General features: G+C 43.2%; 2 protein-coding genes across 3 annotated transcripts in view; both read left to right on the forward strand.

Annotated features, from left to right (window-relative positions):
- Positions 1-7,346, forward strand: part of HAUS1 (HAUS augmin like complex subunit 1) — a 9,791-nt gene extending 2,445 nt beyond the window's left edge. The window contains exons 3-9 of the mRNA XM_042028784.1: positions 542-677; positions 1,687-1,821; positions 2,772-2,895; positions 3,664-3,729; positions 4,957-5,028; positions 6,111-6,158; positions 7,116-7,346. Coding sequence (XP_041884718.1) covers positions 542-677; positions 1,687-1,821; positions 2,772-2,895; positions 3,664-3,729; positions 4,957-5,028; positions 6,111-6,158; positions 7,116-7,175 — 641 coding nt within the window. The 3' untranslated portion in view covers positions 7,176-7,346. The remainder of the gene's footprint in view (positions 1-541; positions 678-1,686; positions 1,822-2,771; positions 2,896-3,663; positions 3,730-4,956; positions 5,029-6,110; positions 6,159-7,115) is intronic.
- Positions 7,347-13,691: 6,345 nt separating this feature from the next.
- CUNH18orf25 (chromosome unknown C18orf25 homolog) lies at positions 13,692-58,928 on the forward strand. 2 transcript variants are annotated; one of them, XM_042028787.1, is made up of 5 exons: positions 13,692-13,829; positions 28,512-29,325; positions 47,733-47,915; positions 52,187-52,313; positions 55,953-58,928. In XM_042028787.1, the coding sequence occupies exons 2-5, from the start codon at positions 28,602-28,604 to the stop codon at positions 56,134-56,136; spliced, it is 1,218 nt and encodes a 405-aa protein (XP_041884721.1). In that variant the 5' UTR covers positions 13,692-13,829; positions 28,512-28,601; the 3' UTR covers positions 56,137-58,928. The 2 variants fall into 2 exon arrangements, with proteins under 2 accessions (XP_041884721.1, XP_041884719.1); XM_042028785.1 differs by lacking the exons at positions 13,692-13,829; positions 47,733-47,915; positions 52,187-52,313; positions 55,953-58,928 and adding an exon at positions 35,475-38,513 and having other exon boundaries at positions 28,518-29,325.
- The last annotated feature ends 9,502 nt before the right edge of the window (positions 58,929-68,430 follow it).

The following is a 68,430-nucleotide window of genomic DNA, read 5'->3' on the forward strand; positions in this document are numbered from 1 at the left end:
GACCATAATATGTTTTTAACACACATACTAAAGGACCGTCCCTTCACTGGGTTTTCTAAGGAAGGAATTTCACTTTTCTGTGCAAAGGCTGGCATAGTACATATGAAGATGTTTTTATATGAAAGTGTGTTTAGTTTTCATTCCTGCAAGTCTTCAAGTGCCTTGCCACCAAACAAAAAGTGATGGAAGCGGACTTCCTGGGTCTGCCACAAACCAGGCACAGGCTGAGCTTTGTGGGGCAATGACCCAGTGTGTTCACTGCTGTAGCACAAGGGTGAGCTCTTGTTTGTTTGATGTCAGACAGACTGGTCTGAGAAGGAGTGGAGCAGTGCTTTCTCCCTTTATACCCTGAATTTGTTTGACAAATGGAGATGTGGCAGCAGTTTGGCATGCTTAAGCCTTTTTTTAAAGTGTCTTTTTCCCCTTACAGCAGGCAGGTAGCCAAGTTCCCGGTGCAGGATTGGGTTCCAGCTTCAGAGAGTTCCGTAAAAGAACAGTAATAGTAAAAAAATCACTATTTTGGGTTGTATGTATTTTTCAGCTAAGTACTGGCAGGATATTCTTGAAGAAAGTCTGGGTCTTTCCGTAGACAGTCTGTCCCAAGAAGCCACCACAGACCTCAATGACCTGGTAGAAAGTGCGATGGCACTCGAAGTGGAGGACACGTCTCTTACCAGGTAATTCTTACACTCTTCATTCAAGGTGATGGTCTGTGCCGTTTTCCTCTGGTTTTTCACATCAGCAGCTTCAAACTTGACTTTGACACTAGGAATCTTATTTGTCCAGCTTATTTTGCATGCCTTTGGCAGCTTTGGAGCGCACGGGAACTGAGCAGAAAGTGCTTACTCTGGGTTATCCCAGCACAGGAAGACTCTAAAGACTGAGAAGGGTCTGGGACAGAGTTAAATCCCTCTTTTTTGCTCATGCTTTTGTGGTCCATGGCTGCAGGCTGCTGCCAGTTGAATGGTTGTGCCAGGTATCCCAAGCTATAGCAGTGTTCACACTACTTAGGCAAAGACTGGGGAATTATGACTGGTCTTCCAGTCTCAGCTCCTCATTCTTGTCTATCTCATCTGGCCTCAGTTCATGTGAGGAGATTCCCTCTGCCATGGAGAAGTGGCATCTGTTAGTCTGGTCTCCCTGGGCCTCTCTCCCTAGCATGGCTTTGACCCATGACACTGCAGCACTTGCAGTAAAGAAGGGGAAAAATCTGCTTTGGGATCCAATTTTTATGTGGTATTCAGGATCTTGGCTCTTACAGCTGTCTTCCTGAGCTGGAGGGAGAAGAGGTTTAAGCTGCTTGGGCAGAGGAAGAGACTCAGATACTGCTGGGCACATCTTGTGACTGTGCATTTTCAGGGCCTGAATACAGTTTCTCTCAAAGGCAATGTGGCAAGCCAGAAGTGGAGCACCTGGTGGTTTCAAACCCAGTGGTTTTATTCACCAGAGTGCCAGGTGGTGTTCACTTACTCTTACTCATGTTGCTGGTCTGTTTTCCCTTCCATTTGCAAATCTGTGTTAGTTATAGAAAGCAAATTCCCTTCGTGTTTTCTTTTAATTTAGTCCTGCCATAACATCAGGAGGAAATTAAGTCATTTGTGTAAAGTGTGGAGAAAAGAATAACAATAACTCTGACTTTGAGAAGAGCTGACTCCTGAGCATTACCACTGATTCTCTCTTCACCAGCTTCTACGGTGCCATTAATTATATGACCTCGGAACTGTTTAAAACAAAATCAAAAAACGAAGAAATGGAACTGAAATTGAACACCCTCACAAAAAAACTAGCTTCAACACTGACGATGGAAAAGCAGTTAGAGGAGTAAGTAATGGATAAGGAAAAGGGAAAGATTAAAGTAATACTTTAATCTCTGACCTTGTGATCTCTGTCTTGGGTAACATTGGTTATGGTAACTAACAAGGATAACTGAATTTTTAGGTGTTTGACACATGTCCAGTTTGAGGTATTTGGAAGTATATCAAAACCCATGTGTTATGGATACTTTCAGTAATCAAAAGAGGTCTGGGAAAGCATCAAACCCATTATTTTACAGCAAAAGTGGTCTATCAGCAGTTTTCAGATACGAGCTTGCATCTTCCACCAGTTGCTTTTGTCTGAGGCTGAAGGCAAATCTGGTTTTCTCAGCACATTTAGCATGGGCTCTGTAGTCAGACTGAGGGAGGCAAAACAAAAGCCATTCTTGGGTAAGGAGTTCCCTTAACCAGTGTGTAGGAGACATAATAACAATAATTCTAAAAAAAAAATCAGTATCACGTCCATTCCCTGGAGGATGTAATCTGAAGTGCTTTGCCAAGCACAGCAGGATCAACCCTAGCCTTTAGTGGGGATTGGCCCAGATGGTCTCCACAGCTCCCTTCCAGTCTAATTACTTTTGGGGTGTTTTTTTTGTCTTTTAAAGTGGTAATTGGGCTTGTGGAAGAGAGTCCCATATACTTTGTGCAGATTTGCCTCCTCTTGATGTGAGGTTTAGCTCATGTAACAGGTCTCTAAGTGAGACTATTACCCTTTGCTTTTAGGCATATGGCTTTTCCCTTTGCCACTGTTTTCCCTGGCCTTTGGGGTTCTGGAAGTAACAGCTCTATATGTTTGCACTGGAAAATCTCACAGGGAAATACGATGTTTTCTCCATTTTCTTCTTTCTTGTGTTGGTTGTATGGCAGGGTTTAGCTCAAGCATAGATAAGTAACAGTATTTGTATACTGATATATCTTTGAGTGTAATAGTTTTTTCTTTTTGTGTTATTTTTTAAGGGATATTAAAAAAATAACAGAATCTCAGGAAGCAGAAAATGCCAAAGCTGCAAGTCGATCCAAGAACTTGATATTCCTGGAAAAAAAATCTGAGGATCTAAAAATAAGGGTCAAGGATGCTGAGGTAGGCAGAAGGAATTTTCTTAGAAGACACTGTTATGGGATGACACAGCTGTGGTTGGTTGAGCCCAGATTTGTAGTTACAGAGACATTCCATAGGCTTCCTAAACTCCATGACTGGTGACTCTTGAGCTAACAGGACAACATGTAAACACAGTTCAGTTGTCCCTGCTGGTTTCTCCTCAGCACATTCTGTGATCAGTACAATGCGCTCTCCTCATTCCCTGAGAACTTTGTTAGCTGGGATTACCTGGTGGTTATTGTGAGCTACTGTCATGCAAAAGAACACAGCTATCAGTAGAGCAGCTGATTCACTGAGGTAAATTGTGTCTCAAAATTATGAATATGACCCATTTTTTTTTAAAAAGAATGTATGACTAAATGCAGAAAGCAGAAGTTGTACTGCCTGCTCCTTCACCTTTCCTAAATGATGAAGGACATGTAAATGCTTTGTTTAATGCTTGGATGCTGTCTGATACCTTGACAAATATGAGATGGAAAGTGTTGCATTGCAGTTGACATTTTACTGAGAGCCCTCTGTTCAGCCTTGCCATGTGCCCTTCTTCCACTGTTTTTCTGGAAAAGACTTGTTATTCTTGATAGAAATTTTAGCAGCACCTGGTTTCATACACCAGCTATAGCTGTGGCTCAAATAGCACACATTTCTGCGGTGGACAACCCGCATTCTTCTTTGCCTGTTTAGCTAAAACCAGAAGTAAATGGTGAAATCTTTATTCTCCTTGTTGTGTTTTGTGCCCTGTCCTGTTTACAGAAGCAGCTTATTGCCACGGGCTTGGACCAATCCCTGACACATGAAGCACTTGTGAAATTGTCTGAGGTAGGTTTTTGGGTACAAGAGGGATGTTTCTACAGTGGAACAACCCAGGCTTGCTTGTTGGGTGCTTTCAGGAATTGTAGCTCGCTGTTGGGTTACCTGAACAAATCTTAATGGCCAAAGGAAGCACAAATTAAAATCCTGTAGATGGATACCCATGAACTGGGGTCTGTGGTATGGATTTGTCTCTCTGAGAGGCATCTACTGGAGAATTTTCCTGGAATTAATTCCCTGCCACTGAAAACAGATCTGCCTCCATGTTATAAACAGAGTGGATGTCCTGTGGACTATATCACATTGCATGGCTATCTGTGTACTGCAGTTCCTTGATGGAATGACCCATGTGATTCTTTATACTTTGTGTGAATTAAACCTCTTCAAAACAAGGGGATAAGGTCAAATGAATCCCAAATTCTGAACTACTGTGTGCTATTTTTTTTTCTCGTGTCTTCAAACATAACTTTCTTCAGCTGTATTGTAAGCCCAGTGGAACATACATTAAATAAAAAGCACATTGCTTGAGTCAGTAACTACTGACTTTACAGCTTTGTGCTGAAACATTTCTACACATGTGACGTATGTTTTGCCTTGGTTTGAGTGCACTCACCATGTCGTCATATTTTTTGCTGTTACTGTAGTGGGAACTCAGTGTTCTCATTACTTTTGCGGTCTTTTCCTGCATGTTTTCAAGTGGAACAGTGAAAATAGGTTTCCTGGTTTCTCTGTTGTGGTTCTCACGAACCAGCACTGGGTGGCAGTGCTCACGTTGCCCGGTGTTATGGGAGAGTACTGGCCAGAACTAATTTTTGTTGGAATTTTGCATTCAAAAAGCCACAGGCAAATTTTCTAGGCTTGTCCTCTTCTAGAGCCCCAGCATAAGGTAAGGTTTGAGTCCCTGACATGTATAGAACTGCTTTGCCAAGATGTCAGTGAAATGGGCAGCACAAATGACTTTATCTTTTTTACATAACTTTGGTTATTTGAAAAGAGTTCAGGACTGCGGAAGGTACTCAGTTTGCAGCCCCAAACAGAAATTACTTCCCCTTGGTAAGTGTAAGGGAGAGTCTTTTTGCTGCTGCATGTGCAAAGCTTCAGTTTTCTGTGTGGTTTAAGGAGGATGAAAGCTCTCGAATTTTGAAATGCTGTAGATAACTGTGGATCTATCTCAGTCATTTCCATCAATTCTACAAATAATTCCCTAGAATATAATCTGTCTTGCTCTCTTTGCAGGAACTGGCTGCAGTGCAGGAAAAACTTAAGCCATTGAAGAAGGAAGTGGAGTCCTACCATGATTTACCTCCTGTAACTACTTACTCCACTGTTTTATTGTATTTGCCATCAGGTTAATTTTAGTGGACTTCAGAATGTAAAGGATATTGTTGTGATGGCTTTGGTGGACAGGTAGATGTCATACAGGTCTGTTAATGATGTAAACCAAAGACTTAATCTCTATTTATTAATCAAGAAATTAAGTATGCTTGTCAGGCAGACTGTTCTAACAAAGTAGATTCACTGGGTCAATTAGTATTCAGGTGAATTAGCCAGGAATTGGACAAAGAAATATGGAAGAAAAGGTAATCCCCTAGGATAACCAACTTTCTGAGGTTTACCAGTACATTAGCTGTAACTGTCATCAGGCTGTGAATAGGGTGGACACAGCACGCGGTGCAGAGTTTGGACCTCTGAACAGGATTTTAAGGATCATGAAGAAGTAGCCAAATGTAGGTTTTGTCCCCTAAATTGGCTGCTCCATAATTTTCTTTGATTTCTCTTGAGGGTGCTGGGTCCTCAGCTGTGTGAAAATGCAAGTTTCTCATCTCCCTCCTACAAACACTGAGGTCTTGCTCCTAGAAAAAAAAAAGACTGTGGGTAGAAGGGTGGGACTGGTGTTCTGTGTAATTGTCTTCATCCAAGAGGCAGCTTCCTCCTTCCCTCAAGTGGAACAGGACATTCAGATGGGATTAGGTTCTTCAGTTCCCTCCTCCAGCCTTGCTTTCAATGGAGACAGGGAGAGCCCCAGTGCCTCACTTCTGGTGCAGGCAGAAGGAGGGGAGGGAGGTTTATCCTTGCAAACTTAACTGTGCTTTGGAAACTTCTTGCACAAATATGTTTAAAATCAAGTCCCTTGATTGGTAGGTTTGGAAAATTGCTTAAAATGAAGGGGTTTTTTAGATTTTAGGGTGTACCAGACTTTTGAAATAATTGCCCAAACCAAACCAATACTAGGCTTTTAATGTCAGTACCTTCTGTGTGTGAAGTGCATACACAAAACTGCATTAATTGTCCATTAATTCACTTGAGGCTCATCATTAGACTCTTTTAAAGGTGCAGGGACTCTTGTTTCCTGATGAATTACTGGTTTTTATGCCATTTTCTCTCATTAGAGCATTGCCCTGGCACGAGTGATGGTTGAAGAAGCAAGAAACGAACTTGTAAGAGCTTTTTTATCTTTCCAGGAGCTACATGTATTAATTGGTTACAGATTTACCCACCTTAGACTGTAGTCTTAATGTTCTCATGGGGAAATTTGGTAAGGCAGGAGTTGTAGATACTGGTAAGGGGAACTGGTGGAGTGATGTCTAAGCTGCAAAGTCAGTTGGGCACAGTGATATTAGTGGGTATTAGGTAGCTACATCCCTATGAGTTTTGCTTATTGGAATGTTTATTCACTCAGTGTCGGTCTCAGAAGCTTCCTTGCTCCTCCTGAACTCTCAGAGGACTCCAGGGCCCATATTTTAGTCAACAGCTGCTTTGTAGACTGCAATGGGGACCTTCCCCTATAAAACATAGTGCCCATTTCCTCCATGCTTGTGTAATCTGCAGGTGTGGCTGTTAAACCAAACACCGTAAAGCTGTTTGGGAAGATCATATGTAGCTTTCCTGAGCGAACCAGGCCACATTTGAGCCCCATAAAACCTGTTTTTGTTCCTTTGGGCTACTGCCTGCTTGCTTGTAAAGCACAAGTGGTAAGCCTTAAAACTGTGATCGAAAATCACAGCAAGGTGAGAGCATTTTGCACATTTTCAGGTGAGACTGCCGACGTTGGCACGCCACTTGTTTGATTCAGGAACACAAGCTCCCCTTGCCAGCCTGAGGCTGTCCTCAGGTCAGAATGCTCACCTCTGGGGAGGACCTGTGGGCTGAGAGGTGTCCAAAATCACATTGGGGCACAGGGTAAAGGCAGCTGAGCTTGTCCAGCCCTTCCTTTGGAGATTTCCCCGTGGCTGTCTGCCCTTTGCAGTGACGAGTCCATCCAGCTCAGCACCGGGGTTAATCCATCCCTGCTAACAACCTCCCAGGGTCTGATCATTGCAGATGTGTTTGTTTACCAGCAGTGTGTGGAAACTGTCTCACAGTCCCTGATTCCAGTTGGTTTTCTCTCCCACTAGAAAGCCTTGGACGAAGAGCTCTCAAGGCAGATCGAGGCTGTGCCTTTCGAGCTGACATAGCCCAGCAAACCCCAGTTCACCTGAAGTGGCCTATGTGGAACATGATTTTCCTTCTGTTGCCTGCTTACTTGCACTAGCAATGCATTTTGGAATTCTTACTGTGCTCTTCTTTCTCTTGGCCATGTGTTTGTAAACATCACCTATTTTTCATTAAAGAACCTTCAAACTTGCTGTTGTCTTTACCAGTTATTTTTCCCTCTGTGATACACCTGTAAAGCAGATAAATAGCTCTAATGATAAGGCAGGCATAGCTTTAAAACAAAAAAAAGCCCCATACAGTAAGACCTTTTTAGATCTGAAAACAGTATTTTTGCAGAACCACTGTGGGACATGATGATCTTGAAGTGAGATTGCCTTTAACAATTCTACCTCAAATGTCATCTTCCATGAGGGTTCCCTGAGCCCTCTTGTTTCCATGCCATCAGTACACCAGCCTTCAACACTTTCAGAAGTGTTTTTGCACACTCCAGCTTTTAGAAGCTGCTTGGTACCAAAGCAAAAAATCAGAAAATCTGTGGGTGTGGGAAAAGTGAAACCTAGAAATAGTAGCAGCACCTCAGGACATTGAGCATGGGCCTGTTTGTACTGGGAAACATCCAGGCAAATAGCGGTGCTCTCAGTGACAATCTGTTTGCACTTGGAGTTGCAAGAGATTAATGCCATGATTTTGCATGGTATGCGTGTCCTCAGGAGCTGTTACTTCTCTGCAGAAGTTCACTGATCTGCAGGAAGGGAGATTCAGAATTACACTGGTGTCAGTGAAGTAGCAGAAGTGTGACCTCTGTCCTTTCCTTTTGCTGTGATGGGGAAGAATTGAGGGAAGCTCGGAGAGCCATTGCCCGTGGGAATCTCCAGCCTCCTCTTTCATTCACCAGCAGGAGTTGCTGTTTAGTTCCAGGTGTTTAAACTGAGCTGTTAGGAAAGGATGAGTTGCCTTAGTTTTGTGGCTATCTATCTTCAGTTCCTTCTGGGGTAGGAAACAAGGGCGAAAGCAAGCAGAAAATTCATGGGCTAAACTGGCTCAAGGGAAATTACCTCAGAGGTAAGCGATGTGAAATTTGGAGCAGGCACCATAGTGTAGGGATGACTACAGGCACAGCTACTGCTTACGGATAAAACCCACCCAAAAGCCATGGGAATGGTGTTTGAACCCGGAAAGAACAAGAATATAATCTCATTTTCCTGTTGTGGAAGGGGAAAGAAGTTGTAGTCTTGGAAGACATCAGAACATGGCTGGGTAGACATCAAAGAATGATGTAAAAAGAAAGCCAGTGTAAGGCACTGGAGGTCATAGCCTGGCAATTAAGGAATCTTAATTACTGGAAGCTCTTAAAAGCAGATTAGAAATTGTTTGCTTGAATGTTTAAAATGTGAGGGAATGTTGATCACGTTTTGGGATATAAAGATGGATTAGATGAGGGCTTGAGGGTGCTACCAGTCCTGCTTTTCAACGAGAGCCTCAAGACTTTCTTGGCTAACATTAGGAGACTGCTTTTTATCTCACACATGTAAACCACAACTCCAGGCTTGGGAGGATTTCCTGGCGACTGTGGCACTTCCTTAGCACCACCTTGTCATGTAGTGCTGCACCAGTTGTGAATTCTGGAGGCTGTTCTCCCCTCCTTGCGCCCACGGAGCAGCTGCACTGCTCCCTGACTGCTGCTATTTCACAGCACGTGAAGAGCCTGAATCTAGAGAGCAGCAGGGCCAGACTGTCTGGAGAGCTGCCCAAACACAGCCACGTGTTGCTTCCTAGCACTGGAAAGCTCAAGGAGAAAAAAAAATCCCCGGCAGCTGCATCTGAGCTCTGTGTCACAGCTGAGCTGTCCCCAGCGCACGCAGCATAAATCAGCAGACAGTTGTCATCTCTGACTGCTCAGCTCTTGATGGAAATCGGGAGAAGTCAAATAAATGAGATTTGTGGAGCCTCTTGGGAAGGTTTCTCAGCTCTTTGGTTTTGCACGAGCAACGTGCCTTGTAGGAACCCTTTTTTGCTGTTGGTGTTCTGGGACAGACCAGCTTTTCCTGCATGGGGGTGGGATGCCAGAGGAGGAACAGCTCACAGAGGTTCTGCTGAGACAGGAGAACACCAGGCTGGCTGAGAAAACCTCTGATTCTGGGCTTCCCCCTCTGCTCTGGCAGCTGTTGAGTGTCCACGGGGGTCACAACGGTGGCTGCCAGCTGGACCCTCGGCTGTTGGATAATGTGGAATAACCACCAAACTGAGAGGGACACAAGGCTGGAGAGGCCTCCGCTGCTTCAGTGTCCCTGCAGAGTACATCAGCTGCTCCACTCAGCTCCCAGACTGAGTTTTGGAGACACCTGTGCAAGATAAGAGCAGGTACAGGGCCAGAACTGGAGCCGGGCTGAGCTGCAGGCCTTCCATTTTCCCAACAATGATGTTTGTATTCTATTACTGCATGCTCAATCCCTCCTCCTGGAAAAGATGAGGAATTCCACCTGAAAACAAAACAAAAAAAACCCCAAAAAACAAACAAACAAAAAAGAAATTAAGACTATGAACTAGATGTGAAAAATGGGGGTCAGCCTCAAGTGAAAACTTGTATACATTTCACCACAAATTGACATACCTGTTCTTATCAGGCCAATATGCACAATAATAACTGCTTTAGGAAAAAAAAATTGTCTGCAAACTAGCAAAGTATTGTGGATCTATTTAAAAGCAAACATTTAGGTATTAAACCCAGAATAATTACAGTAAAATGCTAGAGAAATGCAGAATCCATTGGGCAAATCTAAGGCTTCTAAGTTGGCATATGTGTCTTTTACTTAAAATGCATTGAATCAAAAGGTGTGGATGGAATCTCTTTTGACTTTATCTTTTGACTAGTACTAAAGAAATACTCCATCTGTTGCAAACATTTCATTGTTCGTTTTCAGTCTTCCTTTGACTGCAAGTATTCAAAAATCTTATTTCATTTATATAAATCTTTTGGTAGATATAGAATATTAAGATGGGACTTTGATTAAAAATAACTAAAAACATTAAAAGTTTCAAGATTTATTTTAGAAGTAAGTTGGTTGCATTTGGTACCATCTCCAGTAAAACACTCCAAATACCTTGATACTCAATGCTGTTTTGGGTACTTACAAGCAACATTTGATGTGTCAAATGGTAAGTGTGTTAAAGATCTTTTAAATTACATTTAGAACTGAATAGGTCTTAGAAGTCTGGGAAAGGTTTTCTATTTCTAAGATATTCTTTGGCTTTTTAAAGTACAGGGTCAGCAGTGAAACAATAGTGATCGTGGTCTGTGTGAACTTGCAGGAAATCCTTCACTTTGCCTCCAAGTATAGGCAGTTGCTGTTAGTAACTTCAGGCAGCTTTAGAGACATTTCTTATTTTGTAAAATGCTCACTTCACTGAAGAATTTTAGTACTGGGCTGAATGTATTTCTGCTTCTCCAATTCACAAATATTTCTCCTACAGAAAAACACCACATGTGAGTAAGCAGAGGCTTTACCAATGAGAGTGTGTTCAAAGAATTGTGGTTCCTTCTCTCTTTGCCAGGTACCTCCTGCATGGGAGGACACAGGGCTGCCTCCTTCTGCCTTGAAGTCCTGCAGCATTGCACCATCCTGAACCATGTAAACTGTAGTAAAAAGACATCCAGCAACTCCAAAATTACAAACTAATCTAATAAATGCTTCCTCTAGCCCCTTGATAAATATGCCTCTAATGCTAATTAAGCAGCTGTGCTGGTTAATTAGATTATGTTGGCTGATAAAACCTAGCAGCAAGGAAGTGTTTTATTTCTTTTCCTTCCCAAGGAGATGCTGGCTGTACCTTGGGGATGGGTGAACACCATGGTGTTCTCAACACCTTTTCATGCTCCCTCTTTGGCCACTGCTGTGTCTGCAGAGGAGCCTGGGTGACCTCACAGAGGAGCAAGGGGATGGCTTGTCTGGGTATCAGCAGCACATTTGTGATTGTGGAAGCTTGGAAAATGGGTGTTGTTTAAATGTTGCTCAGAAGGTGAAGTGTCTGCATATTCCTTTGCAGAGGATGCTTAGTAATGTGCCTATGGATGCCACCAAATGAGCTCTTGAAAAGTCATTCTTCAGTCTGGAGCTGGAGCAAAACTTTTGGCCTGGGGCTGGGAAAGAAAAGGGAGCAGGAACAGAGGAGTGTCCCCCTGCCAGCAGCTGGCTGAGAGACGCCACTCTGGAGGCCCTTAAGAGCCAAAATGCTCCCACAACCAGCTTTTACTTTGACAAGAGAATGTGGCTCCACACAGCTGGGGTTATGCTCCAGCACTGAGCTGATTTCCTCCCATTGTCCTTGGGGAAGCGCCGAGATTCCCTCTGCTCAACCGCATTTCTTCCTGTCGAAGGAGTTCTTATCACTTCTTCGTGGGGTAACTAATGCTGAAATCATTGCACTCTTGGCAGACACAGTCAAAGAATGATAACATGGAGCCAGAGGAGCCTAGAAGAGGTGCTGGGCTGTACTCCCAAAATTCCTGGAGCCAGCATCACCTCCAGCCTTTCCTCTTCCCTTCCCTTTCAGCCCAATCTCCCTGAAAATTCAGAACGAGTCCCCTGGTATTTCCCCTAATCTGGCATTTAAAATCTCAGGCAATAAAGCTTTCACCACTTCCCTTAGGGAGACAATTTTCCAGCCTGTGGTTCTCCATTCATAAGCTTTCCACACGGATTCTCAACTTAGACATGCCCTTCTGTAATTTCACCCCATTAAAACCATTAATGTGTCGCCAGCCTTCTCCCTTGACGTCACTTACTTCATTCAGACATTTACAGATCACTCGTGTCTCCCCGCTTTGTTTACTAATTCCGCGGTACTTAAGACAGCCAGAATTCCTTCTCCTCTCTTTTGCAAAGCCCCCCAGCCTGCCGATTCCTTCAGCCGTGGAGTTTTGGAGCTCCTTCCCATGTATCACTCCTCTTGCAAATCCAAGGCAGATGCTCACCGCCCTCGCCTGTGTCCTTAAGCTTTCCTGTACTCCGTCCAAAACTGCACTGCCTGTTCCCGACTGCCGTGTCCCAACGCCTGTGAGCTGCGTGGTGTCCTCCGGGTGTCTTTCAGGAGCCGTGCCTCCAAAGCACATTGTTCCCTGTAAATACAGGTTCTGGATGTTTTTTTCCCCCCCAGAAGCAGCCAGCTGGGTGGTGAAGGTTGGTGGCTCAAGCCGCGTAGGAAATCGGAGCGGGCTCTAGATCCGAGCTGCCAGCAGCCCAGCACGGGGAAGGTTTTATCTTTGCTCAATAACAGATTTTGTTAGTGCATGCCTTCATGCTGACACCACCAATAATGCATTCACCTTCCTCGAATAGAATTTTTTTTTTTTTTTTTGGCATATTTAGTGAGAATTACCTTGCAAAGTACTGGTTTAAAAAAGAATTGTGGATTCCTGAGCGCGTAGCTCTGCTTCTAGCTGAATCTCTTCATCTCTCCTAATACGACACAATTCTTACGAGGTGGCATGGTGTCTGGGTTTCCCCACTCCACGTACAGGATTTGGGGGGTGGTGCGGGTGGATTTCCCACACATTTCCGTACTACCAGCCCTAGGACTGAGTCTGTGCCACGAGCTATGGTGAATGTTTAACTCTTGGATTTCCCAGGTGTTCGTAGCCCTGATCAGGACTGATGGACTATATCGAAATGATTTCCTGCCACGTTTCTGAGTCGCAGGGACGATACCGGCAGCTGAGCAGCACAAACCCCGGGGTGCAGAAACGCCAGGAGGGTGTTTAATATTTAAAGCGTGCATTTCAATGTTTAACGAGGGCATTACAGTGTTTAAAGTGCGCATCACAATGTTTAAAGAGGTCATTACAAGGTCGCTCTGATTGCACCTCACACTTCCCACGCCCAGCCCCCAGGGCTCGGGTCTCCAGAGGTGGCTTCCAAACCCAAAATCCCGGGATTCTGTGGTCTCAGGGAGCGCAGGATCGCCAGGACCGGTGTCGAAGGGAGAACGCGCTCGGAGTGTGTGAGGGCTCCTGGGGGGTGTGTGTAACAGTGACAGGGACAGTGTCAGTGACAAGGGACAGTGATGGGGACAGGGACACTGTAACAGTGACTGATACCGGGACAGTGACTGTTACAGAGCGACAGGGACAGTGACAGCGTCAATGACAAGGAACACAGGGACGGTGACACAGGGCTGGTGACACAGGGATGCAGGGACAGTGGCACACGGACAGTGGCACACGGACAGTGACTCGGGGCAGGGACTCAGGGCTGGTGACACACGGACACTGGGACAGTGAACAGGGACACAGGGACACGGGGACACAGGGACACAGGGACAGGGACACGGGGACACGGGGACAGGGACACAGGGCCACAGGGACACGGGGACAGGGCCACAGGGCCACAGGGACACGGACACAGGGACACAGGGACACGGGGACACGGCCGTGCCGCGGCCCCGGCGTGGCGGCGCTCCCGCCGTTCCCGCTCCGGCCGCGCGGGGGCGCTGTGGGGCGCGGCAGGCCCGCGCGGAGCTCGCGGCGGGCGGGCGGAAGTGACGGCGCGGCGGCCCCGGTGACATTCCCGGCTCTTCCCGGCCGCTCCGGCTGCTCCCGCGGCTCCGGCTCCTCCGGCCGCCCATGCCCCGGCTGCTGCCCCCGCCGGGGAGGCCGGGAGGGGCCCAGCCTCGCACAGGTGAGCGCGGTGCCGTGCGGGCGGGGGGCGGCCCGGCGCCGCGGGGAGGGGCGGTACCGGCCTGGCTGCCCCCGGGCGGGAGCGGCCCCGCATCCCCCGGAGCGCGGGCGGGGGCTGAGCCCCTCAGGGGTGGTCCTGCTGCTGCTCCTGCCGCTCCTGCCCCTGGTCCAGACCCGCCGCCTTCCTCTGCCCTGACCCCGCGGGGCGAAATTCCCCACAGATCCCGGGAGCAACTCGGGGCCCGTTTTGTCTTTCCCCGGGACTTTTGTAACGTGCCTTTTTTTTTTTTTTTTTTTTTTTTTTCTTTTTCCCCCCCTTCCCTTCCTTGCAACGACTTTTGAAGTCGTGTGAGCTGATGGAGGGTACCCCTGGGAAAAGCAAGGGGTGCAAGGGCTCCAGTTGTGCGCTTCTGCATGGGTTTCTTTGCGTCTTTGTTTACCTTGGATGGTGTGTTCCGCGGGTGGGAAAACGTGTTTTGTATGGGAAGAACGCTCAAGCTGTTCGTTGCCTATCTAGCCCGGGTTCCCCTTGAGCTCCTGACGTCTAATGGGTTGCAGATGTGGCTCCGAGCCACACAGCCGTCCGAGGGGAATATAAAACTTAACTGTGCTACTTGTTCCTTTTTAAAAGAGAAAAAAAGGCAGACTAAGCAGACTTGTAATATTTTAACTAATTCCCCAGTTTCAGTACTGTAACTTTTTGCCTGGAGGTTATTGGACAACAAAGGCCACTTTCTGAAAGACTTGGGGTTTTTTTGTTTTTTTTTTTTTTTTTAGGGTTACATTGCTTCCACCTTTGTTAAGTAGCATATAAGTGTATTTATGACATAGGTTGTTAACAGTAGAACAAGGCTACTTGCCTCAAAGTTTTGTAGGTACCTTGGTGAAACTATAACTGCAATAACTTAGTTAAACAAGGTTGTGGTTATTACTAGTTATGCACTAGTTGTGCACTTTAAACCAGCATAAAGTACCTAACAACACTTCAAAAGCTGAAAGAAACTTGTGTGTCAAGGTGGCAGAAGTCAGTCCTGTTTGATTTTTTTCCCCCCGACAAGTAATTCTAGCTTTTAAAAATGAATGAATAAGCAAGTCTTTGAACCCTTCAGCATCTCTTTAAAAATGTAAAATTTCTTTTAATTCCTCCTCCCAGAGATTTTATTTGGTTTTAGAAGTCCTCTCCTACTTGCCAGGCATCAGAACAAATAATAGTTTCACTTACAGGCAAGGGCTAAACTATTTCCATTTTTCAAGCTAAAAATTTAAGTACAAACAGTAATGCCTCTCCCCTTGGAACAGCAAACAAACACTACATTTAAAATGTTTCTCTTTAAGTGTGTTACGTTGCTCAAGTCTATTAAAAACGTAATGTTTGACCTTGAGGGTGGAAACTGAGTGTGGTGCTCTTTTGAGCTCCCCATCGTGTGGTTCTCCTGCCCCGGTTACCACCTGTAATTGCTGCTCCTGTGGTACAAGAGCTGGAAGCCAGGCAGCCAGGACAGCACAGCTTTCCCTGATGCCCTGGAGGAGGGAAACGTGGTCTCTGCAGAGGAAATGGGTTTGTAACAAACTCTCAAGGAGAACAGTAAATTGCTTGTCATGTGTTTGCTAAACCCAGACATCCCCCCATACATATATGTATGTATACATGGTAGCAAAGCAGTGAGATGAGGTGTGGGGAACTCATCTGTCCAGCAGCAGTCGTTCTTAAGAGTAATTTTCTGACTATTTCTCACCTTGAGTGATCTAGAGGAGCCTGGTGCTGTCCAAAAAGCTCCAAAGGGGGTGGTTATGTGGCTACTGAAAGCCAATAAAACAGAGTTTTCTGTGGTTCTGGCTGACCAGTGACACTGGTGTTCTGTCTGGGGAACCAAGGGAAGGGACGCAGCAGGTGAGATGGAAGGTGGTGTGTGAGTCTGGGCAGCTGGTATTTCTGCTCGAGAACACGAGGGTAACAGTTCCGACTCATTTTGAAACACTTTAATTTTTTAATTACACTATGTCGACTATTTCTGCTTGCTCTCCAGCCCCGTTGCTGGTTGGCGTGGTGAAGAGGTGCAGTGAGAGACGCCTGAGAAGTCTGGGAGAGGGGGAGGACTGTGGCCTTCCTTACACGTGCAGGCATGTGATGTGTGTGGTGGTGCAGCCTGGGCACCTCTTCCTGCGCTCGACTGGTGCACACAGCCTGCCTGCTTGGAGGGAATCACAGAGCACAAAGCAGGAGTGGGTGCCGTAAACCGGGCGCTGTGGAGGGAGGGAAAATGGGAAGGAACCTGAAGCCACCCACACGGCAGTTGAGAACGGTCACAGCACACAGAAAACGTTGCCCTGCTCTAGCTGATAAAGAGGAGGTAGGAAGGGTGTTTGGGTGCCTTTGACAAATGGGCAGTGTGGAGGGGGTGGGATTAGTGGGGCAAGTTGAAGTTGAATGAACAAAGAATAAATATGGATTATCATGAGGGGCTTTGAACATCAAACATTGGGGAGATAAGTTGGTGTAGCTCAGTCAGAGCAACAAGAAATAATTGCCTTGGCTGTCCTGACCCCCATCTCCTTGCTGTATATTTACCTTTAAAATGCAGGATTCTTTGCCTGGATTCTGTTCGCTTTCTTCCCTTTCTCTTGTATATTATCACATCAACTCCCTGCACCACCAAGGATGTATGTGCCATCTTTGACCTGCCTGTATATCAACATCTCACTGAAACATCTGTTAATGAGATGGGGGGTCTCTACATACCACACGGTGAAGGGGCTCCACACTGAGTGAACCAACTCTCTGGTTACCCTCTGACCAAAACACCACCAATTATCTAGCGATATGAAAGCTTTGGAAAGTTTTTCGAGTGAGTATAAATAGTTTCAAGCAACCTGCGCATAATTGTCTATAACATTTCAAAGTTGTTGTGTTGATGGTACTTTTTCACAGATTTAGGTCTGTGGTCAGTCTCAGCTTCTGTGTTTTTATTTGCAGTTGATGGAATGGCTTAGAAAACTGCAAACATTGACAGAAACTGAGCAGCAGATTTAATGACACATTTACTAGATCAAAGTAAAAGATTTAAATACCATAATTGCCAGTGTGTAACTTGTACTCTGGAAAAGAATTACTAAAACCTGGCCTGAACATTACTAGTAGCGATAGGGAACTGAAAATGAAGCAGCACTGGGAGAAGGGGACAGGCATAGTGCTGGGAAAGAGGTCTGAGATAAAGTGTGGTACAGTGTATGTCGATGCTCTGAGATGACCTAATGTGGAAAGGAAACAACTTTTGGTTTTCCAGAACCAAAATAAATGTTCAGCACATGAACAGCCTTTATCACTCCAACTCAGGAGCAGCCAAACTTATGATACTGGAATCTGTAGCAGCAGATATTATTGCAGGGAACTTGGACAACACAAATCACCACAAAAATTGTACTTTCTGTCACATCTTTGTTCCAGGTTTTTAATGCATAATGCAGTTCTGAGTCTGCAACTTGAGGTTTAGAACATAACGTCCACAAATGTGCGTTTTTGAGCAAAAAGAGAACTGGATGAAAGGGACTTTAAATCAAAATGTGCATATGGTGTAAATATTAGCCTCCACTGTTGCTTTCTCTGATGTAATACATCTCGGAGCTAAGCTGAGTGACTGATACCTTGTCACTTAACTCAGTGCTTCTGTTTAAGAGTTCAAATTTAAATCTGTGTTTGCCCATTCCCACTCATTAGCGTCGCCTCTCCCCATGTCTTATCAGGATGAGTGGAGCCTGTAGCAGCTTCTCCGTGGATGTGACTGGCTCCGTGTGGCTGGGGCACACATGGATTACTCATGCAGGACTGGAAATGAGATGCGGCTCGGCGGCGCAGGTGTTGCAGTGACACTGTGTCAGATGCATTACTGACTGCTCAGGGAGGTCGAGTAACTTGCCCATGGTCAAGAGGTGTGTCAGCTTTAGGTTCAGAATGGTTCCACCTAATATCCCTTTTTATTTAATATGGTATTCAGGGGTTTTGTATCAATTTGACCATGTAGTCTGTCTCTCCAATGCTCAGAAATTGATCTAAGTAGCAGAATAGCATACAGGCTTCAGCCTTACCCTGTCTTATGATATTTGGTCTCTAAGAAAACAGCTTAGAAGCTGTTAGTACTCAATCTGACAACTTTTGAATCATAAATGGAACAGGTGGTCACTTTTTAATTAAATGCAAGTATTTAAAGAGTCCTTCAAGCTAGCATTTTTGTTTCAGTGTGTGTGGATCATGGATTTGACATTATAGTGAGGATTCTGCAGTGTCCTGGAAGATAGTCTTCTGTGTGATGCTTCAAAGTTTCCTCAAAATGAGCAGGAAGAGCCAGACTGTTTGAATAAGTGTTCCTCTTGCTACCTCTCTGCTCTAGTGTCTTGTTTCATGATGCTTGATCATTAGCATTTCACAACTTATTTTAGAGAAGGCAGATTTCAGTTCCATTTATCCAACATGGGTAGAGGCCAAGTGACTCACAGTAGCAGAGCTGGGAATAACTAAGAGCCAGACTTTATGATACTAGTTGTCTGCATGATGAAACGATTACCATTTCAGTAGTTTGTTTTCCATTGGGAATACTGCATTTCCGTGGTACCAGTGTGAGGCTGGTGCTCCAACAGTACTGTCAAACATTTGAAGCAAAAAAGAATCAGCTTGCTGTGATAGCAAGGTGAGGTTGAACCAGTGTTGTTCTGTTGTGCTTTGGCTTTCTCATCAGCTGGTAGTTCTCCTGGCTCCTCAGCTCACTCTCCTGGTTCATGCTCCCTTGGAATTCCAGATCCTGCCAGAAAGGCATTTCTAAGTAATCTGGCAATTTAGGGAAAAAACGTTGGTAAAGAACAGATCAGGGAAGCTGTCTACAAAGTCTGTGTGCTTGTGGTTGGAAACACAATGATTTAAAGGCTGTCTCCTAATGAAGGAAGTTGGGTGAAATGCTGGTAGTCTGGGCCCTCGTTGCATTTGGTGAGAGGTCTTTTGGAAGTGAAGTTGCCATTGTGGGAAAGAATGGTCTTGTGGGTAGCAGTGCCTGTGAGCCCATTACTGATCAATGCAAATTCTGTTGCCAATAACCATGGTTCCTCCAGATGAGGTAACATCTTTTGGTAGCAGTGTGCAGAATCTGTGAGGAGTTACAAAACCCCCACATATTTCTGTGAGTATTGTGTTTAGAAAGCCTTCAAGGTGAAGTTTTATTTTTCATGGTTCCACTTACTGCTGTTAATAAGTCATCTTAAATGCAAAGTACAGACTTTGAATCCACTCACTATAATAAAAAAAATACGGGAACTGTTGAATAAAACTAAGCTGAGGAAATTAATTGAATATCTTGCCAGTGTTAGCTTCCTAAGCCCTCAATAATTAGTTATAAACCTCTCCTCAACTTAAAGTGAGTTTGATAACAGACACCTGATTTCCCTTGTTTGTTTTACAAGATCAGAATGGTTTTTCTACCGTTTAACAGCTGTAGTGGATTTCATTGTTTGTCTGTATGGAACTCTCGGAGCTCCAGCAGCAATAAGGCTGTGTTGAATTAATGGAATAAGGTTGAATTGATACTCCAGGCTTCATGCTCTTTTTTTTTTTTTTTTTTCTTCCATCTCCCCTTTTACTGGGAAAGCTGTTAATATAGTTTATGTCTCCTGTTGGTAACAATTAGTTTTGTTCTTATGAAAGTTCTGCCAGCTGAGCCACTTTTTCCTAAACAGTAATAATAATGTAAGAAGTAGTTTTGGGGTAAAAGATGCATTTTAAGGCTCTTTTGGGTTGGATTTTTTTTTGGGGAAGGGGGCGGGGAAAGAGGGAGTTAGTGTTTTTCTTTAGATTTTTTTCTCCTGTCTCTACTTGCATGGTACTTCTGAAAACTGCCTTTTAATTTTCTTTTTCTCTTTTTGTAGCTGGTAGCTTGGTATCCTCTTACATACTGTTATTTAATTTCTGCAGTCAAATACATGCAAAGTCTTTTGTGTGTTGTGGGAAAGAAATGTTTGCTTTCTGGTCTGTCTGTTATTCTTTTGAAGTAGAGCTCAAATTTCTTCTCTTCTGCCAACTGGAAAAGTAAATACTGTAGAAAGTAGGTGATAGTAAAGCCCATGTTAGAGACATTTTTGGTATCCCACATGTGACTGGCTTTTGACCCAGTCAGTTCTTCTTTATTTAAATACCCAAGGTAGCTTTTGTTCATTTGTAGAACCAGCCTGTGTTTGCTTCATACTGAGACCTGTGGCATAAGTCCTCTGTTCTTTTGGAAGCACTTTGGACACGTAAAGACTGCACTGTTGATTGTTAGCAGTCTGATGGGTGCCGAAAACAATTGGCACCTCTTAGTTCTGGTCATTTGGTGTCAAGAACAGCCCAACAGCTGTAAAATTTCATCATTTGAATGCCACACGACTTTGCCTTTAGTGTACTGATACAGTTTATTTTTCAATGGTGTACCTCATGCAAGTCCGTATTGCAGTATTTAGATTTGATACTACTAGCTTAAGAATTAAAGAAGCAAATAAATAATATGAGTGGCTATGTGGATGAGAAAATGATTTGAGATCAGGGCTTGTTGGGCTTGCAGCTCCTTTGCAGCCCTCCTGTAGAATTTGGATGTGTCACCTGATGGTCAGACCATAAAAAGGGTATCTCACTGCCCCTACCTTATGGCAAAGGCATTAATTGGTGTGGAATTAAAGTATTTGAAACTTTTAAGTACCTGAGGGTCAGTTTTGTTTGATTCCCATGACAAAGATGTGTAAAAAGGTCTGATCATAAAACATTTACGAACTGTAGAGTTCCTTAGTATCTCATAACTCGTCTTCATTAAATGGCTGTCATAAACCCACAGCAAATCTAGTTCAGTGCCTTGAGCTCTTGGGTAGCTGTGGGAGATGTGGAGATGCTGGAAAATTGCTGTGGAATGTGGCACTTGAGGACATGGTTTAGTGGTGAACATGGTGGTGCTGCTGGTTGGACTTGATGATTTTAGAGGTATTTTCTAACCTTTATGATTCTGTGAGTACGGCACTGCTGAGATGGATTTACTACTTTGAAGTTACATTGCAGTTGTCCTGATCTGCCAGTTGGAGCTCTTAGTAAATGACACAATGTTGGTTACTTTCAGGATATCTCAGGTAAATGTTCTTAACTGCTGCTCTGAAAATTAGGAATAATTTGTTACATTGTGCTCAAGCAATTTAAAATGTGGCTTTTATGAGAGCATTACTTTGACTGTGGTAGAACAGTAGACCAGCATTTCTTGAGGAGATCTTTTTATATAGAATGGGGAAGCACAGAAGACATTTTGTTAAAGAAACAGAAATGGATAGATAAACTGCGAAAATCTGTTAAACTCAGTATCTTAGAAAAAAATGGTCCATCCATGTGACAATCCTCTGTAGGGTGATCTCCTGCAAGCTAATGTACAGCAGAGAGAAAAGGAAACTGTCGTCATGTTGATTTCTGCCACTTGTTTTATTGAAAGAAAAAATTTGAAAGTGAGTCACTTAAAGTTTTATGAACAGGTAATAATAAAGATATGCCCCGTCTAATTTTTAGAGCAGAGAGCTTTGTAGACTTTAAAGTGTTGTGCCCTTGAGAAAAATGGTTTCATTATGAGGAAGAAAGGAGATTCTTAGAAGGCTAAGTGCAGCCAGCCCTGCATGCTTTTATCTGTGTGCAAGGATTGTGATTTTTTTATTGTGGGGTTCCAAGTGCAGCTGGTGAATGTTTATGGAAACCTGCGCTGGGAGTTGTGAAACAAACCTTAGTTGGTACTTGCCTTTCCTTTGGAAGAGGCAGAATATGTGCATTAAGCATTACAATGCAAACCCCTGTATTTAAATGTGCAGTCTTGCTTCTTATGTAGGATAAAAAAATGTTGCTTTTCAAGATTGCAAAGGATGCTCACAAAGCTTTGTATTAACACATGCACTTGTAATTTATATTCATTCTTGGGTAATTTGTATATGCAGCCTGTTGAGCACTCAGTAGGAGCAGCCTGTTTTTAACCTTCATTTATTTATGCAAAACCAGTTGAAACACAGCATTAGTTTAATCCTTTCTTCTTTTGTTTTGCACTGCAATTCTCTTACCATGTCGGTACCGAAGGGTCCTATTCTTTGGGGTTGCCGCCAGGCTTGATTTGTGAATCATCTGATAAAGAGCCAGCTCCACTCCCAGAAATGTGCCTTAGGTAGAATCGCATGCCAGTGAGTCAGCTTTAGGGCAGCATTTTCAAAGGAACGCTATATAAATTACACAGTATCCCTGTGGGGGTGGCTCAGTGTTATGAAAAATCTGCTGTGGAGCATCCTGCACACACATCCACACAGAGCTGAGTCAACTGTCTTGGGTTAAATTGACTGAGTACTGGTCTCACTTCTGTTGTTTTAAGTGTGCTGGTTTGTGTGACACTTCAAAGAAGATGAAAAGGAATGTGTGGTATCTTTGGGAGGAGCTGAACATGCTGGGAAGTCCAGAAAGTGTCAGTATTTCCACATTTGTCTCAGTGCAGATTAGTCTTTCTTGATAGATGCCTGATTATTTGGATTGATTTGTTTTTAGTTAATTAGACATTCTGCTGTCCGCTTTAGGTAATGGCTTTAAACTGACAGAGGGTAGGTTTAGATGAGATACTAGGAAGAAATTCTTGGCTGTGAGGGTGGTGAGGCCCTGGCACAGTCTGCCCCGTCCCGGGAAGTGTCCAAGGCAAGGTTGGATGGGGCTTGGAACATCCCGATCTAGCAGAAGGTGTCCTTGCCCTTAGCAGGGGATTGGAACTGGATCATCTTTAAGGTCCCTTCCAACCCAAAACATTCTGTGATTCTCTGATATATCTCTGTGTTTTTTATACTAAAATGTCACTGGTGAGTTCACTGAATTAATTGTCTTGGTTTTCAATGCAAGGGAAGGTGATTTGAGAAGAAAAAAAGCATGATCGAGACACAGCTACACCTGCAAAGGATTTTGGTGAAGCTTTGCAAGTGGACACATTCATTAGCACTTCACATCTTCAGAATTACACATCCTTCTGTCAGAAGAGGGCCTAACTTTGCTTTTTGCAAAAATTTATCCTGTATTATGAAGCAAACGTGCATTACAGTCAACTCTTCAGCACCCAGGCTGTGTGCTGCTTCTGCTCTTTCCCAATCCACCCTCCTCAGACACGCAGTCATCAAGTGTTCGAGTCAGAGCTCTTGATGAGCTTGTCTGTGTGTTTACATTTTTAAAAATAGTCAGCTGTTTTACATAATTTTATTAGCCTCTGTTCTATGCATTTGTCATTACCTCTCTCACCTCTGATTTATTCCATCTCTGTTGGGTAAATGTGAGATAATGTAATCCACTGGCGATGGAAATAATTGTTTATGTAAAAATGAGCCATTATAGTGTTTAGTTCCTTATAAATATCATAACATATTCAGATTTAGATGAAAATAACTGACTTCTGTGGCACTGGAACTATGAGGTTGAAGGGATCTGGAAGGATCTCTAATTAACTGTGTGTTCTGAACAAATAACTTGTATGCAGCACTGCAGTTTAACTTTTCATTTATGTAGTCACAAAAGCCTGAAGAACGTACATGATGTTATTTGCTGCAATAATATAGGTACAGTTTCTCATTAAAAAAAAATTATAGCTTCCAGTTGAATGGTAAGTGTTGAGAGTAGGTGGGTTGTTCAAATTGTTTTCTTTTAGTACTAACTGAAAGGGCATTAAAAGGCAGTGTTCTGCTAGAATTTTTTTTTTATTTTGACAGTTGCTAGAATTGGCATAAGAAGGTGATATGACCATAAGCAGGGAAAAGAAGTGGTCTGTTCCTCTGTGATTTAGAGGAAATGTGTTAGTAATAACCTAGAGTGAGTTTTCCAGCAAACTGCTGTGAAAAAAGTAGTACCTCCAAAGTAAGAATCTGTCCTGGCCATAGGTTCAGTAAAAGAAGAGCTGGTTTGCTTCATACAAGGTAGGCATTTTTTATCATTAGTTAGCTCAATAACACCTAAAATGACAATGTAGAATTAAGGTTATGGTGTCATGGGGTTTATTAAGTATTTCAGGCTGTTGAGAGATACTCCTTGTTCAGCTTAAGTAAGTAAAATAAGAAACATTCTAGATGTTACTATATGATACGTGATTTAGTATGTTGTTTGCTTGGCCTGAGTAGCTGGGTTTGATGAAGCCTTCAACCTTAAGCTGTGAACTTAGAGCTAGAAATGTTTGTTTCCGGAACAGAATTAATTTCCTTAGTAATCTTCCCACTAGCTGATAGAGCTGTGTTTTGTCCGTGGTGTGAGAAGGACATTGATAACAAATGGATATTTTAGCTGCTGCTGAGTACTGTTTACCTAAGTGAGGGCTTTTTTTAGTTTCCTGTGCTCTGTCATGGAACAGAGGCACCAGAAGCTCAAAACACAAGATCAGCAGGCAACAACCACCAGCAGAAGCTGCAACTCCACAAGAGTTGAATGGCCTGCCTGGACATTGAGAAAGAGCCCAATGAGGTACTGCAAGGCCCCAGACCAAAACTCAGCACTGAACTAAGAGGCACAGGCAAGATGTGTGAGGGGCGGGTGCCTAAGGTGTGGCTCTCTGGGGATTCCTTTGTTCACGGTCCCTGTCCAGAGACTCACAGCTGATCTGCTGCTCTAACACTCTGTTAAATTATTTATTTTTATAATCTGATGCCTGAGACTCTGCTCTGGGAAACCTGCTATCTTTAATATAAGTCTTTGTGCAGTAGTATATATTAGTGAAAATTGTTCTTTAGGAAGCTACTGTCATCTCTGAGTTCTTTTGCTCTTAATCATTTTTTTTTTTAATCTACAAAAATCTCTTCCCAGAGCAAACAGTGCTGTGAAAGAACGCTCAGTACCCTCTACTGTGTTTAGGAAGAACCTGTGAGTTCAAGGTGTGATGACACAAAACAGGAGGCAGCTTTTAACCAGATTAGGTTTTTTTTACAAGGATGATTTGTGCTTGCTCTCCCTTCCCTCCTTCCTGTCAGCTCTGGCAGAAAATGTCACTTACTTTCTCATTTTGATTTCTGCTGGCTTATTGAAAGGAATCTACGCACAGAGGAGTGAGCCAGTTATGTGCAAAGGAGGGAATATGATGGTGCAGTCACAGTTAGGTGGGTAAAGAATAGGGGATAAAACCCATCCTTGTTAGTGGCAGCAAATTGTTAGAGGGGCTGGGCTGTCTGTGCAAATCTGACCTTCAAGATTTCTTCCCTGAACTGCAGATTCCCTAGTGTACAAATTGTGTGCCTTTACAAATAAGTCCATGATTTGAAAATATTTCCCAGGTAGTGGTATGGTTAAATAATTTAATGGTTTCTGCACACTGGTATGTTCTGTGTGTGACTTGGAAAGTAACGTATTTTCTGTTCGAAAAATCCAGCACAGAAGTTTTTACAAAATTGCCTTTTAAAATTGTTAGTGCAGTATCTGTTCATCAGGAAAAGGAGAATGCCATTTCTGATCAACGTCTGATTAAGTATCCATCTGTGTCTGTAAGCATCACAACTTATTTTTCAGTGCTGTGTTCTCATTTCAGTAGAAAAATGGTTTTTCTCTAGCACCACCTTGAGATTTCCTTTTCTAGTGCTGTTACTAGAAAGGTGAGTGGCAAGAAAGGAATGGGAGTTTTTCAATAAAGTCTCTTCTTGCTGTTCTGTACATTTTTCAGGTAGAACTAAATAAGGACATTTTTTTCTTTCTTTGAGACAAGGCTTTCCTTGGCATAGATATTTTCTGCCAAACCAACTGTGTTCTTCCCTGCAGCAAAGTCTGTTTGAGTCATGGTGGGTTTTTTTTTTTTTTCCCCACTGAGAGAAAGGCAAAGCTCTGGTTTATATATATGTAAAAATAGTGGAATTGGTGATGTCTTAAGAGCCAGTTCAAGGGACCTGAAGAGTACAAACCTTACCAGAACGCGTATTTTTTTCCATGTACATGGAAACATGTCAGTGTCATGAAATTGCTATTCCCTCTACTGCCAACTCACTGAAAATCACTGTGTGAGGGATCAAACTAGTGTGGCTGGAGTAGTTAAAGATCCCACTTAATATTAAAAACTCCTATAAAATCATTGTAGTTGGGCTGTTAGCAAGGTGGCAATGTGCAGATGAAACATTTTCTTTTTCTGGCTGGTAGACCAGAGAGATGGAAAGGCAAGTGCAGGTGTTGCTACAGCCCCTTTGGGAGGTGTGAGGTAAATGATCTTTCCAAGTAGGACATCTGTGGAAAAAAATCAGTAGCTCACTTCAGCTGCCCTTTAGCTTTGTGTCAAGCTCTCTTCTTTGTGCTCCCCGGGCTAAAAGGTTGAACAGTGCAGAAGCTGTTCTGCAGTTATTAGTATGAATATTTAAGTATGTTTTCATTTGGCCAGGCTAATACTCTTTTGCTTTGTGTCTGAGCAACCACTTTTTTCCCTGTGTGTACTTTTCAAAACTCGTAGAGAAGATATTTTTCATTTTAAAGTGCATGGCCAGAGGAAAACTGGGAGCTGCACTAGCAGTTACAATACAAATTCCACTTGTTCCATCACCAAATCTGTGTCTTACTTACCTGTATAATAGGAGAATTATTTGATAATACAGGTTTGTGAGTGAATTACATAGAAATACTGATTTTATTACAGTACTGACATGCATTTATGTCTCAGAACATATGTATTCATCATTTGGGTTTGTTGGTGCTCTGCTGTAGCCTTGGAAATAAATTGTTCCTACGTGATATTTACTGCTTACATTAAATTACTGGCTCCAGAAATTCTTCTTTGAAGTTGCTTTCAGGAGAGGGTTACTCAGTGCAAGTATTCACAAATATTTTTCCTGATATATGTGTTCTTCTATTTCACAGTATGCATTTTATTCTGTTCTTTGGAAGGAAGATGCTGGGTTTATTTTTTGAGATTTTGCATTTGTGGCTTTTTTTTCCTCATACTTAGCAGATCTGGTCTTGTCATCTCCATCTTGTGATGTCTGATACTAACCAACCTTTCTTTCCTTAGCTAGTGTTTCTCTCCCATAAGTATTTCCATCATTTCCATGTACCATACAGCAGTTCATTCATTAGCCTGAAGGAACCATGAACTCTATTTTAGTGTTCTCTAAAAATGAAGTTTCAAAGTGGGTTAGGGCACACAGGACAATACTGAGCTTTGCACCTTTCAGAAGCAGGGAAGTATTTATACACCTTATATTGTGTATTACATACATGTATACAAGCTTACAGGCAGCTTGGGATGGATCAGGAAACTGAAGAAGCATTCTCAGGGTACAGAAAAATCTCTCTGAACCATCCATGCTTCCTCAGGGTGCTCAAGTGCTGATTGGCCTTCTCTGCAGAAATGCAATTTTTCAGATAAGATCTCACTGCTGCGTTTTCTTGCCTACACTTTGTGTTTTGAAGTGCCATAAATTTATAATTTACTGTGCTTCTGAAGCTGTAAAGGATTTGTTCCATACTATGCATCTGCAAGCGAATGTGGTAATTGAAAGATCTTTATTCCATGTTGTATTCCAAGTGAAAATGTAGATGAAAGGCAAAGTGAGAATAATGAAGACAGAATGGTAACTATTGATCTCTCCAACAAAATTTCCTTGAAGTTGCTTCAGGTACTTTTGGGTAGATAATGTGCAAGTTATCAATCAGGTAAACAGCTTGGTCTTCTTATTTGCACTGAAGCAATGCAATTTATTAAATTATAACTTGAAGTTAAATGTAGGATACTGGTGTGGGCGGATAATGTTTCTTGCTTACAGCCCCTAGTATTTAGTGCTTCTTTCCTGGCAGATTTGAGAGAATCTAGGTCAGCCTTGAGGTTCTCATATAACCAGAACTTGCATGGGAGACACTCAAGGACTTCCTGAATGGTGTATTAGATATTCCTAAAACATCTTTACGTGACTCACCAGCATGGTGGTTCTCTGGTGAGAGCAATCTGTAGCTAATGCCTCTGAAGCCAGAGCCTGTAGCTGTGCCTCTGACAATTCAGTAGCATTTCATAGCACTTCTTTATGTAATAAGTCTTTGGTACATAAGGTTCCGTTGCTGAATGGTTCCACTGGGAGCCCCATTCAGTGTGACTCCAGTACCATTTTTTGTGGGCATGTAAATGAAGGAATAATTTGGTGTAACAGGATGCATTCATGAGGAAAAAGTAAATTAAGAAAACCAGTATGATGCTGAATAGTAAAATGCTCTTCTGTGGAGCCAGGCTGGGAGAGCTGGAGGTGTTCACCTGGAGAAAAGAAGGCTCCAGAGAGACCTTAGAGCCCCTGCCAGTGCCTGCCAGGGACTCTGGACAAGGGCCTGGAGTGATGGGATTAAGGGGCAATGTCCCACTGACAGAGGGCAGGGTTAGAACAGATGTTGGGAAGGAATTCTTGGCTGTCAGGGTGGTGCGGCCTTGGCACAGGTTTCCCAGAGCAGCTGTGGCTGTTGTTCTGGGCCAGGTTGGATGGGCCTTGGAGCACCCTGGGATAGTGGAAGTTGTCCCTGCCCATGGCAGGGGGTGGGACTGGAAGATCTGTAAGGTCCCTTCCAACCCAAACCACTCTGCGGTTCTGTGAACCCATACTGTGTGCAACAGAAAGCAGTGAGTTGTTTAAGGTAACACCATGAAGAGCAGGCTGAGTTACTTGCATAATTCTGTCCTACTGTTCTGTTCCTGTGCAGGCCACTGCATTGCCGGAGACCACGTCTAGCTCACCCAGCCTCCCAGACAACGTGCTCAATGCTTTGAGTCTAGAAGGACCTTGCTCTGCAATGAAGATGGAGGCAGTAGGAAAAGCAGAAGAACTTGTTGATTCAGAAATTCCACCAAAGACTTCTGAAAAGCATGAGACTCCTCCTGATGAAGATGGGCCGATAGAACTCGAGACACAAACTCAGAAGGACAGCGTGCCCACTGCAGCAGACTCTGCGGTGCTCTCTTCCATGCCTTGCTTACTGATGGAACTGAGGCGGGACTCCTCGGAGTCTCAGCTGGCATCTACGGAGAGTGACAAGCCAGCGGGTGGCCGAGTTTATGAGAGTGACTCTTCCAATCACTGCATGCTTTCTCCTTCCTCCAGCGGGCATTTGGCCGACTCAGACACGTTGTCTTCCGCAGAGGAGAACGAGCCCTGCCAAGCTGAAGCCGCCACGGAGGGAGACCCTTCTGCGGTGTCTGGGGCTGCGGTCGGGAGGAAATCCAGGAGATCCAGGTCTGAAAGTGAAACTTCAACAATGGCTGCCAAGAAAAACCGACAGTCTAGTGATAAGCAGAACAGCCGAGTAACCAAGGTAAAGGGTCACCGGAGCCAAAAGCACAAAGAGAGGATTCGGCTCTTGAGACAGAAGCGGGAGGCAGCTGCTCGCAAGAAGTACAACCTGCTGCAGGACAGCAGTACCAGCGACAGTGACCTGACCTGTGACTCCAGCACGAGCTCATCAGATGATGATGAAGAGGTTTCAGGGAGCAGCAAGACAATCACTGCAGAGATACCAGGTAGAGGATGTTTTTTAAACTGAACTGTAACGCGCCTGACATCGTTTCTCAGCTGTCATGCTAAGTTAGATGAGTGACACTTGAGAAAAACCCAGGAGAACTGCAGCTCTGTGTAAATTTGAAGACTGCAGTGCAATAACAAGACGTGGGCAAATTTTAAAAATCTGTTCTGAGGTTCCTGTGCACTTTTGCACACCAACAAAGCATAGAAATGGTAAATGGGAGGAAGGACTACCTTTGAAGTCTGGATTTTTCAGATCTTTGTAAGCCTATATGAACTCATGTCAGTGCTGTCAAATCCCCTTAGATGGTGATAATCTAATTCTTAAGATAAGTGGCCAGCTATGCTTTAATATATAAAGCCCGCAGCTTGGTAGCTGTGTTAGAAATGGCACAACACACCTCTTGCCTGTATAACAGTAAGGCCCTGGCCATTATTGCACTTATTCTGTGCTTTCAGCTCAACATGTCAGTGCATGACAAACCTGCTTAGCCTTATTCTAAGTTCTTGCAGATTGCAGCTGGTCACCTATTTTAGGATACAAAATGCAATTACACAGGTGCCCAAGCTATATTCACACCTAAATTTTCAACATTTTAGTCAAAGTTGTTACTGTTTTCCTATGTCATAAGGATCAATAATTTCTACACTTCTAACTTGCTGACACATCTATGTTAAGATGGGAGGCAGCAAATTATAGGGGCCTTCTTGTCATTTTATTAGTGTCATTTTATTAGCAAAAGAAAGTTGAATTCTTCAAGGTTTTTGTCTGCTGAGTCTTTGTTATTTTATTAGCCCAAGCGCTGTGGACAGGACTTTGTGTGAATTATTCTTGCAGCATATTATACCATAGAACCATCATCATATGGCAATCGGAAATAAAATCCATAAAAATAAAAATACGTAAAAATAAACTTTTTGGCTTGCCAATTTTTACTGGGTTACATGCCTTTTTGCCTGTTGTGCTAGAAGTTTTTTCTTTTTGAGAAAAACAACATCTTACATAGGGGAAGAACATTTAAGGGAAAACTGCAATATTAAGTTGCTGAACTAATACTTCCTAGACAAATTATGTAAAATATTGCAGCAGATTTTACAAATAACTGATTTAACTGAGTTGATTATGGTGGATGATGCTTTCACCACGAAAACTGGCATTTTTCCCACACCTGCTAGGAAGCAGGTTGCACAAAGGAAGTAAATGTTTATTATTAGAATGTCTGGAAAAGGCATAATATCCTCCTGTAATTATTGTGTAGTAATCTTTTAATAGAGATCTAAAATTATTTTTACCAATTCAGTAGTTAGTCAGTCTTGTAGCTTTCGTAGTTTTGCCTTTTTATTTATAATATTTACACTTTGGGCTATTTAAGTCTGATTTAAAGCCTGTTGAAGAAGACTGTTTCATTGATTTTTGGGACCGGTTCTTCCCCACCTCTGAAAAAACCCCAAAACACACAGAATAAATCCCTCAGGTCACATTCTTTTTTTAAGTCATAAAAGTACCTCGTGACCCAGAATGGCACCACATGGTATTTTCAGGTCTGCTTAGGTTTCTGAGGGCTGTTGTGGGGATCTGAAGCCACTCCAGGGTATTTTTTGTGTGTCACTGGGCTCTTCTGTATTTGACTCTTGGTCTTGACCACGAGATTCTTGTGGTGAAGGAATCCCATTGCATGAAGAGCTTGACTATTGGCGATGATTACACCAAGGCTCAGCTTTACCTGCAGTGCAAGAGTGCACAGACCATCCTGAGGGAGGGACGTTAACCATTTATTCTAATTTTATAGCATGTGTCATCTGCTTGGTGTTGGGTTCTGCTTAAGACGTTAAAAGCTTTGAGCTGCCCCCTTGGTGCGATGGGGTGTGACACGTACCTGCCACGCTGTGGTTTTCCTTTAAATAGAAATGGCTTTACCTTGTGGGAAACGCCTTCCAAGGGCAAGAGAAAAATACCCTCTGTAGAGATAAGGATGTGTCCAAAAAATGTATCCTGTGCTGCTTGTGGGGGAAGGAGACGTTGTGGTTTTTAGAGCTGCGGTGGAGCTGCGAGTCTGGTCGGACGCACAGCGCTCCGTCACAGTGGTGGGTTCCCAGGCCATCTGCCATCCCTCTGCCTGGAGCTGGCAAAGGACTCGGTTCCTTTTTCTGGCTAGAAATCCATTTCAGTGCACTTAGCAAAAGACTGTGAATAGCCTCAAAATTGAGGGAGTGAATGTGTAAATAGAAAACAATACAGGGTATCAAAAAGTGTTATTGGAATTTGAGGCCGTGAGTGTTCTCAGCACACACTTGAAAGCCGAAAGGTTTGACTTCAGTGTCAGGACACAAGCATGAAAAACTTTTGCCTTTACTTTTAAAAGAGTTATCTGTACACATTGATGGAGAAGAATTTTTTACAGGCAGCACGTGTTCCTGTTAGTGTGTGTTTGGACATTCAGCTGCAGTCTTGAGTACTTACTCAACATCACTTATTTTAATATAATTTTCATTTTTATCCTTCTGTTGCCTGAAAAACAGCTTTGCCAACAGAGGTGCTTTAAAATTTTTAGTGACAGTTAATTTCGCCCTCATGACAAAAATTACACAGACTCTTAAGCTGTCAACACAGGTAGTGTTGCAGCAGACTGTTTGTTTGTGTGTGGTCTGAAAAATGAAATTGCCACATTTGAGAATACAGTAGCCTTTCATATTGTGTTAGTAAAACTCTTCCATTTAAATAGTGCAGTTACCTTTTTTAAAACCATCCACATCACTGGCTCAGAAATATGTTTGGCTAAATTTGTAAGGTAAAGAAAATGTTCAGTGAAATACATGAAAATGCCATGAAGTTGCAGACAGAGCTGTTGTACAAGAGAGTCAGGTCTTTCTGCTGAACTTAAAGGTACTGTGGATTAAAATAGTGGCAGGCTTGGTTCTCTCCTCAAGAAGGACTGAGGAGTCGAGATTTTACTGGTCATACTTCAATACAAGTACTGTGAGCTGCACAGGAGCTCAGCACAGTGTAAGTTACAGTATTCTGAATGCATCCTGTGGTGTTAATTTACACCTGAAAATACAGGTTCAGTGTAAACTTCAGGGTGCTCCTGATGTGAGCAGTCATAATCTTTGGTTCTTTATTTCAGGGAATGCTGTGATTTTTGGATTATCGCAGATGAGGAACAATTTGTTGCCTTTTAATGACTGAGCTTCTCTGTTGGCATTTAGGATTTTGCTGTTCTTAAGCACCACATAAACATGGCATAAGAGTCCTGAAAGAGATCCTGCTAGACTTCCTGGTGTAGTAGGAAGTTTTTCCTTTAAACAATTTCACATGTGATGTTGCAAATTAACTCTGAACGAAATTGGGATGACAGCAAGTGTGGGAATCAATATCTATTGCTATGTAAACACTTCTCTTTTGGAAGAAGTTAAGGGATTTTTAAAAAATCGAATACTATACAAAAATATTTGCTTTTTAACACCATTGTGCTTTCTACCACTCAGAAAAATCTGAATTGATACGGGGGTGACTTATGTTTTAGGCTATCACAAAAATGTGTTAAAAAGTTTGAGTGTTAATGTTGAAAAACCTGCATCTCACTTTGTTAAAAAAAAGACAAGACTTTTTTAATAGGCAGTAAACCCAAAGAGACAGGCACAGATTCCTTACTCCTAAGAACTGTGCATAGATCTTGAGTGAAGCACCTGCAAGGGATGAATTTGGTTCAAGTAACTCAGAATGACATTCTTTGTAGTTAATTGTTAGGAAAAAGAAATAGTCTGTTAAGAATGATTTGGTATAAGATATTAATTTCGAAGTGTCTGCAGCAGAGTAACACAGAGGAACCAACCATTGCTAGTTTAGAACAAAGAAAAAGCATATCTTAATTTGTTATGTTGCCAGACCTCCTAAATTAAATTACTTTGGGTTTGGTTATTACTTAGACTGTACTTAAGAGATCCCATAAAAAGACAGTGCTGGGGCGTTTCTTAGGTGCTGTTTTGCAGGAGGTGTTGTCTTGAAAATGAGAGAGGAATCTTTGATTCTAACCCATATGTGACCTCAAATTTCTTGTCCTTTAAACTTGGCATAATTAAAAAAACTATAGTTTAAAATTTTTAGACAGAAGAGGGACCAACTGATTTTTAATTTGTGAAAACGCATTTTTAGGCTTGGGATTTTTCAGCCCTAAAATGAAGAAAAGATTGAATAGGGCATGTTATAGTAACTGCATGGGAAGCATTTAGAACATTGTATTGCTGCTACTGTAAATTGGAGATACTCTGTGAAGGATGGCTTTTAAAATTTGTATTGCAGGGCAATATATATTTCAATACATACTTTATTCAGTTTACAAAACAATTTTGTCAACTTTGACCATTCTAGTTCATTCTTTACTTTAGAAACCTGAGAAGATTGTCTCACTTACCGTGATCAAAGGGTTTTATTTAATTTGCAATTAAAACTTAACATTTATTAAAACTTACGTGTAAGTCTGTGGAAATCAGAAAGATTGTAATTTAGTTCCTTGAGTTTAAGATAACATCCGGACTAAAGACAAATAAACAGAATCATACTGGATGTTCAGTACTAGAATGAAATGAACAGAAGAAATACTTGTTTCAGGGAGGAAAAAATTACTGAATATACAAAAGGAGCCATGTTTTAGAAAAAAGGTACCATTTTACTTAATTAATTTTAGTTCACATGCAGTTCGAGGGATGTAAATTAGTTGCTATAAAGTAATTATTTTTAGCAGAGGACTTGAATGCTAAACTTCGGTGTGTCTGATAGGCAAACAGATGGGTGAGAAAGCCTTACAAACTACTCTTCAGAAATAAGAGAATAACCCTGGGCTTTGTTCAGCTCTTACTGAAGGATCTGTGTATACCTCATTTAAATAGCTCCTAAAAAGAATGTAGTGTTTAAGTGATACTGTAATTTCATGTACTCAGTGAAATCCCAATAAAGATTTAGTGCCTTATGTTTTTATTAGTAAATATTTACTTAGGTTGTGCAATTTCTCTCATTCTTAGGGTATGTTTTATTACTCTTAAGCTAGAAGATGCTACAAGTTTCACATTTAGATATTAAATTATCATCTTCTGTACCTTTGTGTAGTTTAATGTGATGCTTGTCTTGTTTTGGAATTACCTTAGGTAACATTTTTATGTTTGGATGGCATGCACATATTGTTTATGATTCCTCAAATGGGTACAGAGCCTCATTTTCTTGGGGGTTTATTGCTTCCTAGATGATTCCTGAGTGAACTCTAGACTTTAAAATATAGATTCCACTGCCTTTTGTTACTGATATGTAGAGTAAGGCCATGAGGATTGGCTTTCTCTTCTGGCTGCTGAAGTTCTTCCTGATAATCCCAAAGCCAGTCATTTCCACTGTCCTTATGATGGATAGCAGGAAGCAGAACAGTTTCCTTCCAACCATTCCCTGTTTTCTGCTTTGCCTGGGACTGACTGTAGGAATGGTGGCTCAGGGCAGGGTCCTGGCTGGTGTGAGGCTGGTCAGGGCTCCATGGCGTGAGTTTGGAGCTGCGTCCATCACGCCTGGCCCAGAGGATGCTCTCCCCTCCTGTGTCAGCACAGCACTCACGTAACCCCTCCATGTCTGTGTGTTTGTGTTGTGTGTTCTCCTCATCAGCATTCTGTGTGATTCCCAAAATCAGGCCATGAGCTTTGGGCCAATTCCACCTGTGTTTAGCAGCCTGTTTATAAAAGGGTCCAAGTGTGTAAGTAAAATGCACGTAATTATTCAGGTTTGTCAGTTAAAAAATAGCATTTTGGATTGCAGCTTAATAGAACTAAACGTGTTATTGTATAGTGGTTTTGACACCTTCAGTTGAATTCAAAACAGAAATTGCAAGGGAACTGGAGTAATTTGGTAAAAAAAGAGACCTTTGTGACAGAATTGTCTGAGACTTCTAGAACAAAAATAATTTCGAAGCCAAAATTTCTATTATAACCTCAGTGGGTCTAAAATGTCATTATAACAGTAATACTGTTGGTTAATATATGCTAATTCCTCTCCCATTGTTGTATCCAAGGGGCAGAATTAGAAAAGTTGTTTTCCTGAGTTAAAATGCCTTAATAAACGATATTATGTTCTTACTTAATGATGTCTTATCAAATGGCCTCAATGTCTTTAAAGCTGGCTTCAGTCGTGCTGGGGGATCTGGAGGAGCGACCAGGGAAATTCCAGGATTGCTTGACAGGGGCACCGTGTGGGATAGGAACTGCATAGGCAATGTCCTGGAAGAGGCCATGAACTGCTTTGCCGAGATGCAGAGGCAGACAGAGGAGAAATTTCGCATGTGGATAGAAAAGCTAACCCATCTTGACACGGACGAAGAAAGCAAGCAACAGCTGGAGCCCAGGGAACCTAAAATCCAACTAGTTGGCCAAAGAATCCCCCCTACCACACAGTCAGGGGCTTTCGTGCAGATGCCTGATAGCCAAGTACTTCCTCAGCAGCCGTTTAATTCGTACGTGGGCTATCAAAATGCCGATGCCGCGCTAGAGTTTCCAGCGACTTTTAATAACAATTTTCCACCTGTCTTTCCAGAGAATGGGAATATGGCAGAGCCTGATCTGAATCAATCATAAACTTTAAAAAAAAAAAAAAAATCAAAAAAAAAAATCAATCTGATCTTTGCAATCTTGATGTTATTTTGGATTATGCTAAAAAAACGAGGTTTGCTTTTCTCTTCGTATGTGTTTGTTCTGTTTTCTCTTCTGGGTTTTATTACCATGATATTGTTTGTTTTTCTTAATTTATAGTGACTATATGTAGTTTAAAAAAAAAAATCACAGTATACCCACCTGCATGTGCCAGTACACACATCTAAACACCTTTAAAGGTGTGTGGGGGAAACCACCCTAAGCTTTCATCACCAAACTCGGAAAAATAGAACTTAGAATCCTTGTCTAGATACCCCAAAAACAGTAGGGCTGTGTTTGCTACAATAGGAGCATTCAGGGTATTCATCCAGATGCCCTTTTTGCATGTTAAAACATTTATATAAGGAAATAAGTTTTATATTTAAAGAGGTAAAGCACCCTAGAGATCCAGACTAGATACAGACCCATGACATTTCCTTAACTCCATTCACTCTCAAGTTTTGCAACTTGAACACGCCTTCTTCATTTTTAGGCAGAACTAATAAATAAGCTCACCCTAAAAATGTAGCTATCTATAACAAGCGTGAACAGTGGATTTCATTCCTTTTTGGTCTCCCATTTGGCAGTTCATTCCCTGTCCAGGGTTTTTATCAGTGTCACTGCTGTGTTGCATGTGGCATATTTATGGAAGCAGCTGTCTCACCCCGTGTGCACACACAGGCACATGCACACACGTCTACATGTGTTTGGTTTGGGTGCAAGTCATCTCCACTAATTCCTGGTGTCTGCTTTGCTGTTCCCTGGGTCTCAGTGGGAAGAGATAAGCTTTCACTGAGGATGCCTCCTGGCACTGTCTTTCTCTCCCATGAGTTGTGCCAAACCTCGCTTATCAGCGGTCCCCAAGAGATAACTTTTGGGTGAGATGAGTCACCCCAGCCTGTGCACACAGAGCAGCCGCTGCTTCCTCCTGTAAATACGGCCCAGCCACATCCTTCATGCTGGAATAAAAACAGCCCTCTCTGCCCTCAGATAAACAGTCATCAGGGGATGGGTTGGGCCTCGGCACAGGAATTTAAAGGAAGGCTTGATAAGTAAACACCGTGGTGGTCTGATAGCTGCCGGCCTGGGTCAGACCAGACTGCGTGTGAACACCACTGGAATCATTCTTTACTTGTGATGGGGAATGCCACAACATCAGATTCATTTGAATAATGCAAGAATTTGGTGTTTCGCGGATTCTTTTTTTATACTAATAGTTATCCTGAATAGGCAGGCTTGAAACTGTGATGTTTAAAGTAGGATTAATTTAAACAATATATTAGAAATATTTAATTCTTCTTACTATTGCTACACCCAGGGATTTTTTGGTCATCTCTCCAATAAGGCCTTCCTTCATGTGAAGTGACTTCTCTGTAGCTACCAAAAAAATGTATAGTTATCATCAGGTAGAACTTAATAAAAGTTTCTAATGAAAATTAAATCAAAATTTTTACAATGGAAAACGAAAGTGCAGTTTAAGTAAAGAAAACGCTTAGGTCTCCTTTAGTTCAGTTACTCTGCCTTTTAAACCACAGTCACTGTTTTTCCTAATTATTTTAATTTGAGTTCTTTTCCTCCTGTTGGGAGTAACCACAGTATCTTCTGTTGGTCAGGCTTTTTTTTACCCTCCCAGAAGTCAGTGGGAGTTTTTCCATCAATTTGTATGACAGGTTGGATCAAACCTGTAACAGGAACTCAAGAAATACTTTTTGTTATTGGTATAATATCGACACTGGTATTTTAACATTATTCTTGTCCTAGACTGACTTTTTTTAAGTATATGATGCCTTCATTAAATAAAAATCAGGTTAGAGACCTGTGTTATTTTCAGAGTAACTGTTTGAAAGACTATGCAGGAGATAATTTTTAAATACTGGGATAAAGTCTTTTCAGATCACCTCCATGTGTAATTTTGATACCAAGATTTTGATATTAACTTGTTAGAAAACTCCCTTGTCTGAAATAGTGTGCATTTCAGGTAAAAGTTAAACTAGTTGTTCTATGTTTGATTGCAATCTAAAAACTTGTCTTCATCTGTTTAAAAAAATTTTTCAGGGAGGAGTATTTGCTGATAAAAAAACCCCTACCAAAATGGATCCTTCTGGTGTTCATAGATTTTATATATATATATATATATAAATATATATATAAAAATATCTTTATGATGATGATAAGAGCAGAATATTTTAAAGCATGACAACTTTATGAATCTTCCCCTGCATGCAGAAGCAGCTTTTTGCACTGACTGGTTTATTTTAATGTCTGTATGTCTGTAAGCATGCCCATAGTCTTTTTTGTAAAATAGTATAAATGGAACAATTAGGTATTTCAGAATAAATTGTGTAAAGAGTTCAGTTGAACTTACTTATCTCTCAGATTGAAACATCTTTACATACATATCTCAAAAATGGTTAACAACTTAATTGGGTTTGTAGCCAGTGAAATTTCTGCCAATTTTCAATGTCTTGGTCACATAGTCTTTAAAAAAGAAAAAAAAAAAAAGGAAAAATATTGAAATAATTCAGTGTATGAATAGATAAAAATTTGGGTTTGGTTACTGGAGGCCAAAATTTAAATCTTTTATTTTTATCCATCACTGCTAATTGTTATTTTCAACGCAAGCAGCTGTGAACATAAAAGAGCAAGCAGAGGATGACAGAAGTTCAGCATATAGACTTTAAAGCTGTACTCTTTCTAGGATAAAATTATCTCAAGGCTCCCAGAAGGTGGAGGAAATAGTTCCTACTAGATGTAATTTTAACTTAATTTCCCCATGAAAGCTACCTAGTTGAAGGCTGAAAACACTTGTGCAAGGTCAGTGGTTGTAAATTGTTTTGTAAATGGTAAATAATGTTTTCCTTTGGTCACTCTTTCCACTTGGCTCAAAACCAGAGCCAAATCTTCAGCTGTGTCACAAACCGTCTCCTTTGAAGTGAAAAGTGTGCTCTGATGTGCACAGCTGGGTATCTGCTCCATGAGCTGGTTTTCCACGTGGGGAAGTATGTTTGGGCTGAAGCTGAGAGGGGAACCCCACCTTTCTGTTCAGGTGTAGTGTAACCTGCCCAATGAAGGATTGGCCAGTTGCTTCTTGATCTGTATTCTGAGTCCAGGAGGTGCAGAGCCCTGAAGGAACCAACCTCCAGATACCAAAACTAGTGATGAGTCTGTGTTTTAGCTGTGTGTGACAGTCTTTGGCATCTCTTTGAGAAAACAGGTTCTCAATACATAGTTTCAGATTTTATTTTTTTTTCCTCCTGGGAATATTTTCACTATATTTTTATGACATGGCTGCAGTTGAGTTTGTCATGATTTCCATTATAAGCTCTTATTTTCAAAGGGCTTTGACTAGAAACCCTCAGGGAGTTAAAATTTCTTCAGATGAAATTTTAACATAAATTTTTATCTTACCCATTCTGAATCTCATGGAAACAGTCTGACTTATCTAAGACTACTTTAGGGCTATCAGAAGGAAACTCATCTGCTTTCCAACCCTGAATTACATTTTGAATGTATGTTTATGCTCACATCTCATCAAAGTACTTCAAAACCACCAAAATTAACAAGTAGGGGAGAAATCAACAGGAGTTTTGCACAGGCATGGAGAACCACAGGTAATTTAGAGTTTCTCTAATTGCCCCAGGATTTATACTTCAGAATGGTGTAAAGAAACATTTTAGTTCCTTTAAGGAATTTTACTTACGGTTTGAATAGGTCAGATGCATTGAGTCAGGTGAGCTGGTTTAGAGTGGTGTAATTCCAGGGATGATGGTGCCAGTTTAAACCTAACTGACCTGTTCATAGAATAATGGAATTTTGGGTTGGGAAGGGACCTTAAAGATCATCCAGTCCCACCCCTGCCATGGGCAGGGACACTTTCCACTACCCCGGGTTGCTCCAAGCGGCATCCAACCTGGCCTTGGACACTTCCGGGGATGGAGCAGCCACAGCTCCTCTGGTTCAGGCTCCTACATCATCATTTTATGTATTTAATTAAATATTTTTAAAACGGCAGCTGTTCCAGCATAGGAGCAGTGGAGCACCTGTACAGCCCTGGAGTTGGGATTTAGCAGCAGGTGAAACACAGCGACTTGGTTCACATTTTTTGTGCAAGCACAAAAGAAGTAAGCCTTTATATAAAGGCTCAGTTTAAATTTCACTAAATGTCAAACTGACATTGCAGTAAAAGGATTTCCTCCTAGAATCAGTCCCTTTTTAGGAATCCTTGGAAGTCCAGGGGCTTCAGTGTGCAGTGTTTTTGCAGGCTTGGCTGCAGGTTCTTCCCAAGGCATTCATGTTCCTTTCAGTGGGTTTTCTAAGGAAGGTCTTTAGGAAGAAGCATCTGAATGGTCAGGTTTTATTTGAAAAAAAAATTAACATGCAACATAAACCAAACTCAAGGCAATTTTTTCAGATTTTCTATTGCAAAAATAACAGTGCAGGGAGAACAAAAAAGACAAAATGTAAAACTTTCAGTATCATTTTTAACAGTACTAGAACAAAATAATTCAGGCAGAAATACACATTTATTTTTTTAAGATCAATGTCTTTTACTGTTTGTGCAGGATTGTTGGGTTATTTTATCTGAACTGCTAGGGTAAAGACTGGAAAACCAATCTTAAATTCAATGAAACGGGATTGTATTTGGCAGTTATGGTACAAATTGAAACGTGTTTATTATCACTGATTTCTCTTTTAATATATTTTGTCTCTTTCTGTATCCACAACTGTATGTGGATAAATTTATAATAAATTTATAATATTTCAAGGGCATTAAGAAATTAAACCCTAGCCCCACTGATAGTAGTAGAAATTTTCTACTGATTTTAGTGGGGCTAGCATTTAATCTCAATAAAAATTGCACTTACTCTGCAGTTTTTTGTCCACAAAATCCTTCAGCTGACCTTGAGGGGAATCTTTTTCCTGATGAGGGTGTGTAAGTCAGGCCAGTTGAGTAGATGTTTTTAAAATAATGGGGGTCTGCACTGTGACTACTGCAGTTACACATGTTAGAACAAAAGCACTGTGTGATTTGTACTGTAGAAGCCAGAATAATCAGGCTGATTGATAGAGATGGACAGTACCTTGCAAAAATTGGTGTTTTTCACAAATTTCATTAGTCTTGTGGTGTTAGATCAGCGAAATGAAGGCACATGGGAAAATGGTCTTACTAAGTTAGGAGGGATTTCAAGTGCAGAGCAGTGGAGCAGGGGATTAGTGTGGACGATCACAGGCTGCATCAGTCCTGCGGGAAGGGGCAGTTTGTGCTTGGAGAAGTGGAATGTTTTCTGCAGGGGTGCGTGTTTGCTGCCTTTTCCTAATGGAAGTTGCATTAACACAGGGAATTACTTACCTTTTTTAACTGCCGTGGCTATGTGAGGGTGTGATGGTTTCCAAAACCCTCCTGAGACACTTTTCAAAAGTAAAACTGGGGAAGAGATCTGGTTGATATATCTGCTACCATAATTATTGCATTTTAGGCAGCATCACAGAAAATAACTCCTATAATGCGATACAAAGTGGATGCCACTTCCCGGTATTCTCAATCCACAGCCATATTCCATGTGCCTTTGCTTAACGCACAATGAAAAATGCTTTATTATCTTCATTCATCTTTTGGTAAATTAAATCCAAGATATTTTCCATCTAGTCATCAAAAAGCCTGAAAGAATGAATGTTGTTCAGCAAGACTTGAATTTTTGAGATTTCTTTTCATGTGATATATTAAAAAGTATCCAGTCTGAGAACAGATAATAATTTGATCGTGTTGTTTTGATTTAATTTTATAATTATGGTTTTAAAAAAACACCAAACAGAAAAGCTTTACTGTGTGAAATGAAGGAAAATGTCAGAAGTGGATTCACTGATAAAGTTCACTTTATGATTTTAGAGAGAATATTGTTACACTGCTATTGTTTTTTATTGTATTTACAATGTATTATTTGCTTAACCCTGTAAATTTTGAAATGTAACTACTGTAACCTGGAATAAATAAATAAATCTAAATAGCAATGAAGTGTTTCATGTTGCTAAACAACATAAAAAAGCAGAGATCTCCAGCCCCCCACTCCCTTTTGGGAGTCATTTTAGGGTTCAGGTAGTTTGTGCCATTTGAGCTGCACATGCTCTTGAAATGGCAGGTCTGGGTCATGTTTTAAGTAATACCAGGTTTGTATTTTTTATCTAAAACAAAAAGACTGTCACTTCACTCTGTAGTTTTGTGTATCAGTACTTTCTGTTTGGATCAGTCACTGATGTGTCCACTGTAACACTATTTTGGCAAGTCACTTAGGATAAATCTTTTCAGATTTGGCACACAAAGTACTTGGTTTTGTTTCAGTTGTTTCAATTAGGACCATCTATCTGATCTTAAAACATATAGATAATAAAGTCCATTCTATGTTTTGTGTAATCTGGAAATAAATGGGCATTATCTCTTAAATTTAAGCATCAAGTGTAAGTGAGGGCGTTCGTAAATCTTTCATTATTTTAAAATGTCTCAGTATTCTCGTTACATAAAAATAAATTCAATTTGGAGTAGTGAGGCTGGGATCATCAGTGCCCACAGCCAAGTTCACAGCCAAGAGGTGAAGGTGAGGCTGGCAGAGGCTGTGTCTCCTGTGGTTCTGTGTGTAGCCTTTTTAGCTTTTGCACCTTTCCCAAAAGCATTCCTGAGCACTGCTTCTAAACTCCTCAAACATTCACCAGTTAAAAATAGCCCAGTAATTGGAGGGGAGTGTTGTTCTCAGCTGGGCTCAGCACCTCTGCTCCTTAGCCTTGAGCAAGCTGCAGGCTGCTGCCTGCCTCAGTTTCCCCCGTGGACAAAAGGAGGTTAATAACCACCTCGGAGCTCTCCAGGATCCACTAATGGAGAGCTTTTTGTAAGAACAAAGTGCTGTAATTATTGTTGCTGTTGTTACTGTACCTGTTCTGTGTGTCTTAAAGCTTGGAGTGATATTCACACCGAAATATGACTCCGTGTCTCTTCCTTGCAGAGACAGTGATGGCTCCAGAGGGCAATTCAGACCACCAAAATTAGGCTTTTAATTTTGGATTTATTTTAATCGGGATAGTCCTCTGGAGATTTCAGTCTTTTTTCCTCTACTTGTAGAGGAAATGTAGCAAATTTTAAATCCCATCCCTGAGGCTGGAATTCATCTTGCTGAAGTTGAGCACTGTAAAATTGAGGTGCCTGCTCTAAGGTGGTATCTAACCTTTTTCTGTTTGCTGGGGAAGGGGAGAAGATGGTGCTCATGATGCTCCAGGCTGCAATTTCCAGGCGGAGATTGCCTGACTCTGAACTTCCTCTGTCTGGGGAAGGAGTTTAGGTGATGAGCTCAGCTCTGCATGCCTAAACGTAAGAAAGATTAAGAGAAATAATGACTTGTAGTCACTCACAGAATGGTTTGGGTGGGAAGAGACCGTAAGGCTCCTCTCATTCCACCCCTTGCCATGGGCAGGGACACCTTCCACTATCCCAGGCTGCTCCAAGCCCTGTCCAACCTGGCCTTGGACACTTCCAGGGATCCAGGGGCAGCCACAGCTGCTCTGGGCACCCTGTGCCAGGGCCTGCCCACCCTCACAGACAGCAATTCCTTCCCAATATCCCGTCTGTCCCTGCCCTCTGACACTGGGAAGCCATTCCCCCTTGTCCTTTCCTTCCATGCCTTGTCCCCAGTCCCTCTGCAGCTCTCCTGGAGCCCCTTTAGGCACTGCCAGGAGCTCTGAGGTCTCCCTGGAGTCTGAACACCCGCAGCTCTCTCAGCCTGTCTCCACAGATTTCAAGAACTTAATTCTCCACTCAGGTTCTGCCAGCTAATACATTGTGTTTCCTTTGCAAGGGTAAACAGTGCAGTGCAAAGGGACAGTGCTTCTTATGGAATGGCTGCTTTTAACCTACAGCTGAAATTTTACGCTTGAGTTCCCCTTTTTGCTTGTGCTGCCATTATAATGAAGTAAGGGATAATGGGAGTGTGGATCTTACAGCATGGGTTAGGCTGCTGAGTGTTGAGATGTGGCTCTAAGAAAAGCAAGGGAGCAGGTAGCAGATGAAAAATGATTTAATTTTCTGTGTTGCAAGTTTAAAATGAGAACTGGTATGAGTAGACCTGGATTTTTGTGCACGTCTCCTGATTCAGTTGTTCAGAGTGGAATTAGTTTTGATGAGCTGTGTAAATTAAGGGAGAACTGGACACTTGGAAATGCTGTTCCCGTGATGACCTCTGCCTCTGAATTCTTTGGGGAAGAAAAAAAGAAAGCAGGCTTTCCCTCCCCCCTTACAGCATTAAATGTCAACAGCTGTATTTTGCTGCTGGTACTTATTAACTTTCAGCCTTGCCTTTTTCAAGCATTTGTTGCTTTAGAAATGAATTAGTGCTTGTCACCAGGGAAATGTATTTTTTCCAGCTACCTTGGGTTCTCAAAAGATGTAATTTTTCTAAAGTAGATAGTTTAAATTACTGACCAGGAAACGTCCTAACTGTTCTACAGTAAGTCTTGGTTCTGGCATGGTTTGTCTTGATGTCTGTTTTTTAATCTGGTGAAGTCCTGTTACAGTCAGTAATTACGAGTAGTGTCTCTATTATAAAGAAAAGATGATGAATTATACCTATGGTTGTAGTTAACCCTTTTTATCTTTTCAACTGAAAGCATTTTTTCACTTTATTACCTAGCTGAAGCCAACTGTCCTTATTTCTTGGTACCATACATTCACTTTGCATCACATCACTGGGTGATCACATACTTGGCTAGGGAAGTATTATTTATTTCCAAATTTAACCACTCCTGTCCCATCCATGCAACACTGAAAAGGAAACAGGCTTTTGGGAACAGAAGATTTTTATAAGATTTTTTTTTTATAGGATTTCACTGCAACTTTCATCTAGTTGTTGTTGCCTGCAACTTTTTTGTTGTTTGGTTTTGTGTGGTTTTTGTTGACTTTTTTTTAACACACATAAGCATTTATGCTTATTTCTTCTTTTATAAATATGGGAAATCTGAGGATTTGTTGCAGTGTGGTGGCCATTGTCTTGGCTTTGTTGGTCATTTACTGGTGATAGGTATGGGTAAACCTGGTGTTGGGGGCCTTTTCAAATTTCCGGATCTGATCCTGAAAGGCAAGGCTGAGAAAAGCAAAAATAGACCTCTGCTGTGATTGCTTTTTAAATAGGAAGCTTGTTTGGGGTTCTTTTTTCCAGATTGTTAAATTGGTGGCTATTACCCTGACAAATATAATTACAGTGTGTAAATTATATTGAAAATATTTTTGTCTTTTTGATGTATACTGAATTTAAGCTAAGTTATAAGGTGTGCTCTTTGGAAGTGTGGAAGATACAAGAGTGGAGCTACAGATAACAAGTTTATGCTTGTATTTCCTACTGATGAAGACTTTCACACAAGTTATTTCTATGGGTAGGTGATGAGAATATCACTCTGCATGTATATACATTTATTATACATTTTTGCATGATTATACATGTAGGAGTGGTACAATTTTGACTTGAGACTATTGGTGCCTTTTGTCCAAATACAATTTTACTTGTGTAGACATGTCTATCTAAAAATCAAATTTCGCTTCTGCTTTTGGAGGTCTGAGTCAGAAGCGAGAGAAACAAAGGCCTGAAGGAAAAGTCCAGAGCTCCTTAAATCTTAGATAACCTGTTGAAAAAATGGTCAAATAGTCAATATTGTACTTGACCCTCGTATCTTCTGCACTCGACTGTTTATTTGTACAGCTCACATTATATATGTTCACGCTGAACTCTGATGATAAGACTGAAAGAAAACATGCCTCCCATGATTCAGTCCAGCCCTAACTTCTGCATGTAATTTAATCATCAGCTGTCACAAATAATTAACTGAACATCAGCCAGCTTAATTTTGAACTCGGTATTCCATTATTTTGTAACTGCATTTAAAAAAGACAAAGATTGCCTTCCAGTTAATTACCAGGAATTCTGTTCCAGTCATAATCATCAGCGTTTCATGTTGCGAACAGTTTGGTCTTTAATACATTGGCATTTAACTACTCATTTATTTTTGTTGGATCTGTTTTAAGTTTGTAATGTAACATTGTTTCATGGAATTGTTATTTTGGAGGCAGGTCTGATCCGAAATGTTTTGTGAATTTCTTCATACTTTGTTGCAAAACTGATCTTTAGTACGACTTAAGCAAAACGTCACTCTCTGATGAACTGTGTTGCTAATCACAAAATAGAGGTTTCTGAAAATAGTCAGTTGAACTATATTTCAGGCACCAAGTAACTAAAAAACACCCCCTCCAAAAAAGCCCCAAAACCCAAAATCCACTCTAAAACCCTCAGAAAAACAGCTTTTCAGAGAAGTAAATCTGAAACTTCTAGTTCATCGTGTTCTTTCTGTCTTCAACAGCCACTTAAAATTCCGAAAAGAAACCAGTTTTTCTTAAGGCTTTTCATTTTGTTCTTTATCACTTTAAAAGATTTCATTGGTCATTTTTGTAACTCTGAAAGTCCTGTCTTCCTGAACACATTCTTAGTTTATTATTATTTTGTATTATCCCATACAAGTTGTACCCTCCATGTGTCACACCCATAACAGAAGGTCCTGCAGGTGCTCAGCTGCAGAACTCAAAGAACCTCCATGGAGTTAAAGAATTGCAAAGATGCTGAGCTTTGGCCCAGCCTCTGTTTCTCTCTCATCCTCATTTCTGTGGATGAAGCCTTGGCCCGTAGAAAGTTTTGATTTTCTCATTTGGGGAGGGGGAGCACCAACCACCTTCATCCACACTGAGTCAGTGAACTGCAGCTGGGGCAGGTCATTTGAGCTAAAACACTCGCATCCTCTCAGAATTGCATTATTTATCCATCCTCTCTACTTCCACATCAGTCTTTGTCTTGAATTTGCCTGGTTTTTTTCTGAGCCTCTTCTGTTTCTAGCATACTTTCCAATTATAAGTGATTTTCATTCATCACAAAGAAATTAGTTCGTCCTAACAAAACAGATCAAAAACAGTTTTTTGTTACTCCTCAAGGACTGATTTCAGAATCACGTAAGCAATTTTATCTCCCTCTTTCCTCCTTCGTTACGGTGGCCAAAAATGCATATGACAATCATGTTGAATGAAAAGCATATTTATCACTGCACATTATAATTTTGTGTCTTGTTACTCTTGATCTTAAAAGAAACCCCAAACAAACAACACCAAAAAACATTGCAATTTTGAAAAATCCCCCTGCCCTTGACAGGTAAATGTTATGAAAGGAAAGTTGCCTAATGTTAAATTCATTGTCACTGGATCAGTTAGATGAAAAAGTTAGTTTTATTCAATCAATCCTATAAAAATGTAAGCTGTCTCTTGACTTCTGTAAAATTCTCTAGATATATATCTTGTCTGCCCAATTTAATGTCCTGTAACTTATTATTTTTTATTTTAAACTGGAGGTTTTATCCTTTCAAGATTGTAAATGTAACATTGTCAGATATGGAGATGTTTATGTGTTAATGTAAAAGACAGTTACACAAATAACTGATACTTTGATAAATGTGTTTTTCTGACACTTGTGTTTTCTGTGTATGCAAAGGTCAAAATGTCTCTGTAATCTCAGGCTATGTTCATTAACTGAAATTTAATAATTCATACAATTTACCACTATGTAACTTTAAGCGCTTCGTGTAGGACGTTGCATTAATACTTAAACAAATTATTTGTACTTTTTGAGGTGTCTTTCAGTCTGTGCTGATTTGTAACCCATGCTGCTTTTCTCCCCTGCAGATGGACCCCCTGTTGTCGCTCACTATGATATATCAGACACAAACTCAGACCCAGAAGTGGTAAATGTGGACAATCTGTTGGCAGCTGCAGTGGTTCAAGAGCACAATAATTGTTTAGGAAATCAAGACTCAGGATCTACCTGGAGAACCAGAGGGCTGCTGGATGAAATGAGTGCTGATACAGGTTTGTTTAAATTCTCTGACATTTGTGCCAGCATTGCATTTGGTGTCTCTCCCTTTCTTGGTTTCAGTATTTTTGTAGTTTATACAGCTATAAAAGCTCCATTTGTGGATTTTGTGAGAGAACAGGACAGGTGCTTATTAAAAAGGTCTGCCATTTACTCCAAAATACAAGTGATAAAAATTGACAAATATTCCTGCAATATACTTTTGACAGTAATTTTCTTAGCTGTTTTTTCTTCTCTTTCTTTTTCTTGTAATTACTACAGGGAACTTAGGTCTGGGATTTTGGTGGTGTTTTTTTTTTAAATGAAGGTGAGCTAATCTTCTTACTGAATGATTGATTATGACAACCCATGCCACCAGCTAGTCAACTGGTCCTAATCTCTTTTTCAGTGTTGGGATTGCCTGTGTATCTCTTTTTTTTTTTTTTGGTTTGTCTCTTTATATCTCTAAAATACAAGCATTAATTCTTCCCATATTCCATCTGCATTTCCATCACCCCTTAGAAAATTCGACAGCCTAGCATTGGGTAAAGACGAAGGGTGCAGAGGTGCTGGTAGGTGGACTTAGCATCTAGAGACAGCAAGGAAATTTCCTTCAGGAATACTGTGGAAGAACTCAGGGAAGTTCATGAAGCTCATGAACACTGTTCTGCTTCACTAGCAAAAGAGCTAAATAACTACATGAAACACTGTAGTGTTTTGGATGTTAGCAGGGGTTATTTTCTGTCGGCTTCATCCCACAGCCTTGTATGCCATCATTTTACTTCCTTTCCAGTCATTTTTTAACTCCCATGTTAGGATTTCAGACTGCACAATACACGTAAGTTGTGCTGCCGTGGTGGAGCACAACAGGTTTGTGTTTTGTGCTGTGTTTCCCAAACATCTCCTGCCACAGGGCACCCACATGGGGAATGTTGTGGTGGCTCTGAGCTGCTTTTCACTGTCTATAAGGCTTAGAGAAATGCAATTACATGGTCCTTTGTAAAGAGATGTTCCATTACTATGGAGTCTACAAGTCCATGATTTGAATATGAGAATCTCTGTGCGTTGTTTTCACTGTGGTCCATGGCTGGATGTCATTCAAGCCTTTTTGAAGCTTGCCTGTGTTTTCCAAGCTCACTGGTATTTTTTGCAGGACAGCAGCTGACTGATAGCTATTTGACCCCTAGCAAGCCCAGTCCTTTATTAAGGGATTTATTACGCAATGAGAACAGCTGAAATCACCTGTATTACATAGCACCAATGGATCAGCACACCAAATGAATGTAAGGAAATAAAAAGCAATGTTTCTTACCAAGCTCTCTTCCACTTCTCACTTAAAATGCTGCAGTGCAGGTAGAATTTTCTTTTCCTTCCTCCACCTATATCCAAGGGCACTTGCAGGTAAAAGAAAACTGGAAACATCAAGAGACTTCTTCATCCCTGGGAACGTTCATGTGGATTTGGTCCTGGTGTTATGGCCATGTCAGCAGCTGAGAAGATGAATCCCTTTTTGCTCGTGCATACACCTTGCCCTGCAGCCTCAGTATACATCTGACTGCACCTTTGCCAGTGCTGGCCTTTTCGTACCAGGTCTAGGGCTGCACATTGGGAAAGCAGAATTTTCAAATCTTGCATCTGGTTCACAAGTGTAATCTTCAGCCAGTATCTAGTTTAGCAGACTTTATAGAATGTGTTCCCATGGGAAAATAACAACATAAGCATCTCTATCTAAACAAAAAATCTTATTATACTATCACATCTTTGTGCATGGGCTGTTTTGCAAGCCCTGGTGGTGTAGGGCAAACAAAACATCACTTTGGGCGTCGTCCTAATGTTCGTGCAAAGAAATTAACAGCGTGGGCATGTTATTAGGCATGGAATTTGTATGGCCAGAGGCTGTAAATCTGTCTGTGTGCTATAATCCTGATTAACACCCAGCTACTCTTGCAGTATTTACTCTGCTAATCATGGTTTCGCTGCTGCTAATTATCTTTTTGTTGTCTGAACTTAAAGCTATGGTAATATGTGGAAGCTCTTTTGGGACTCCAGTTTATACCTCTGGGGATTCTTTTTGGGGCTTTTTAAGAGCTGGTCTGCTTTGCACTTCTGCCGGAGATTACCCTGTCAAGAAAAAGAAGAGTATTGTGGCATTAAAACAAGATACTATGGCCATGGGCAGGGACACCTTCCACTATCCCAGGGTGCTCCAAGCCCCCTCCAACCTGCCCTAGGATACTTCCAGGGATGGGGCAGCCACAGCTTCTCTGGGTAATCTGTGCCAGAGCCCTACCACCCTCATGGGGAAGAATTTTTTCCCAATATGCCATCTAACTCTGCCCTCTGGCAATGTGAAGCCCCCAGCACGTGAATCAAAGCCTCTGAGCGCTTCCATTTAATGTTTCACAGTCTGCCCAGACACTTCTGTTAAAGAAATACCCATGACCCATTTTTGGGCTTTCTGGCAGTCAGTGATGTATGCCAAGAAATGTTCAGCTGAACTGCAATGATAGGAAGAGACTGTCTGGGCTAGTAGTTTGTTTTAAGTTCAGCTGACAAATATTTTTAGTCTTGTGAGATGGAAACTCCTTCAGGTACCTGGCAGCACATGGGTTTCCTTCCCTTGCCAACCCTGATCAGATCACCAAGGATCTTGTCTTTCCAAAAACTGAATATGCAGCATGGTCTCTGCTCCTACAAAAAAGCTGGAGAGGGACTTGGGACAAGGCACGGAGGGACAGGACACAGGGAATGGCTTCCCAGTGCCAGAGGGCAGGGCTGGATGGAATATTGGGCAGGAATTGTTCCCTGGGAGGGTGGGCAGGCCCTGGCACAGGGTGCCCAGAGAAGCTGTGGCTGCCCCTGGATCCCTGGCAGGGGCAAGGCTGGACAGGGCTTGGAGATCAGATCCCAAGGCCAGGCTGGACAGGGCTTGGAGCAGCCTGGAATAGTGGAAGGTGTCCCTGCCCATGGCAGGGGGTGGAACTGGATGAGCTTGAAGGTCCCTTTCAATCCAAACCATTCTATGATTTTATTTGCTTGCATCTTTCCCTAGTGCTTAAAGCAGTCATTAGAAAGTTTCCCTGGCACTTGTTTTAAGTTTAATTTCTTCCCTCTGTTTCCTTTAATCTCCCTGGGGGTATAATCAGTTCTGCATGTCCGCACACCTTTTAAATCCTGTGGATCATTATTGCTTCTCCTCCTCCTCTCGTCTTCAAGGAGGTGTCCACTCAAACTAGATACACATAAAATATTCACCTACTCTCAAATTTCCTGCTCAACAAATGACTCTTCCCCTGTGTAGTACAGCTGAGCAAGTGGTTTTTAAGTAGGTTGTATCACCTACTTCATAGCTGCCCAGCGTCCCCCAGGCTAATGATAGAGAATTAAGCGGAATTAATAATCTTCTCTTTTTCCTGGAAGAAAAAAAAAAAAAGAGAGAGTAGAAGTTATATCTTTTAATTAATTGATTTTTAAAGAAATCTATTTTCTGTGAAAGAAGTAATAATTTCAGCTGCTTTGTGTTTCCCATGCAAGTATTATCCTGTATGACTCAACACAGCTTCACTAATTGGGGTGAAGAACCCTCTTAGCAGCACTTGGCAAAAAAGGCAAAAACATGCTGTGGCACACTTGCTGTGAGTATTTAGAGAGGGCTTGTGGTTTGACTGACTGACAGACTGGATGGCATTGAAGGACTGTAATAAAAAAACAGCCCTGCTGCATATGGGCCTTAAGAACACCACTTTTTCTCTTCAAGCATTTGTAATAATGTTAGAGCAGATGTGTGAAGCAGCACAGCCAGAAACGGATGAGTTTGCTGTGTTTTTTCACTGACCAGCTTCCCCTGGTTTTCTATTTAAGGGAATTAAATTAATTTCCCTTTATGAGTGGGATGTTTCTATCCAGCCTGTAGGATTTTTTTGCTATAGTATCACTGTATTTGCTTAGATTGTTTTGTTTCTTAATGTCAAAGAGGTCTAGGGGCAGTTTAGCTCTTAGCACTGTCCTAACATTTCAGCTGGAAATTTTAATTGTTCTTGATGCAACAATCAGGCTTTGCTCACATTTGTGTGACAGCACCATCACCACAGCTATTGACACTGGCTAAATCCAGTGGTTTTCCTGTAGCAGGTGATAAACTGTGAGTTTAAAAACTTGGTCTAATGAGATTTTCTAATCTCAGTGTTGTTTTGGTCTTTTGTTAGGTTGGGAAACTCCTTTTCCAGCTGATTTCTGAGCCATGCAAGCCATTAAACACTGTCTGTATTCCCATTTTCCCCATCTGTAGGTCATTTGGATCCAGGCTTCCTCGCAGGTGACAAAACCTCTTGTGGTAATGCCCAGGCCAATGAAGAAATTAACATTGCCTCTTCTGACAGCGAAGTAGAGATTGTTGGAGTTCAGGAACATGCCAGGTATTAATTGTTTTTTCTTGCTGTAATATTACTTTCATTTTATCAGAATGTCTGTATTACCAAAATCAATAAAGAACTGCTGGCCTTCACTTCTGTGGTTACCCATCCATGAATGATGCCCAAAAGGCAGCAAATGTTGCACTTTATTTTTCTGTTCTGCTGGTCGTGGTGATGTCAGAATGAATTTTTCTTTAGAAAGTGACCGACTTGGTAATTATTCAGATTAAACTTGTGATTCAATATCAAACATTACCTGGCTAAACATGTGTAGTATAAAAATACCAAATATTGAGATACTAAATGTACATACCTCAGGAATTCAGATTTTAAAGGTATATGTGAATATGCAAATAACTAAGTGAAAATCTTTATGTGGGTTCTTGTTTCCTTTCAAAATATTAACTCAAATTTTTTTTATTAGCTTCTACTTTGTTTAATTAGTCAGTAGGGGTAAAAATACTATCAGTTTTTCAATGGCTAATGTCATAAGATAGCCCCTTTAGGTTAAAAATCAGATAATTATGAATCTTAATTTTATTTTAAGATTCAAGAGAAGTCAAAGTAGATGAGGGTAAGGGTGCCAGAGGTTTCTCTCTCAGTCAGAAACCTGTCCAGCTGTTCTTCTTGGTAGGCATTTTTTGATGTAACTCTTCATCTTTGGTCTATGGTCTTTCCTTGCCTTAAAATATTATGAAGCAGTTGAACAAACCTGACATTTTCTTATACTGTGGAATGTGAATTTGGTGAATTAAAACCAAGTTAAAACAATACCTAGACAAGCTCCTTCCAAAACTTTTCTGAAGCCTGGTGCTTGCTTGGAGGCAGAAGAGGGGTGGAAGGGACAAGGAACAGAGCTGGGACAAGGAGCAGAGTTCCTTGTTGTCCCTTCACTGCATCTTTTTTGAGGAAAGAAGAAAGAAGGTGTGCAGGACCCAATTTCCCAGGCAGGAAACTTTATGGATAATGTGGGCACAGCCCAGTGCTGTTGGATGTGAAAAAAAGGAAATTTTCGGGTCCAGAAAGGGGGATTTAGTCTTTGCTTTTAGAACCGTCTAAGTCCTTGCATGGCCTACTCTTTTGCAAGATGGTAATTCCTTAGGAAGCAGCTCTCCTGGCTGTTTATGCAGCAGAACCCAGGGCTTGGAGGGTCTTTGTGCTGATGGTAAGGGGTGTGGATTCACCCTCCAGCACTGGCTGGTCTAAGTCTGTGCAGCACTGCACACAGGACCCTTGTGTTGCTGTCCCCTATTTGAAAGCTTTCCATGCTGCTGCCTCCATGATACTCATCCTCTACAGGAATGGAAACGTGGAGTAAATGCAGAGTTGCTGTTTAAAATGACTTTTAGTAGATATGGACTGAAATTATTTCATCAAATCAGGCTGAAAGCACTCTTCTGTGCTTTCCTTTGTTCCTGTACCCATCTCCTACAGACCAATGTTCACTGCCTCCCTTGAATACTCACTCACACGTTTCAGTTTGAATCCTATTTAGAGTTTTATTTCTCTTTCAGGCCTAGGCTTGCAGTTATGAAGTATTGATGGGCTTCTGACAGGGTTGTCATTTGGACAAGAGTTAGGTTTTTGATTGGTATTTTCTGCATGCTTAGTTAGTGTGGTGTTTGGATCCTGGTTTTTATCGTGCTCCCTATTCCATGTCCTCGTTGGGCTGGTGTGAGTCGTGACGCCCTGGAGTTTGTCCATCCTTTGTAGTTCTTCAGATTGTTAGTGAATTGGTGCTGTTTCTCATCAATGGGATATTACTGGATGTTACTTGGCATCTACTCAGGACACCAAGTCATGTTTTTCAGTTTGTTTAATTTTTCACTTGTAGATTTTTTTTTTTTTTTTAAATCGTGCATGCATATAAACCAGTTTTCCTCTAGTTTTTCCTAGGAAGCTTTTTTGTATCCCTCCTTTTTTTTTTTTTTGATTGCCTTTATTTGGTATCCTCCCTTAGCGACAGATTGGAAGCATGTTCCCTGAGCCCATGTTTGACTGAACATTTTGCTGTTGGCTGCTTGCATTACTTGTTTGAGGATAAACACTTTTATTTTTCCGAGGTACCGTTTCTGTGAGATAATTTATGGCTCGGTTTTTGTCATCTTCAGGAAGAAATGTTAGTCTTAGCTTTGCCTAAACACTGAGGACTGTTCTCAGAATGATGTACCACAGTCCCAGAGACCAAACATCATATTTTATTTGCTCTGCCTACAAGCTTTTCTTGCCAGTTTGATTAAAAATATTTCTCCTTAAAAGAAAGCTTTAAAGGAAGGAAATCCCATACATTTGTTAGGGTTCCAGGGTCTAACTGCTAATTCTTTGTAGATACATACTTTAACTATGTTTTTTTAAGACTGGAGGAGTAATAGAAAAGCCATTCTGAACATCACATCCAAACCTAAGCAGCGTATCTGAGAAGTCAATGAGACATTTATATTCAGAGAAGTTACAGCTCAGAGAATGAGATTTTTCATTCTATTTCATGAAACTCCAACCAGAAGCAAGAGAGCTGAGCATAACCTAAGTAGTTTTGGAGAAAATAAATAGCAGTAGCTTAAATTGGATTAAATAAAATGTAAATGTCAGGGGTATTTGATCAGTGCAGGAAATCCGAGTTCCTGAGATACACGTGCCTTCACAAAGAAATGGGAAAAGGTTACCCCAGCAGCCAGAACACCTCGTGTTTGTCCATGCAGCCACCACCAGTGCTTACAAAAGCAAAACAATTTTTGGAGCACTAGGTATCAAGTTTTACTTGCCTCTGTAGGATTTGCAGCTGGAAATGGAGTGATCATCCTAAAGCCTCTAGTAAATTCCTGTCATCACTTCATCATACAGCAAAATTATTCTACCTTTCATTTTGCATTTCTTTTTTCTAATTGCTGTTAACTTGTGCTTCATTTTTCATGTATTTATTATGAATATAATAGGTAAAAATGCTGTGTGAATAGGTACCTGTGTATCTTGCTTCAGCAGGGCACTGGAGCTTTATCTTCAAATACACATTTTAGTCTCATTGGCTGTGGTCACTTAAAGCTTAAATGTTTTGCTGACGTGGGGCTGAACTGTTGTCAGTGAACAATTCCCAGCATGTTTGTGATTTTCAGTTAAGAAGACCAAAACAACAAAAAAAAATCAAATATAACAGCTGTAATAATGTAATCAGCAAGATCTCTTTTGCAATTATTGTAATGAAAGTATCATTACCTCCTTGTTTTAACATGGCTTTAATTTAATATTGCAGTATAGATTTTCTTTTTGTCTCAGGCAGCCTCACTTCAAATTTTTCTCTTTTTAATAAGTCCAGTGGGTAAAGCTCCTAGCAGGAAATTGTGCATGGTGCTACACATGGTGACGCAGGCTTCCTCAAGATCATTGGGATCCATGCACATACTTTATAAAGAATATCACATTACACCCACTGGCATTCCTTTAGAATAATTTAATCCCCACCAAATCCCCAAATTTAAATTTAGCTTTGTTCACTGGGTATTTGAGATGCCATGGACTCTACAAGTGGAGAATCCAGTTTGGAGAGGGACGTGCTAATCAGATGATGATAAAACACTGGAGGTGGGGATCTGGTGGCTGAGCTGAGCGGTGTCCCTGACGGTGTTTGTGTCCCTCTCCTCGCTGCAGGTGTGTGCATCCCAGGGGAGGGGTGATCCAGAGCGTGTCCTCCTGGAAGCGCGGCTCGCCGTTCGGGAGTGCCCAGCCCACGCAGCCTTGGACAGCAGTGGCTCCCCAGCAGAACTGGTCCTCGCCCCCAGAAGTGGTGGACCTCACTCTGGACGAGGACACCAGGCGCAAATACCTCCTGTAATGCCGTGTCACTGTGCTCCTGCCCCCTGCCCTCCTGCCCTCCCTGCCACAGAAGTTCAGAGGTTAAAGCATCACCTCTGCAGGCCTCGTCCTTGGCACTAGGAAGCTCGAACCCGCGGTGTTTCTGCACGTCCACAGGAATGTAGTATGGCTTCAGTATCACTTCAAATGGTTTTGCCTTCTCCAAGGAGGATTCTTGCCCAGAATTAACAGCACCAAATTTAAAACACATCTGCAGTTACTAACGTGTGTGTGTATATCTGACGGAATAACTGCGTGCAAACTTAACATCCTCCCACCCTCCCCCACACCTCCTGACTCCAGGACGTTTTTAATTTATCAGTATCTTGAGTTTCTTAGTAGAAGTTAGTGTGTTGCTGTGTGAGTGTCAGTGATTTTGAGAAATGCTGTGTCCTCACTGATTTCAGCAGAATCGGACGGTATTCAACACTTCCAAAATTTGGGCCAGGAGTACTTTTACCCAAGCTGATTTGGTTATGTTACCAGCAGGAGGGATTGTCTATAATGCAAATGGCCCATAACAAATGCACTGAACGGCTTTTAATTAAAGCATTTTTATTTTCAATGTAATTTATAGTTTATACTCTTCAGTGCTGAGTCTTCTGTCTACTTGACTACTGTGTTTCACTGGTCAATTCCCACAGCTTGGAATGGCTAAAATAGTAATAGTAGTGACTTAGGAACAGCTGATCATTGCAAAAGCACAGGAAAAGGAAATAAAAAGCCCAGCATTCCTCTGCTTTTTAATTATAGCTGAACTTTTTTTACCTTTATCTGAGTCTTGCCTGGAGTAGATGAAGGAGAGAACTGAAATGTTTTACTCATAGTCCCCGTTTCTACTGCTGCTTGTTTGTGTCATTCACCATCTCAAAAAAAAAAAAAAACAAACTCAAATCCCAAGCAAATTCCAAAACCCCAGCCTGGCAAAGGGGTGTTCAGCTGGGACTGTTCCTGGAACTTGTGGGGCCACTCAAGTGCTTAAAACTGTCCTAAAAAATGTTGCAGGATCGGGGTCAGAAACTAAGGTTGTGGGTTTTTTAATTTTTTTTTTTTTTTTAATTAGTAATCTGCACCATTTCCCTGGCTTTCAGTCATGTCTCTCATGCTAGTTTTGGAAATTCCATGATTCAGGAAACACTTTCTACCAGAATATTTACAAAATCAGTGGAACTACTCACTTTAGCGGGCTGCAGTTTCTGTGGTGTATGTGGAAATTCCTGCCCCCCCTCACCTGTCATTTTGAGCCTTTCCCAAGGCGAAAACCAAAGATTAGACTTTAACAAGATGATATTATTCACTTTAAATGTCTACTGTGCAATTGAAACATTCCTTCATATTCCGGATGTTTCTGTTGGGAATTTTGTACAGCTCTGCCATTGGATTTTTTACTATTTAAGGCTGAACAGGGGTGGTCAGGACCTGGGAAGTTCTGCTTTCCTTTTGTGTCGGCTGGTTTCAAAATTTATTTGGCTTCCCATAATTTTATCTGTGGGCAAAATAAAAAAATTAAGACAGAATTACCTGTGTTGTCACATAAAGGAAAAACAGCCCAGCAGGGGGGTATAGTTAGTAACAAACATCTGTTTCTTCCATAAGCAGAACAGTTCATACTGCACTTTACAGAACAGCTAGGTAAGGATTGATATTCCCACTTCCAGCTTTCTAGAACATTGAACACAAGTGTCTTGCATGGCCAGAAAAATATCTGTGGTGGTTTTAGTGACCGATTCCTTTCTGTGGGAGGGAGGGGAGCGTGGATGGAGCCTGTGGGCCCCACAGCAGGGAAGGGCCCTGTGCTGCTCTGCCCATCCTTTCTCCTCGTGTTTCCATCAGCTGTGGGCTCGCACACCTGCTGTGAAGGTAACTTTGGAACAGCCACCTCCTGTGGCTGCTTCTTCCCGTTTCAGAGAGTCTCCTGAAGGTCAGTTGTGGAGAAAGCTGCAGGGACCCGTTTGCAGTCCTTCCATGAAAAAATGCTAACTAACTCTCCTTCTTTTTCAGTTTGTATATGATGTGACTTCCACATGTACATAAAAACGACTGCCTCCTAACCAGACTTCCTCCAACTGTGCACTGTGTTTGTTTAAACAGCTCATGTATGGTAGTCCAATGCAGGTTTTCTTTTATTTAAAACACTATATATTTTCTCTTAACAAATTTCGAGGGTAGTGATCTGAAAAACGCAATCACTGGATAGGTAGGAACTGGTTTGGTTTTGTTTCTTTTAGTATTATTATTATTTTTTTTAAACTTCTATTTTTTAAAAAGAGCAAAAAAATGTGCCTGGGTGGTTTTTGCTCTTCTCAGCAGGAAAGAGAGAAGTTAGCCATTGTATGGCTGAGAACCAATGCACTTGGGCCCTGGTCCAGAACCCACTGGGGTCGGTGTGGGGCTGCCCATTGACTTCAGTGTGCATTGGCTCGAGCCCTTCAGGATTTAGCAGTTTTCCTGAATTGCTGGAGTGTGAACTTGGAATCTTCTATAGTGAAGACAAATCATTGCTCAGAATATAAATGTTTAAAACATGCGACTCTAGTTAAAAATAAAATCTGATTCTTCTCGACACTCACTATTTAGTTCTCATTTTCCATCTAGTATTTAATGGTCTTTGGAGAGAAATAATAATAAAACAGAGTGTTATATATATATATATATAAAAATATATATATTTTTGGTGCAAGATGAGACCTTCTGTTTTTTGAAACAAGTCTGTAGCATAAAGGTTAAACTATTTTAAGACAAAATAAAATAGAGTGTATTATTTAAACAATATCAATTTGTTGGGTTTTTGTTTTTCCACTTCCATCAAATATGCTGCTGTGTGTCACATAACCGAATTAAATCTGTAAGTTCTGGGTTACAGCTGCCTGAATTCAGCATTGTTCCTTGCTGTAACGCATGTAGAATTTTGCACGTCCAGAACATTAAAGTGATTTCCTGGCTGCAAGAGCTTCCTTTTATCTCAGACCAGGGCAGGACCAACACTTCTCCCTGTAGTGCTGGTGGGGGTGCCAAGGGATGTGCAGGTACCAGTGCCAAGTGGCTGCTGCCCGTCACAGAATCCCAGGACAGTTTGGTTGGGAAGGAGCCTTCAAGCTCATCCCATTCCAATCCCCTGCCATGGGCAGGGACACCTTCCACTACCCCACGTTGCTCCAAGCCCCGTCCAACCTGGCCTGGGACACTGCCAGGGATCCAGGGGCAGCCACAGCTGCTCTGGGCACCCTGTGCCAGGGCCTGCCCACCCTCACAGACAGCAATTCCTTCCCAATATCCCATCCATCCCTGCCCTCTGGCACTGGGAAGCCATTCCCTGTGTCCTGTCCCTCCATGCCTTGTCCCCAGTCCCTCTGCAGCTCTCCTGGAGCCCCTTTAGGCCCTGCCAGGGGCTCTGAGCTCTCCCTGGAGCCTTCTCTTGTGCAGCTGAACACCCGCAGCTGTCCCAGGCTGGCTGCAGAGCAGAGGGGCTCCAGCCCTGGAGCATCTTGGTGCCTCCTCTGGACTCTCCAGTAGCTCCACATCCTCCCTGTTTTGGGGCTCATTGTGCCCTGCAGTATCCCTTCCAGGGATGCAATTTTGGCACAGCCTCCTGAGTCCTTCAGGTGTCTGAGCAACCTTCCCACCATTATTTATCCAACTGCATCCCCCTGTCCCATCCTCCCAGACCTCTTCTGCTGGTCAGTGAGACTGTTTGACTCAGAGACTGATGCTACAGGGCAGATCTTCTCTGGGCAGGGGGTGGTGCCAGGGTGAGCTGTGTTCGGAGAACCTCGGAAATGTATCAGGGAATTGGGAGCCACAAGTAAAGAGGAGTATACACAACTGCACTGTGCTGAACGTGGGGTCCTGCTGCCTGCCAGCCCTCTCACAGGCAAAATGGAAATGGGAATAGGAATAATAATAAATAATAAATAAAAAAAAATAAATAATAATAATTCAATACCTTTCCAGTGTTTTCCATGCATTTATCACAAGAGTAAGCTCCCAGTGCAAATCAGGAAAGTAATTTATCCATGTATTTTAAGTACCAATATGGATAATGAAGGTAAAGTGAGTTGGTTTTCAGCCTAACCAAGTCCTTCCCATTTGTGAAGCCTGAGAATACAAATTCTGGGCATGATGGTCATTGCAGAGGTGGGCACCAGCCTCAGATTTTATTTTGTCTTTATCAGCAGCTGCATGAGAACAGCACTGTGGAGTTTGGTGCAGATGTGGGAAGAGGACAGATAAAATATCTCCTGAATCTTTTCTTTATCACCAAGAGATACCCAGAGTCTGTAGGCTTCAGGATACACTGAATGGAAAGCTTAAAATTCCTCCTGTGGCACTTGGCACCTCTTTATGTAGGAGCCACTTGACTTTGTGGGAATTGCTGTTTCTGGGGCAACACAAAAACTGATCAAAACTACCCAAAACCACATTAGATTTTATATTGTGGCTTTCCCAGTGAATTAGTTGCAATGCAGATTAATTTTGTGGCTGAAAGTTTAGTTTGCCTGCCTTGTAATGAGGGCTGAAAGGGTTTTACTAAGTGGATTAGTTCCCCAGTTCCCTGGAGGATCTGTAAGTGGTGTTCTTTGCTGAAGACATCACCTCCCTTGGCTGAAATACTACCAGTTTTGCCTCTTCTTTTTGGGGCTGTCATCTCTGAATGTCAGCTGCTGTGGCTTTCTCTCCAGAGCACCCCAGGGATGCAGTTTCCCTTCTGTCTGCACAGGGAAGGAGCAGAACGCCTGCAAAAAGCGAACTTGGGATGGACAAACCCTGCATTTACTGACAACTTTGGTGCAAATAAGGTGAAATACTCCTGTTATTGATGCTAAAAGGCAAACAGGGATCTAACCCCCACCTCAGTCTGTATCTTGAGTTTTTTAAAAGCAAATGCAACCCCGAGAGTCCTGAGGACTGCCGATTCACAAATGCCCCTTGGAAGTTTTCTCATGGATCTGGTTAGTCATCTGGATTTACAATTCAGTTTAAAATTGTGCCAGCCACTGGGAAGGAAACCTCTTTCAGACAGTCTCAGGGCAAAGCTGGAGTGGGCAGGGGGAAAGCTGTCTGGAAGTTTAATTTCAGATAATTTTCTACACTTACTCGCTGCATCGGCAGCTTCGGGTAAATCCAGGGCAACCACATCAGAGCTGGGAAAACAAACAAGACTCCTCTGTCAAATTCATTTTCCATTGCTGTAGGTGCTGTGAATTGAGCACAGCTCCTGGAACCTGGCTGGTGCCTCTGATTAAATGCCATCTACAGCTGAGAAGTGCATTTGCTTTGTCCCTGGCTGGCCCGTGATCAGCGACACCCAAACCTTTCCCATTTTGTTTCTTCCACATCCTTGTGTGTCTACTTCAAACTTGGAATTGCTGAACTCCAGTGAACCCCAGTGTCAGGCCAATCACAGAATCACAGAACAATTTGGGTTGGAAGGGACCTGAGAGACCACCCCACACCACCCCCTGCCATGGGCAGGGACACCTTCCACTATCCCAGGCTGCTCCAAGCCCCGTCCAACCTGGCCTGGGACACTGCCAGGGATCCGGGGGCAGCCACAGCTGCTCTGGGCACCCTGTGCCAGGGCCTGCCCACCCTCACAGACAGCAATTCCTTCCCAATATCCCATCCATCCCTGCCCTCTGGCACTGGGAAGCCATTCCCTGTGTCCTGTCCCTCCATGCCTTGTCCCCAGTCCCTCTGCAGCTCTCCTGGAGCCCCTTTAGGCCCTGTCAGGGGCTCTGAGCTCTCCCTGGAGCTTTCTCTTCTCTGGGTTAACATACCAAGGCCAGAATACAAAACCACAGTGAGCAAAAACCGATAAAAAGGGGGATAATTTCAAAAGCAGTCTCACAACATGTGTCGGACAAGGCCTGGCAAGTTGAAAGTGCTGTTTAAGTCCAACCCCTCCATAGCAAAAGGAGAAAGAGCCCCTGGTGCCCACCTAGGAGACCTCTGTACCTCCCAAGCATCTTTTTGTCAGTCAAGGCCCATCAAAAACCCCATCCCACTTGGAGCTGACAAATCCTTGGCTCCTTGGACAATCTTTCCTTCCTTCGCCTGCTTGTCAAGAGGAGCAATTAGGGCAATTTTCAAAGCAGTCCCACTTGGGCATGGCGCATGGGCTCTTCTTGAGGGCCTGACAGCCAAAAAAAGTCTGATTCTAATGCTTTATTTTCCCAGCAAGCAGCAGGATTGCATACCACAGCCAAGTTTTTGGACGGGTGGTGCAGAGCTCCCTCATCCTTCGATAGCCGATGTGAGGTCTTGCCCTGGACCAGCATTCTCAGCTTGTCCAGGGGTATAGCAAAACTCTAAAATGCTCACAAAGGTTATCAAAAATGCTCGAAAATTAGCTTTACACCTGGATCCTCTCCTTCCCTGTGCCCCAGGGAGAAATTCCTTCAATTCCTGGAGCTCCAGGCTCAGCTCAGAGTGCTCCTGACCCCACAGAGCTGGGGAGGGGCGTGTGGGTGGAGGTGAGAGCTCTCAGCAGCATCCTTTTTGCAAGGGAGGCAACAGTAATGATTTTTACTGCAGTTTGGCCACTGATACTTTCTCTCTGGAAGCCCTGGCTGGAAGCAGCTGCTGGGAAGGCACTAGATGGCACCAGAGCCAGAGCATATGGGATCTGGGCCGCCGTCTCACCCTCCTCTGCATCCCCCCAGAACGGGGAAAGTGCGCTCAAAAACAGGCAAAAAGGGCCTCTGGATGAGAAAAGACCGGTTTTTCTCTGGTTTTCCTAACGCTGCTGGACTCAGTTGCTTTGGTCAGACCCTGTCCATGCAGCCAGCATCCATCCCAAGGCAGGGAAAAGGGCCCCAGGAAGAGCAAAAAGAATCCAATCGTCTGGATGGAATACTGAAATTAAATTAACCAGCTGTGATTTTGAGGCAATTAACCACTGATGAGACTGTGTCTCCAGGTATTGAGCCAGGGATGTGGGAATGTGGACAGGGGATGCTGACCTTGAGTTATTTTTGGTTAACCAGCAAACCAAGGAGCTGATTTCATAAATAAAATAGTACCATGTCCTTGATTAGCGGCAGAATTTGTGGGATTTTTGCAGCGAAGCATGTTTCCAGGAGAGGGCTTTCTCACCACAGTTCTTGCAGTGGCCATGGTTGCACCCCAAAGCTGCTGCTGCAGGAGCTGGTGGGATACTGGGATGGGGAGAACACCAGCAGACTACCAAGGAAAACACATCAAAACCTCTGCTTCCCAAAAATAAGGGCAGGATGGAGGAGAAGGGATGAATTTGGGGTCATTCTGCTTGAAACAGGATGATGTGACACATCCTACAGCCAATCCCTGCCCTCCTCTCTGGCAGGCACAGAGGCAATAATGAGTATATGAGTGTAAAACTCTAATTGAAAGGAAGAGTTTAATCAGCCCCAAAATCCCGCTTTGGACTCAATGCACTGAATCTTCACCAGCTCCCATTTTGCAACAACTATCACGAGTCAGAAAAACCCCACCTTTGCTTTGTCATCTGCCACACCCATAAAAATGGAGAATGAAACTCCTTGAAGAAAAATAATTCGGTTTTGGCAAAATGTTAAGGTGTAAATGGGGCATCATAGAATCTTTGAATTGCTTTAGTTGGAAAAGCCCTCCAAGACCATCGAGTGCAGTCACTCCCCAGCACTGCCAAGGCCACCACTGACCCATGTCCCCAGGTGCCACATCCACACAGCTTTTAAACCCCTCCAGGCATGGGAACTCCAACATTGCCCTCTGGACAGCCTGTTCTGATGCCTGACCACTCTTCTTGTCGAGAACTTTTTCCCCAGTATCCACCCTGATCCTCCCCTGGCCCAGCCTGAGGCCGTTCCCTCTCCTCCTGTCCCTGTTCCCTGCGAGCAGAGCCCGACCCCCCCGGCTGTCCCCTCCTGTCAGGGACTTGTGCAGAGCCACAAGGTCCCCCCTGAGCCTCCTTTGCTCCAGCCTGAGTCCCTTTCCCAGCTCCCTCAGCCACTCCTGGGGCTCCAGCCCCTTCCCAGCTCCATTCCCTTCCCTGGACTTGTGACACTCATCCCCTTTGCCACCATAAATTGTGCTCCCTCATGAAATGAGCTGGGGAGGGCTCTGGATGTGTGCTGGGTTCCTTCGAGCTGCTGTGAGCTCCCAAAAATCCTCCTTTCAGGGAAAAGGGAAAAACCACCTCCTGGGCCACATATCTGAAACAGGCTATGGCAAAATAATTGCAAAGTGTTTTCTTTCTCTCCTCCCAAATGGCTGCTCTTTGGAGCTGAGGTTTTCACCCATTTTCTTATTTTATCTCCATAAAACTGGAAAATTGAAATGCTGAAATATTACACTTTAATCAAATGCATAATGATTTCCTCTAGTTTGCCTCGCTCTCTTTTCTTTCTTTTTTTTTTTCTTTTTTCTTTTCCTGAAAAAGGTGAAGAAACAAGGTAAGAAGCAGAAGAGAAAAAAATACAGGGAGGCAGAAAATAAAGCAGCAAAATAACCTGAGATTAAATGTCAGTGTAAAGAAATCTCAAATAAAGCCCTTCCAGTTCCTGAGTCCCCACCTGGCTTTGGGTTGCTCTTGCTCCCAGGCATGGAACAATGGTATTTGCCATAGAGATTTCCCCTCCTTTTTCACCCTTTCTCTATCCATGTTGCCCAAAATTTTTCCACCATCGCTTTACCCTGGAGGTTCTCCAGTGCTGTTCCCCCAATCCCAACAGATTTTGTGCCTCCCCCACCTGAGTCTTGAGACCCTCAGAACCCCCAGCCCAAACCACTCTGGCGTTCGATGGAATGGCCTCCGGGGGCGGGGGGGGGGTGTGGGATGTCCCTCCTGAGCAAACCACGGGCTTCAAAACCGCAGCACGGAGCCCTTCGCTGGGGGCTGTTCCTCTGTCCTGCCCGAGGTCAGCCAAAAAAATCCCTAAATTTGAGAAAAACTGACTCATCAGTTCTCGAGCCAGCTGAGCCCATCCTGACTTCCCAAAGGGTTTCACCCATCTCGGCTTTGAAGAAGTGGTGAAAAGTCCCGTATCAGGCTGAGATTACTGAGGGTGGGCAGAGGGTGGGCAGAGGGTGGGGGGCAGGTCTGGCAGGCCTGGGAATTATGGTCAGTCACCCTCAGACCTGCCCGAGGATGGTGCTGATGCTCCATGTGTGCCCCAGGACCTCCCAGCTGCCCTGTACCACATTTATAATTACTGGATATCCTCCTGGATGAGGGGGGAATCCTTCCCCACCGTACCGAGGGGTGAGACATCCCCGGTGCCCCCACGCCTGTGCCTGCAGCATCCCCAAAACACCCACCCACGGGGACACCCGTGCCACACGCGACAGCCACGAGGACACGCAGCACTCCACCGGAGCGGAATTTCATGGGGATAATTGCTGAAGAGAGCCTGGGGCAAAGGTGGGGGGATGCCCCAAACGGGGGGGTGCTGGACCCCAAAAGCTGCACTGGGGTTCACCGGCAGGCACCAGGCGGGCAGGAAGGAGCCAGGGGCTAATTTTAACCCCAACCTGTGCCTGCGGCATCTGCGGAGACGTGCGGAGTGCCAGCGAGGGATCGGGTGTCCCGGGAAGGGCGGGAATGTGTGCGCGGATGCAAAGCGACAGCAGCGGGGGCTGAGCCCCGTGAAATGCCCGGGACAACTGCGGCGGGGCCGGGGGCCACCGGAGCAGCTGCCTGAGGCAACTGGGGCTGCTGGAAGGGCTGCAGCCCCGGCCCGGGGCCAGCAGCCGTCTCGGGGGACCACGGACGGGATGCCAGGGTGTTTTACAGGGTCCCGGGACCCGTCCTGCAGCCACCAGAGCGGGGATGGGAAAGGTGGGCATCCCTCCTGGGCTGATGCACGCGCGGGTTTGGCTGCGTTACACCCTGCAGGACTTTTAGCGCTTGGAGAAGTGTCCCTTTGCAGGGTGTGTGTGACACAGCCATCTCGACATCACACCTCGATGCCGGGGGGATCTGTTGCTGCTGACAGGGAGGCGTGGGAAGTGGTTGTTTTTCCGTGCTGCGACACAAACGGGGCTCAGGAAGTGTCTCATTACGGCATAAACATGGAAAATTAGATTAGACTGGATGTAAGGGAAAAACATTTTTGGTGAGGGTGGTGAGGCCCTGGCACAGGGTGCCCAGAGAAGCTGTGGCTGCCCCATCCCTGGGAGTGTCCAAGGCCAGGTTGGACAGGGCTTGGAGCAACCTGGGATAGTGGAAGGTGTCTCTGCCCGTGGTTTTAGACAAGCTTTAAGGTCCCTTCCAGCCCAAATCATTCTGGGATCCTAGGAAAAAAATGAAGCAACAAATTTTGCTCTTCCCTTGGAAATATTGACGCTGCTGATGTGGTGCCTGCCAGTACTGAGCCAGGGCTGGCCGAGCCCTGGGGTGGGCAGTGCTCACAGCAGCACGGTGACAGCGGGGGACAAGGCCCAGCCTTTCCCTGCCAAAAGCCCCCCACGAGTCAGTGCAGCCTCCTGGGAGGCATGGAGCCGAGTAAGGGAGGAGCTAGGATGCAATGGGGTGGACAGCGGCAGGCAGTGGACAACTGGAATGTGCCCTGCTCCCTTTTGAGGGGAGCTCAGAGCAGCAGCTGTATGAACATACCCAAAAGGGCCCTTTTGGGTGGAGGTTGCAGCTCTGGAGAAGGCTTGAGGGCGTGCTGGCAGCTTTCCCTGTGGATCAAGTTAATCCTTCCCAGGCATCTGCCCTGGGGCTGTGGGACTCGCAAGGAAGAGGTTACACAGATCCAGGTTACCAAGCTCACGTTTTAATTCAGATCAGGAGAAAAAAACAAAAACAAAAACAAAACCAACCAAACAAAAACCCCAAGCAACAAACCCCAAGCAACAAACTCAATGCAACGCCATAATCCAGGCGGACAAATCCGTCGCACAGCCGTGTCCAGAGGCTGCTGGGCGCTTAAACCTGCCAGATGCACGGGATGGATAAGGCTAAGCAGGGATTAAGGGGGCTCCCCACGGCGGGACGGCAGCCGCAGAGGGTGGGAGGATGGGGGCAAAAGGAAAAAAAACCAGCCTGGGCAGGGTGGGAAGGCCATGGAAAAGGCGCTTTGCAGCAGAGGGAAATGATTCCCGGGATCCTGTGCTTCGACAGAAATCCCTCCTGCACAACGGGGGCTTCTGAATCCATTAAAACAGTTTTAAATTGAGATGAGCATCTGTTTGGGGTTTTCTTAGGGGTGAATTGTCCTTCTTTAAGCTGTAGGGGTTCATTGCACCAGCAGGTGGGTGGCTCCAAGCTCCCAGGGGTTTCTGGGCGCTCTCTTCATTCCTCCGGGCTTGGCCGGAGCCATTTTAGGTCAGTGATGCCCCAACAGATAAATTCTGTCAGTAACTGGGGTGTCAACACAATACGGCCACTGTGTCACCCGCGGGGAGGAGAGTGGGATGGGGATGGGGATGGGGACGGGGATGTGGAAGGGGATGGGGATGGGGATAGGGAGGGGGATGGGGATGGGGAGGGGGACGGGGATGTGGAAGGGGATGGGGATGGGGACAGGGATGGGGACGGGGATGGGGATGGGGACGGGGATGGGGACGGGGATGGGGATGGGGACGGGGATGTGGAAGGGGACGGGGATGCGGATGTGGATAGGGATGGGCATGGGGACGGGGACGAGGACGGGGACGGGGATGGGGACAGGGATGGGGATGGGGATGGGGACGGGGACGGGGATGGGGACAGGGACAGGGATGGGGATGGGGATGGGGATGTGGAAGAGGACGGGGATGTGGATGGGGATGGGGATGGGACAAGCCCCCACGGCCCCGCTTTGGGCACAGCCTGACGCATGTTTCCCGAGTGCCACAGCGAGGGACATGCGGCAGGGAATGCTCCAGGTGTGTGTGGTGTGGAAGGGAACAGGGGCTGTGGGCGGGGGGCAGCACGAGCGTGCATCGGTGGTTGTGCGTGAGCGTTGTGGGTGCACGGGTGTGAGTGTGATGTGTGTCTGTGCGTGCTCGTGGTGTGTGTGTGCGCCTGTACGGGGTGTGTGAGTCTGTGTGCGCCTGTGCTGACACACAGAGCGTGCAGCTCGGCGTGTGCGTGCACACGTGTGCAACTGACGTGTGTTTGTGTGGGGAAATGGATGGTGGGTGGTGGATGGATGGATGCGTGGGTGGTGGATGGATGGATGGATGGGTGGATGCATGGATGGATGGATGGACGGATGGAGGAATCAATGGATGGTGGGTGGTGGATGGATAGATGGATGGAATAATTAATGGATGGTGGGTGGTGGATGGATGGATGGAGGCATCAATGGATGGATGGATGGATGGA

This window comes from Corvus kubaryi, unplaced genomic scaffold (genome assembly GCF_017639235.1).
Source record: "Corvus kubaryi isolate FWS band 111438036 unplaced genomic scaffold, C.kubaryi_AGA036_p1.0 37308, whole genome shotgun sequence".
In the NCBI taxonomy this organism is placed as follows: Eukaryota; Metazoa; Chordata; class Aves; order Passeriformes; family Corvidae; genus Corvus; species Corvus kubaryi.

Coding starts and splice junctions, on each gene's coding strand:
- CUNH18orf25 (XM_042028787.1), top strand. CDS start 28,602: ATGAAGATGGAGGCAGTAGGAAAAGCAGAAGAACTTGTTGATTCAGAA. Junction 29,326..47,732: donor AATCACTGCAGAGATACCAG/GTAGAGGATGTT, acceptor TCTCCCCTGCAG/ATGGACCCCCTGTTGTCGCT. Junction 47,916..52,186: donor TGAAATGAGTGCTGATACAG/GTTTGTTTAAAT, acceptor CCCCATCTGTAG/GTCATTTGGATCCAGGCTTC.